The sequence below is a fragment of the Castor canadensis genome, chromosome 7 (assembly GCF_047511655.1).
Source record: "Castor canadensis chromosome 7, mCasCan1.hap1v2, whole genome shotgun sequence".
Taxonomy (NCBI): Eukaryota; Metazoa; Chordata; class Mammalia; order Rodentia; family Castoridae; genus Castor; species Castor canadensis.
Genome location: NC_133392.1, coordinates 24,103,948 through 24,176,036, shown reverse-complemented (window position 1 = coordinate 24,176,036; position 72,089 = coordinate 24,103,948). Strand labels below are relative to the sequence as shown.

The 72,089-nt window shown below is 36.0% G+C and overlaps 1 non-coding gene across 1 annotated transcript; it reads right to left on the bottom strand.

The window, feature by feature from the left end:
* Window positions 1–51,100: 51,100 nt before the first annotated feature.
* Window positions 51,101–51,207, bottom strand: LOC141425215 (U6 spliceosomal RNA). Its single transcript, XR_012450303.1, has one exon. It is a non-coding gene; the product is annotated as a U6 spliceosomal RNA (small nuclear RNA).
* Window positions 51,208–72,089: the final 20,882 nt, after the last annotated feature.

Below are 72,089 nucleotides of genomic sequence, written 5' to 3'. Positions count from 1 at the left end.
GAAATAATAGGTGCTTTTAAAATATGTTTGATAAACTTCAAAATAAAATAAGTCAAGTTGAATGGAAGTGCCTTTTCTAACTTTCTTCCATGATGCAAATAAAGACAAGCCTGATTCTTATTCAAACCTATGAACTCATAATGAAGAATAAAGCTTGATATGTTCTTTCTCCTTCCCTTCCTCCTCTTTCCTCTTTCCTTTGGTCTGTATTGTTATTAACATTAATATTATGGGAGTGCAGTTCTGTAATATAGAGAACTCTGAGATGATTAATTGAGGACTGCTATAGAGTTCTGTTGTTGAGTTCCAGTGTGCCAAAGTTAGATAGATCCTCTTGAGTAAATTCAGAAAGCATTATGTGAACCTAGCCATTCAAATCTAAGCCTGAAAAGAAAAGAGATAAGTAGTTTTTGCTACCTACAGGGGCAGAGAGAGAAAATCTTTAGTTTCTGTTAACATCTCTTCTTTATTATAGAAAGAGAACTGGACTAAGAATCTGCAGATGTAGATTCCAGTGTTATTTACTGTCAGTGACAACTACCCACATCTCTGAAATATTGAGGCATATTTCCTCTGTGAAGATGCTGAAAGTCCTACCTAGCTATAATGTTTCATGATTATAAGCTTAATAATATAACACTCCACTGCTATTCCTACCTAAAACATAGGGCACTGGAATTTTCTATCTTTTGGGTACAAAAAAGAGGAGTAAGAGGGGTAATCCTTCTTGTTGTCTTTTACTTGTGTTGATTGTCCTTTTTTCCTAGATTAATTTTCTCCTTAATTAGGGAATCATCATTTTATAGCAGCCCACAGGGAATAGGATCTCATAAGCATTTCCATCTGTCACAATACTCATATTCAGAAAATAAACACTTGGTAATGTCATAAATAATGGGTTTAAATATGTTTTTGCCTTTTACAGTATGTAGTCCTATCAAAGCCTCAACTCCTCTCTCAGAGGACATACCTCTCCTCTTACTCCAATAACTCCTTCTGCAGAAGGAGAATGCTCAATTCCAGCCTATGACCTCAATTTCTACTTTGTAAAAAAACTATAAGTAATTGGAAGAAAATGTTAAAAGTCTCCTCCCATCATGTGTGAAGCATCAATGTGCACACATTTACCTTTGTTCCTGGTCCTATAGGCAAGCTCTCCACGCACTGAAGGCTAGAACTTCCCTGTTTTCCTGTCACCTCCTTGAGAACACCACTTCAGGAATGTTATCTCTCTTTTGCATCTTTAGCTCTTTTCTCTCACAACTGGATTATTTTCTGAGCTCATAAACATATGTGTGAGTATCTTATGGCCACTTACCTATTTAGCTAGTTCAACTATTCCACCATTTATCTACCAGCTTTATAAAAAAATCTGCTTGAGCGTTGTTCATTATATTTTGTTTCCATTTTATCTCCCCCAATTTAGTGTTTATAGTTTATTTTCATGAGGAGTTCATCCTTACAATTCCACTGAACATAGTCTTCTCAAAATTACCAATGAATTTCATGTTCCTAAACTCAATAATTAATTCCTAGATTTCATGTTTGATATTATTGGTCATATACTGTTTGTTAAAATACTCTTTACAGTTGGCTTCTAGAACAGTGCTTCCTCCTGGTTCTACTCTTCTGCAGTGGGTGTTTCTCTTCACCTTCATTATTTGTTTCTCTGAATCTCTTTGTCAGTCACATATGTATTAAGACTACCCCAGAGCTCAATCTTTAGAAAACATTCTTTCTCTTTATATAGCTTTCCAATCTCAGGACTACAAGTACCTTATGCAAATTTGTAATTTATACAACTAAACATATCCCATGAACTCTACCACCTGGATATCTAAAAAGCATCTCAAACTTAACATGTTAAAGCACGTATTCTTCAGATCCTCCTCTTATCTGTTCATACTGTAGTGTTCATAAATGACAGTCCAATTTCTCATGCTGCTTAGACCAAAAGCTTGGAATGTTCTTGGATACCTTCTCATTTCTATAAGCCATACTGTAATGAATCTTGTCATTGTCACCTTGAGAATCTATTCATAATTCTACCACTTCTTCACTCCTTTCATCCTACCATGCTGTTGCAAGCTAACATCATTGTTTACTTGATTTATTATGATAGACTCATTTGTTACCATTTTCACCCTTTATTCTGTTTTCAACACAGTAGCAAGAGTGGATCTATGAAAACATAAAATGCATCATATACATCTCAGTTCAAAACCTCAATTTTCTTATTAATTACTAGAGTAAATATCAAATTTCTGGGAACAAAAAAGAAGCAACTAGGGCTAAGGCTTTTTAAAGTATAGTGCAGAGATTTGGAAGGATTGTACTCACACTTGCTAGGGATCAAACCACAGATGTGTCAGTAGACCCTGAAAGAAAACTGAAGTTGTTATTCACCTGAGAGTCAACATTCTCAACTAAGATAACTCTAACCATCCAAAGTGGGTTTGTGATGTTGTATTTCTGATCAGTTCATAAACTGCCTCTGAAAACAACATTTATGGAAATTCCCTATAAAAACCTTCCCTGTGCATGCTTCCTTTAGAGCTTCCCTGATTCAGTGTAGTTAAACTGCAATTTTTAATTTCTCAAATAAATGGTATTTCCTTTCACTTCCATGTTAATCTTTTTTTAAAGTTAACAGTTCTTATAAAGGCTCATAAATTCTAATACCACAGTTCTTTGTGTTCTAATGCCCCAATTCTTTTCTGCCCCTTCTCCTTACTCTTTCTCAAATGCATAAACAAGACTTCCATCTCAAAGCTTTTGCTGTTTCTCTTTCTTCTGCCTGAAATTCTCATCTTTAGAGAGTTGGATGGAACATTTCCTCTCTGCCTTCAGACTTGTTGAGATGTCTCCTCTTCATTGAGAACTTCTATTACTTCTCTTTATAAATAATGCACATTTTCTCTCCTCCTTACCCTGCCTTACAGTCTGTTACCTATACATTTTTGGCTTACTATCTCTATATTCCCACTAGAGTGTAAATTCCTTAAGGGAAGAGATTTTGTTCTATTATTGCTATGGTCTCCATGTCTACAAAACTGCTTGAGAGATAAGAGAAACTTAAAAATATGTGTTGGATGAATGGAAAAAATAAAAAAAAATGAATTTAGTTGAAAGTGCTTTGAACAATGATATCAACACACTTTTGTATAGTGTTTTTTATGGGCCAAAAAGGAGAAAATAGAACATAGGACCATGGATTGAAGTTTTCATTTAGTTTCACTAGCCTCCTCTCTTCAGTCTCCTTTCTTTTATACACTTATGATACATTTCTTCACTTTTTGTTTTAGTCTTAATTCAAGGGGCCTTTCTTCATTTTTCAGAACAAGAAAGGATAAGGATAAATTAGATTTATCTGTTTCCAAATATTCCCAGGAGCCCACATAGTACCAGTGTTCTAAGACTTTTACAATAGTGACAAAGGATGTTCTTCTTAACAGAGAAGCAGCATAGGACACAATTTCATGGGGAAGAATTAGCAACACAAGTCAGTCAATCTACCTGAAGGAATATGAGGCCTAACAAACCTGCACAGATTCACTCACTGCCAACAGTTTCCAGGGAATATAAATCTGAGGCTGTTACTAAATTTAACAAGCATCGATAGGGTCTTGAATGCAGTAGAAATTTGGCATCTGATTCTGCAGAGAAAGGGTGAGCAGGCAGTTGTGTCACTAAAGAGACTGATGATCATGGATGTTCTTGTTGCTGAGTAATAGGAAGGTGTGTCAGCCAGGAAAGCAAGACCCTTTAATGGAGGGCTTCATATGTCACACAGAGGTACTTTGGCCTGACTTAGCCATATTTCTTAGATGGGATGGAGGTACTGACATGGTGAAAGCATTGTTTAGAGTGATTGAGAAACCCAGCTGTAAACCATGGTAGAGTATAGTCCTTGAAAAACAATCAGAAGCACACTAGGATGCAAGGTTTACTTGCTCTGGAGTGGGACTAGTAATCTACATTCCAACCAGAGTACCTGTATTTGCCTACAGATGAGAATATGCATTTTTAAACACCTAAACCTAGCTGATGTACACTAGCTCATGGTATGTATTAAAGCAAATTTTTTATGCTGTGAATTGCAGCCCATTAATGAACTACAAAATGAATCTAATTGTATGTATTAGGTAACACAAACAAGTACATAGTGCTCCATTTATATATAGTTCACAATTTACATATAGACAAAACTAATCTATGATTAAAAACAAAAACTAGAACTGTAGTTGCCTAGGTAGGGGAGAGAGCTGATTGAAAAGGGATAAGGGGAAAGCTTTGGAGTGTTAGAAATATTCTATATATTGGTTTGGGGGATGACTACTGATGGTATACAGTTATTAAAACTAATTCAACCATACACTGAAAGTCCATGCATTTTACTGTCAATTAATCCTCAACAATAATAGAAGAGGGAAAATTAGGTAGAAAAAAAACAGGGCATTATATAAATTAGAGGTAGAATATGTATGTGTACTGATTCATGATTACCCAACACAAAGGTGGATATTGCTTGCTGGTATGTGTTTTTCTCTGTGTTTGAAGCCCTGCAGTAGAAGGATAAACACCAGCATTTATATTTACTCTGCTTTCTTTTTGCTTTCTGTGTATTGATATTTTGTTTTCATGGGAATACTTGCTATCTATATTCTTAGTATTTTTTCTACTTGTAAGACTACTTGAGTTTGTTGGCAACTTTCATCTAAACAACTGATTCTAACATCTGCAAAGTTTCAATGTAGGGTAACATTTTATATTTCTGATGCTTGTGTTGTTAGAGAAAGATGCAAAAATGTTGTTCATATTAGTTCAAAAAAACAACTGACTGCTATTCAATGCTTTATTCAAATAGGTTACAAGTTTACAAAAGATCCATGCTTATTTCCAGCAAGCATTTCATTTTAAAAGCAATTAATGTACTATATATTCAACGGGAGGTTTTTTTTATTATTATATTCATATGTGCATACAATGTTTGGGTCAAAGGGAGATGTTTACCAGCCATTAATTTCCTCTTCATAAAATTGGAGGAGGGAATTCATGGAAATACTGGTAATCTGACGAATCAAGCAAAGAACTTATACTCACTGCTGTTTCCTGGTTGACAGATGCATTTGAAGAAAACCTGTCCTGCTGAAAACTTCAGAAAACTCACAGTGTTCAAGTTCCTTTTCTTGGACTACTAAGTAGACTATTGTACACAAGCTGGATTTTACCATCATGATTCTGACAATTGTGATTTTCAATGTGATTTTTGTGTGTAACAAGAATTAAAGATGTGTTATTCTGGACAGAAACATATACTATTTTATTTAGGATTGAAAAGAGAGACAGAGTTAAATTGAATTGGAATGGTCCATGCTCAATTCCATCTTATAGGATTAAGAATTGTTAACTGATTAAAGCCTGCTTTTCTCCTGGCTTAAAATCTCTTTTGGTGCATGACGCCTCTAACTTCCCATTTTGCCATAAAGTATAACTGTAATTCTGTGCTTCATTTGAAGGATTTGCTAACACCGGTCCAGCTTATTTTCATGTGGGGATGCTTGGGGAGCTACTACTGATTTAGGTAAGTTACCTTTCTTCAAGACAGTTTCTATGCCCAGATGAATCTGAAGTTTAAAGTTCTACTGTGCACAATGCAGTTAGGAATATCGGAGGCATATATTGTAAGAAGAATAGATATATTTTCCTTTTCTATCTTTCCTCTTAATGCACTTAGCTATGAGACATAGATGCTGTGGTGATGAGAGTGGTTGGGAACTAAGTGAAGGTGGATGGGAGATTAGAAAAGGAGGGAATAATGAGACATATGGTCCCCTTGAGCCTGACTAAGGCCAGCTCCCATTTCCTCTTTCCATGGTACCAGGAGGAACCATAAGGTTAACAAGTGTTCCTAAGGCACCAAAAGAAAGACATTTTATTTTCTTGAAATCCCCAAGGATCCATGCTTAAGACCAGAACTCCTTATAGGTAATGTACCACTCACAGAAGTCTTGGGTTGTTATATTGAACCCAGTCCTCAGTATCACCCATTTTTGCTGCTTCTGCAATCTCACCTCAAAGTTGAGTACAAAAACAATGACATTTCATCTTTTGCCCCAAATGAATAAAAATATCTGGACAATTTTTTTATTTAAGTTCTACAGGTGGCTTTCTTTTCTATCAGATGTATTAAAAAAGACTCTTCAAGAATTTTAGAAAATAACAGGAACACACTAAGGAGACTTCCAGGTTACATTCAAAGGATATCAAATTGTAGAAGGTAGCACTAGGTTTGATGAGAATATCACCAAACAATATCATTGTTATTCAATCATGAAATGCACTGGCACCATTGAGATTCTTGGTTGCAGGAAAGACAAACCAACTTTTTGCCTAAGTGATAAGATTACTGAGAAGTTACAAATGTTGAGATTCTTGAAGATCCATTTCAAAAAAGAGGTGGAATGAAGAGAGCAATATAGTATAGGATGAAAGAATATAGTCAGAATGTGGCACACAGTATACTAGATACATTGATCAAAAACACATCTCTTAGATGTCACCTCTGCTTCAAGGTTTTACATTTGGGCAGTTATTACTGGCACTATAATTCACTGTCTCACTTATTTCAGATTCAAATTCCTGGGAGAAACATATAATCATTTACTTTTAGTTCATGTGCTTAGATTCTAGTCATAAGAGGCCCCAAAGAGAAAGGGTCTTCCACTTCCCATTGGTACACCAAGATGTACTGAAATGTGTTCCTCTCTGCTCCCTCCCTCTAAAGTAAGTACATGAGAAATTCCTCCTCAGATTAAAAAGAGAGTCTATTATTATATAGGAAGAAGAAAAAAAGGTAAATTATCATTAGAATGTGTGTAATATTTTGGAATTTCCAAGCAGAAATTGGATGGACAATTGAAAGTAATAATGTACATAGTGTTGCTTCATTGAGAAAGAAGTTAGAAGATGCCTCCTTATGAGCTACTGGTGTTCTAGAGATCTGCATAATAGGGGGAATTTGAAGTTCCAGCAGTGTAATCACTAAGTTATAAGAGATAAAGCTGGAAAGTGTGTGCTGTCTACCTGGAAGTTTTGTGTTGCTTTCAAACTGTCTGAATATATTCTCAAGAGATGGTCCTTTTTTTTTCCCATCCACCTCCCACTCTCCCTCTTCCCCCTCGCTTCCAGGCAGAAACTGCTTTGCCCTTATCTCTAATTTTGTTGAAGAGAGAGTATAAACAATAATAAGAAGGACAAAAGGTTTTCATTAGTTGAGATAAGGACAGCTATACAGGGAGATTCCTCTCATTGCTTTCATGTACATATCTGTTACATTCTAATTTGATTCTTCTCGAACTGGCCTTTTCTCTAGTTCCTGGTCCCCTTCTCCTATTGGCCTCTGTCACTTTAAAGTTTCTGCATTAGTTCCTTTGCATTCAGGACATCAAATACTGTCATGTTTTTTGGGTTTCTTACCTATCTTTATACCTCTCTTGTGTGCTGTCACCTTATTATGTGACCAAAGTCCAATCCCCTTGCTGTATTTGCTTTGATCTAAAGTCCACATATAAGGGAAAACATACAATTATTGGTCTTCTGAGCCTGACTAACCTCGCTCAGGATGATGGTCTCCAGTGCTATCCATTTACTTGCAATGATAAGATTTCATTCTTCTTCATGGCTGAGTAGAATTCCATTGTGTATAAATACCACATTTTCTTAATCCATTAGTCAGTAGTGGGTCATCTTGGCTGTTTCTATAACTTGGCTATTGTGAATAGTGCTGCAATAAACATGGGTGTGCAGGTGCCTCTGGAGTAACCTGTGTCACATTCTTTTGGGTATATCCCCAAGAGTGGTATTGCTGGATCATATGGCAGATCTATGTTTAGATTTTTAAGTAGCCTCCAAATTTTTTTCCAGAGTGGTTGCACTAGTTTACATTCTCACCAACAGTGTAAGAGGGTTCCTTTTTCCCCTGCATCCTCGCCAACACCTGTTGGTGGTGGTATTTTTGATGATGGATATTCTAACAGGGGTGAGGTGGAATCTTAGTGTGGTCCTGATTTGCATTTCCTTTTTGGCTAAAGATGGTGAGCATTTTTTCATGTGTTTTTGGCCATTTGAATTTCTTCTTTTGAGAAAGTTCTGCTTAGTTCACTTCCAAGAGCTGGTTCTTAACTAAGCACTGTAGATTTGCCTTAAGATCACTAGCAAACATTCCTTAAGTGTGTCATTCAAAATCATGGTGGGGGTTCTCAGACAAACTTAAATGTTTATTTTCTTTCCATGAGTTTCAACTACTTCTATGAATTCTGTTTGGTATATATGTGGTTCTAGTGGCTAGGTTCAGAATTAATTGTGATGTAATTTTTAACATAAGATTCTTTTCAGTTTAAAACCCTCTTGCTGTTCTGTCCTACATGAACACACACACACACACACACACACACACACACACACACATACACACGCACACACGCACACACACACACACACACACACACACACACACACACACAGAGGTATAACCAGAGCATTTAAAAAGTCGTGTGAGGTCTTGGCTAGCTTCACATTTAATGTCATATTAAAACAGGAGGAAAGAGTATTCAAGGCCAGCCTTTGCAAAAACTTCATGAGACCTCATCTCAACCAATAGCTAGGAGTGGTGGCATGCACCTGTCATCCCAAGCTATTTGGGAGGCTGAGATTGGAGGACTGCCATTTCAGGCCAACCCAGGCAAAATGTTTGTGAAACCTCATTTCACCTCAGTGGAAAAAAGCTGGGAATGGTAGTGTGTGGTTGTTATTCCAGTGACACCATGAAGCATAAAATAAGATTACAATGCACAAAAAGCAGGACCCTATCTCCAAAATAACCAGAGCCAAAAGGGATGGAGTATAACTCAAGTGATAGAGCACCTGCCTATCAAGCATGAAGCCTGGAGTTCAAACCCTAGTACCACCAATAAAAAGCCAAAAGCAACCAACTATCCAACCAAACAAACAAAAAACATGAGGAAAGAAAGACACAGAATTAAGACTTAAAAAGTGTTAAACCCACAACTAAAAAATATAAAATGACACAAATTAAGATGAGAATGAAATGATTTTGTAAATAGTTCCCTTTGGAAACAATGGTAAGTGATGTCTGAATTTAAGTCTCTTTGTCAATACAGGATCAGATATTTATGCTCCAGGACCCTATCCACCACCCAATGGTACATGGGCCCTGTGTGCTTGCACACCTGTGTTCATATGCATCTCCTACATACATCCACTCTGGTATACCAGACTTCATCCTGAGGCTGGGTTCATCTTGATACCTGAGCTTTGGCTTACTCATTGTAAGGAAAAACAAGAGTTAACCTACAGTCTTCATCATATAATAAAAGTTACTTTTCTTCCATGGATGAGCATTATCAATAACAATAATGATTCAATAGCAAGTAGAGCTAGTTACATATATCATGGGGGTGGAAGGAACTTCATCTTGTACAACCCAACTCCCTGAACTCTGTCACTACTTTTGCAAATGCTGATGTATTTTTGAGTCAGTTTTCATGTCTGAATGTGGACTGTGTTACTTGATTCAATCATGAGGAAATAATTGTAGGAGGTACTTAAACTACTTTTGCTGAAAAATACTGACTCATTACTCGAACCCACAAATTAGCTAAAAGGAGAAAAGCTTGGCATCCCTGCCTCAATTTTATACTTGGTCTTACTCAAAGCCATGCTCACTTTGAAATCACCCTGGGTTCCAGGAAGGACATGATCAACCAATAACATCTTTAGGACAAGGAATTGAAACTACTACAATAGAGTCACCTCAAACAGACCACCCGCAGGCAACAATGACTTGAGATAACAAGTTCTCTGGAACTCCTCCTAAACAAGGACTGAAATAACTATCTACCAGAATATGCCTGTGCTCTATTTAATGATTTTCATACCTCCCTCTACCTGTCCCCAATTCTTTTTCTTAAACTTATAGCTCATATCTACACCCTGGAAGATGGATGAGGATAAACTGATGTGATGCCTTCCCATGGCATGTCCATGCTATGTGATAAACCTCCCTTCTCTGCCTCTCACCATGTCTCCTCATTTGGTGTATGAGGGTGAGTGGCATAACATGTGAAAGCCCAGGAGTTTGGGCCTGGGGCCAAAAATCTCTAGTTTCAGAATCTTCCTGATGATTAAAGGGTACTGATGTTCCTACCCCAGGCCATGAATCCTTGGAATCCTGTGTCTGAGGCCTAAAGCCTGGATCCTGCCACTTGTATTCAGGGGGCTATGGTGCTGTATGGTTGCTGCAATTCTTTCCATTCATATTTCCCCTGGCATTCAGTATTTGATCCTCCTGTATTCTTATTTTTCCCTCATCTTCAATATTCACCCTCTTCCCCATCCTTTAGGGATAGAGCTCATACTTCTTCTTCACCTCCTTCTTATCCAGTGAAGACAATGGCAGAGCATTAATGCACAGCAATGCTTGATTTGGCCTTTAGGAACACAACACAGAGTCTTCTGAGCCTTTCGGCAGGCTCTGTTTTCCCAGAACTACAGAGAAAAGAAATAAAAGATAGTACATTGCTGCCATGGGGAAAAAGATCAAAGTCTTTATCTGTGATTATCCATCAGACAAATGTAATAAAATGCCCAATTTGCAGTCAAGGCTAACGTGCTGTCTTTCAGAACACATTTATCTCCTAATCTTGAAAATCTTCCTTCCCTGAGGCCCATGGGGCTTGTGAGGAAGAATCCCTGCCACCAGCAGGTCCACAATCTATAGATTGTTTTTAAATAATAGATTCCTTCAGGGCAGGGACCTGGCCCTGTCCTAGGCATGTGCAGAGACTCAAAGAGCACAGGCAGGTATGGAAGGCCCAGAGTGTACTGGCAGGTACTCTGGTGGATAGAAGTTTGCAAGAGCCACCAAAGCAATGTTTTGTATCCCTTTAGGATGATGATATAAAGTTAGGGTTTAGGGGTAGATAAGTCATAGGCATTTGAATTAGTATATCAGCAAAGTAGGTAAAATAAGGGAAAATGGTTTGCTTAAATGAGTCAACTTGAATCTAGGGCCATAATCTCCTTCCTTCTATAATAATGGGCACTCTAAATGGTCTCTCTTATGTGTGGGAGCCTTCACAGCAAACATTAGAAATAGCCTGATGCATAGAAGATAATGGTTAACAAGATAGAGGAACTACAGAGCTATTTGTTAAGGAGGATAAGGCTTGCTGTGCATCTGGGAAGCCACAAGCAAAGTTTACACTTTGTTTTCTTGGTAAGGAAGCCTTCTGTTCAATTCTTCCTTCTATCCTTCTCATTGGATGTGGAGGTAGGTGATTCTTGAGTGATCTTCAGCTTAGGAGGACCTGATATCTGTGAGGCATCAATAGAAAGGTGCGAAGGCACTCTCTGAAGCCCCGATAGCTCTCTTGCCATTCTTTTACTCTATTTCCCTTCTTGTCTTCTTGGGCCTCCTACAATTAGGAAGAGAATTTGCGTTGCTGTGTGTAGTAAGCAAATCATGCAGTTTGCTTCTGGAGACATAACAAGTTGTTGCTCTCTTAATTTCAGATTCTCTTTCTACTACTTCTGTTCTCTTCTGTCTGAGCTGGACTCATGTCTAGATTGAAGAGTGAGGTAGTAAAGTTTGCTAAGTTCTCTGACCATTCGACTCTTCCCATCATTTCCCCAGTGGTTGAGAACATAGAGAGGGATGGTGGGTGATTTTACTGTATCACAATTTCAGTGGTTTCCAACTGGGATCATGTTCCTAAGGTCCTGGCAACACTGTGGTCCAAGTTTTATCACTTTCCAAATTAAAAAAAATGAAGTAAATCAACTTTTATTGTGGTAAACTATACCTAACTTAAAATTTATCATTTAAACCATTTTAATTATATAATTCACATTAAATGCATTCATAATGTTCTGTAACTTTCACTATCATTTCCAGAAGTTTTTCATCTACTGAAACTTTGCTCCATTGACTCATCTCTTTCCATTCCCTCCTCTCAGCCTTTGGCAGCCACTATTCTATTTTCTGAATCTATGCATATGACTATTCTACATACCTCTACATAAGTAGAACCAGATGACACTTGTGTTTTGTGACTGGGGTATTTCATTTGGCATAATGTCTTCACAATTCATTCATATTGGAGCATGTACCAGAAATTACTTTCTTAAGGTTGAAAAATATGCCACTGATTTATATACCACATTGTGTTGACAAACTTGGCTAGCAGTAAGTGGACCATCCACTGGATATAGAGTCACTATCACAAGGATTGTGAAATCATAATCTTGAAAGTTTACATTTCCTTTTTGTTCAGAATGCTATTTATGCCTATTTCCTTAGCATCATTATAAACAGCATCATCTTTCTGCCTCAAAACATTCCAGGTTGGACAATGAATTGTATGGTTCCCTCTTGAAGGTCACTATTCTAGAATTTCCACATTCGCTGTAACTGCCCTTATAGGCATGGAAGGCTTAGTGCTCTTTTGGAAACGTTCTCTTTCACTAAACCAAGCATCAACTAAGGATACATTACTGAAGTGTAAGTGAAGCATGTCAGTGGGTGGTGTTTTCCTGAATGAAGGAAGCAGAGACGATTGCTGATTTTCAAATAACTGAATGAATATCTTCTAGACATTGTGATTTAAGAGACAAGACTGCCCCAAGTCTGTTTCAATAGGAGAGCATGCCTAGCAAGTCTCAAAGGTGGCCAGAAAAAGTACCTGTCAGAAGTGTCTCTTTAATAGCTGGGAGAAAAGAATGGAGAGCTATAAAGGGAATGTGTGCATGTCTTCCATCTATACTGGCCTAAAGTAGCTCTCAAAAGCTGTTAAGGGAAAAAGGGGTGTGATTTTTGATTCAAGAGATTTTCCCAAAGAGAATTTGCATCTTTTGTTAACTCCATAAATAGGCGAAGCTATCTGATCATATAAATTCGGGGAATTTATATCCATGCAACAGATGAAACATGATATGTGAAATATATAATAGCTGGTGAGGTTCAGCTTTTGGGGACTTTTAAAACCTGGGTTAGATTTTCAGTACCACAAGGCAGCTTTTTTGGGTTCAAGACTCTGTAAGAATAGATGGTTTGCTCTTGTGTCACCTGTTGGCCCATTGTAGATGCTCTAATAAATGCAGTAGAATTAATGATTGAATAACCAATATAGTATCCATCATTTAGTTACTACAATTTAGTTGCTTCATCTATAAAATAGGGACACTGCCACTTTATCTAGCATTACTCAAGAACCATGCTATTTAATTTACAATTTGTTTTCATGGAAGGGCTGTGTGACATTACCTAATAGAGGAAGTATGGTGCAAGGTGATCAAGATAAGAATTCTGTATCTTCAATGAAATTTTATAATTGAAAAAATACCAGGTAAAAACATGATCAAAATCTATTGTTAAACATTAATGATTCCAAGAGGTATGTTCCCTCACCTCATTTTAGAGCACAACCACAATTACAACAAACTGAATATGTATCTAGTTTAAAGAGTTAAATGGTTTTGTCAAATTGTGGCAAGAATGTTAATTGTTCAACAAAGCCTATGTCTACCTGTTTTTTCTTGATAGCCAGCTAGGTTACATTTCTGAGTATCTATGGCTGCAAGGATTACCCTGTGACTGAGTTTATCAAAGCTGTTGGGAAAGAAGTGGTATGATTCTCTCACTCTTGCCTTTGGGAACTTCTCATGGCATTCCCCCATGCTCTATGCTCATTCTGACAGACTTAGAGAGTGAAAAACACAGTGACTTTAGATGTCACATTAAAGAATGCAGAGTTTCTTTGTCGTGGTTGAGCACATGGAAGAGATCCATATCTAAAATACAGAAAGAAACACCATCCTTGAACTGTTAAATGAGTGAAAAACATCCGTTGTGTTTAAGGCCATCATAAATTTTGGGATTTGTGTGTCACAGCAGTGAGTGTTACCCTGAGTAACAGTGTTATAACTGCAGTATGTTCTTGTCACCTCTATTATGTGCTTCTCAGAGGCAAACATTTTCTTCTAAATTGCTTATTTTGATACTTACATCAAAGTATCTAAATAACCAGTTTATATTGCTAGTTATTTTTCTTCAGTTTTACTAATTAGCTCTTGATTTCTTACTATGGAAAATAGGAACATAGATTTTGTTCAACAGCATACTGCCTAAAACTGCTCCACAGTTTGTCTTCTCTATCTTTCCAACATAGGTGAAACTAACATAAAATAGTTTAGGCCAATATTTACAATTTCAGTTGCATGTGTTATGTTAATGCTCTTCACAGATGACACATTTAGTATATAGCACGGTTAGTGCTCCATTCCTTTACAAGATTATTTTAACTGAAATTAGTCATTCACTCCCTCCTCTTCATTCTTCTTTTTGTCTCTCATTTGCTTAATTTTCTAAATATTTATTATGAAACCAGACCCAAATACTTCACTAGCTGGATGAATTTTCTTACAATACCTCCAAATAAATTAAATTTTATCAGTTTCAACTTCTTAAAGAAATATCTTCCCTTAATCCACCTCCAATCTGGAAAGTGGCTCTCCAGCCCTGTTGAACAATTGTCATTCTGCAAATTCTTCTGATCATCATCATAAGGAATAAGTTTGTCTGTCTCTTTTCCTAACTCTCCAATTTCCCACATTTCATTTTTGTCTTCTTGGCTTTTTTCCTCATATCAGTATGACACATTTTCCAATAACTTTTTGAGACAGAGTGCATGACATGTATTTTTTTGGCATGACTAAAAATATCTTGACTATCTAGCATACGTACAACAATGCATTTTTATATTACATTTTCCCTTAGAGTTGGGAATATATTTCCCTATTGTGCTTTAGTTTCTGGAGTTGCTATTATGTAGAGAAATCCTAATTCTTTATATAAATCCCCTTCCCCCATTCTCTGGAAGGTTGAAGGGCTTTCTTTCTATTACCTCTATCTTCAAATTGGCCACAACACACTTCAGTAAGGGTTTGTTTTCTTCAAACATGTAGGTCACATAATCTGGGGTGTTTTATTAGGGAGACTTTCATGTCTGAAACTTTAGTCCACTCAACTTTAGTTGGTCAGATACCTCAGAGGACACAGCTTTTGTCTTCTATTTTGAAGGACACATGTTGTCTGTCAACATTCTAGATGAAGCCAGAAATGGAGAAATTCAATATTCATTGTTTCATTGTGGAACTCTATCTATCTATCCATCTATCTGTCTATCTATCTATCTATCTATCTATCTATCTATCTATCTATCTATCTATCTATCTGTGTATCTATCTATCTATCATCATCTACATCTCTCTCTCTATTTCTCTCTTGTCCTATCTATATCTCTCTCCAGAAATGAACTACTCCCCTCACGTATATTAAGAATCTTCAATATAGATGCCATCTATTTCACTCTAGAGAATAAACTCCTACTCAACAAGCCAAGTTGAGGAAAGTCATACATGTGACTGAGAGTCAGGTAGCATATTTGGGGATCTTACTCCTTCCTAAAGAGATCTTTAAAAAACCTGCTTAGTTCCATGTTAAATTCCACTTCTAAGGCACTTATTTTCTCAGGTCGCAAGCCTTTTTAGGGATTCTTCCTTAAACATGAGGTTTCTTCTTGGTCATCTCATTTCAAGCACAGAATTAATTTTTCTTCATTCTGCTAAGTCAGTTTTTGCTTGTTCATTTGCTCCCAGATCCCCAAATCTTGTTTCTGTCTCATCTCCTATTCTTCTATTCCTGGGCATTTGATGACTTAGCACATTTTTATCTTTTCTGTGGAGATGGAGGGAAGGATCAAATAAAAATAAAAATTCAGTCTTCAATCTTTACCTATTAGGTAAATGCAACTTAATTCTCTTCAATAATGCATTGAATCATAGAATTCTAATGCAAGAATATTTCTTGATGATACGAGCTCTAACTTATCACCAAGTCCAGAAAGCTCTCCTTTCTTACAACCAAACTACATGGAGGTGAGTACTAAACATTTAGAGGACCGTTCAAACTCACTCAGCATTTATCCAACAAATATCTATTTAGCAACAGTGGCATATCACTAGTAACATGGAATACACTAGTGAACAATGCAAAGAACACAAAATCCTACCTTTAGGAATCACCCAGGCTGGAGGGAATTTAACAAAATATGAATTGCATAATAAAAAGGATTCACTAGGATTGATCACAGGGAAATTTAGAAGTGGAAGTATATATCATGATCCAAATGGATGGGAAATGAAGACATATGAGAAGTTGACATTTCCAAGACATGGAAAGAGAACATTATACCCAGATAAAATAAGAATAATGAGAGTCTGGAGGTATAGCAAAATGACGTAAATTTAAGGAATTAGGTATATGCAAGAAGGAGAAGAATAAACAGAAAGTTTGACCTGAGCCAGATCATAAGAGCTATAAATGGCATGTTATGTATCTTAGATATTGACCTACATGCAACATTTTCATCCATATATCACAGACAAATAAAGCCATGTAAGAAGGAATCCACTGATAAGTACTAGTTATGTTCCATAGTACCTTTCTGCTCTCTGACCTTCAATGTCCAAATTTGCTTACAATTATTTTACCTAATGCTATTGCAATTAGAAAATTCCTTTCAATCTTCTTTGCAAAGAGCAGACATTCACTGATAGTGTACTGGAAAGTCTTAGAAATTGTGATTCAAAACTGTATGTTATACCTTTGCCCAGAAAAGATGAGGCACCATGATGAAGCAAAGGATTTGTTCTGGTCCTTTTCCAGTCATTAGGATGTGCTACTTCTAATCCAGTGCTCAGTCATTAGAATATGGAGCTAATAAATTTATTCTCATCTTAAGCCATTCTCCTTGCTTTCAGTTCTGTTGCTACAGATTGTTATTTAAATCACTTCCAGCCATGTAACAAATGAACGACCATGTCCTGTTAGAATATCAGTCCCTCTCTGTCTGCCATTCAGAGCTTTTGGCCTTAGTAAAGTTCCATTATCCTTGTATTATCTACAAATCTCTGATCCAAAATGGGATTACAATACCCAAAGTGGTCAGGGATGATGAATCTTAATCTTGTATTCTCCAAGGAGGAAAGTGCAGTGTGAGAATCAAGGCTAGATTGATAAAGGGTCAGGCACCCTAGCTTCTCAAATTGGTTATTATATGACTATGGGGAACTGAAAATCTGATGCTTTTCTATAAAATGCTGAAATATGTACATACCTATAGGGTTATTCTAAAAATTAAACAAAGCAATGTAATTGGAAGGGACTTCTAAATTTTTAAATATTATTATGGTCTTTTAAATATTATAAATTTCTGAATGGCTATGCGTGTATCTTGCTAATTTTTGTGTTTCCATCAACTTAGTGTATGGTAGAGTTTTTTAAAATACTGAATTAAAGAAGCCTCTAAAAATCCCCTCTAGTCTAGAGTTAGCTAGGCTTCAAGCAGCTCATGGGAAAATTGTGAATTCAGTGAGGTTTTCTTTGAGCTCTACTGGTCTCTGCCTTCTGTGACTTTTCAGCTCTCCTTTCCCCATCATCTCTTCTGTCATCCTAGTTCCTTGTGTATATGTTCACTTTTTCTTCATCATGTTAAAATTTAACTGCAGGAAATAAGAAGTGGCTTCTTAGTATTCAAATGGTATTTCTTTTCCAATTTTGGAAGATTTTGGTTACAAGTATCAGAACAGCCTTCTCTAGCTGCCTTAAAGTTTACGAAATGAATTTTTATATGTAAGTCCTGTACTGGGGCACAATTCAAGCATGTCACTTTCACAGCTCAGTGGTGTTATCAAGAGCTTGTCTCTTTGTTCTGCCAATTACAGTACTAGCTTAATGCTCAAGACAGTTGCGCTTTTGGAAGGATGCCTTGTTTTTGCAGTTTGGCTTACTTATTTCTTCAGTCAAATCAAGCAGTCAAAAGTTAGAAATTAAAACTATTTCCATAATTATGAAATAACTGATCTTCCCTTCAGCTTTATTGGTTCAAGTAAAATGCCTGGTCTTAGATCAAGCACTGTCTTAAGAGTGCCTTTCTGTCAGCCTTACCCTTGGAACTCTGAATGATATCATCTCCCTTCAAGCTTAAAGTCTGCCTGAGTGTCTTTGTTAGGAAGGAATCATAGGAAATGATACTATTTAGACAAATATTCATACCTAATATGCTGCACCTTCTTCCTCTAGAAAATGACTTGTTCCCATAAAAGGCCTTTACATCCAGTGAGCAGGTAGTATGGTTAATTGAGAAGATGACAGAGTCACCTCCTCCACAAGATATATGAATGAACATGCTGCTTGAAGTCTCACCCAGCACAAAAGCCAGTTGCCTATCATTAAGAATACCCATTTCTCTGGGTTTGAATGGCTGAGAATAGAGAAAGAAAATGTATTTGTATGTTTTGCTTTCTCTCAAACCAAAATCACCCTGAATTTTGTCTTTTATCAATCAATCCAGGTAATGTTCCCCTCAAATCTCTCTAAGGCAAAAGACAACATGCAAAAGCAAACAAGTTGACTTATTTTTAGGAAAATGTTTTTTAAAACTCTTCCAGAATCAGATGGCATCTGAGTCCTCCCCAGATAGAAGATAAAAGGTCCTCACTCCATATAAATAAATAAAAATATATATATATATATATATATATATATATATATTTGTAAACAAGGCTGGAGTTTGGAGAAAGTGTCTGGGATTTGCTAATAAAACATACTGTACATATGCACTCCACTCAGTTTCCTTAAAACTTTGGAGACAACTCTTTGGTTCTGTGAGCTTACCTACCCTTGTCACTATTATTGACTCTCCTTTGAGTTAAAAGTTCTATCTGTCTCTCTCTCCTTTTGCCTCTCTCTCTCTCCTTCCTTCATTGTTTCAGAACAGAGGACTGGAGAGGTGGATTCTTCCTTGACATCTTTGCTGACATGAACATTTCTTCCTCATGTACCCAATGGTACATGGGCCCTGTGTGCTTGCACACCTGTGTTCATATGCATCTCCTACATACATCCACTCTGGTATACCAGACTTCATCCTGAGGCTGGGTTCATCTTGATACCTGAGCTTTGGCTTACTCATTGTAAGGAAAAACAAGAGTTAACCTACAGTCTTCATCATATAATAAAAGTTACTTTTCTTCCATGGATGAGCATTATCAATAACAATAATGATTCAATAGCAAGTAGAGCTAGTTACATATATCATGGGGGTGGAAGGAACTTCATCTTGTACAACCCAACTCCCTGAACTCTGTCACTACTTTTGCAAATGCTGATGTATTTTTGAGTCAGTTTTCATGTCTGAATGTGGACTGTGTTACTTGATTCAATCATGAGGAAATAATTGTAGGAGGTACTTAAACTACTTTTGCTGAAAAATACTGACTCATTACTCGAACCCACAAATTAGCTAAAAGGAGAAAAGCTTGGCATCCCTGCCTCAATTTTATACTTGGTCTTACTCAAAGCCATGCTCACTTTGAAATCACCCTGGGTTCCAGGAAGGACATGATCAACCAATAACATCTTTAGGACAAGGAATTGAAACTACTACAATAGAGTCACCTCAAACAGACCACCCGCAGGCAACAATGACTTGAGATAACAAGTTCTCTGGAACTCCTCCTAAACAAGGACTGAAATAACTATCTACCAGAATATGCCTGTGCTCTATTTAATGATTTTCATACCTCCCTCTACCTGTCCCCAATTCTTTTTCTTAAACTTATAGCTCATATCTACACCCTGGAAGATGGATGAGGATAAACTGATGTGATGCCTTCCCATGGCATGTCCATGCTATGTGATAAACCTCCCTTCTCTGCCTCTCACCATGTCTCCTCATTTGGTGTATGAGGGTGAGTGGCATAACATGTGAAAGCCCAGGAGTTTGGGCCTGGGGCCAAAAATCTCTAGTTTCAGAATCTTCCTGATGATTAAAGGGTACTGATGTTCCTACCCCAGGCCATGAATCCTTGGAATCCTGTGTCTGAGGCCTAAAGCCTGGATCCTGCCACTTGTATTCAGGGGGCTATGGTGCTGTATGGTTGCTGCAATTCTTTCCATTCATATTTCCCCTGGCATTCAGTATTTGATCCTCCTGTATTCTTATTTTTCCCTCATCTTCAATATTCACCCTCTTCCCCATCCTTTAGGGATAGAGCTCATACTTCTTCTTCACCTCCTTCTTATCCAGTGAAGACAATGGCAGAGCATTAATGCACAGCAATGCTTGATTTGGCCTTTAGGAACACAACACAGAGTCTTCTGAGCCTTTCGGCAGGCTCTGTTTTCCCAGAACTACAGAGAAAAGAAATAAAAGATAGTACATTGCTGCCATGGGGAAAAAGATCAAAGTCTTTATCTGTGATTATCCATCAGACAAATGTAATAAAATGCCCAATTTGCAGTCAAGGCTAACGTGCTGTCTTTCAGAACACATTTATCTCCTAATCTTGAAAATCTTCCTTCCCTGAGGCCCATGGGGCTTGTGAGGAAGAATCCCTGCCACCAGCAGGTCCACAATCTATAGATTGTTTTTAAATAATAGATTCCTTCAGGGCAGGGACCTGGCCCTGTCCTAGGCATGTGCAGAGACTCAAAGAGCACAGGCAGGTATGGAAGGCCCAGAGTGTACTGGCAGGTACTCTGGTGGATAGAAGTTTGCAAGAGCCACCAAAGCAATGTTTTGTATCCCTTTAGGATGATGATATAAAGTTAGGGTTTAGGGGTAGATAAGTCATAGGCATTTGAATTAGTATATCAGCAAAGTAGGTAAAATAAGGGAAAATGGTTTGCTTAAATGAGTCAACTTGAATCTAGGGCCATAATCTCCTTCCTTCTATAATAATGGGCACTCTAAATGGTCTCTCTTATGTGTGGGAGCCTTCACAGCAAACATTAGAAATAGCCTGATGCATAGAAGATAATGGTTAACAAGATAGAGGAACTACAGAGCTATTTGTTAAGGAGGATAAGGCTTGCTGTGCATCTGGGAAGCCACAAGCAAAGTTTACACTTTGTTTTCTTGGTAAGGAAGCCTTCTGTTCAATTCTTCCTTCTATCCTTCTCATTGGATGTGGAGGTAGGTGATTCTTGAGTGATCTTCAGCTTAGGAGGACCTGATATCTGTGAGGCATCAATAGAAAGGTGCGAAGGCACTCTCTGAAGCCCCGATAGCTCTCTTGCCATTCTTTTACTCTATTTCCCTTCTTGTCTTCTTGGGCCTCCTACAATTAGGAAGAGAATTTGCGTTGCTGTGTGTAGTAAGCAAATCATGCAGTTTGCTTCTGGAGACATAACAAGTTGTTGCTCTCTTAATTTCAGATTCTCTTTCTACTACTTCTGTTCTCTTCTGTCTGAGCTGGACTCATGTCTAGATTGAAGAGTGAGGTAGTAAAGTTTGCTAAGTTCTCTGACCATTCGACTCTTCCCATCATTTCCCCAGTGGTTGAGAACATAGAGAGGGATGGTGGGTGATTTTACTGTATCACAATTTCAGTGGTTTCCAACTGGGATCATGTTCCTAAGGTCCTGGCAACACTGTGGTCCAAGTTTTATCACTTTCCAAATTAAAAAAAATGAAGTAAATCAACTTTTATTGTGGTAAACTATACCTAACTTAAAATTTATCATTTAAACCATTTTAATTATATAATTCACATTAAATGCATTCATAATGTTCTGTAACTTTCACTATCATTTCCAGAAGTTTTTCATCTACTGAAACTTTGCTCCATTGACTCATCTCTTTCCATTCCCTCCTCTCAGCCTTTGGCAGCCACTATTCTATTTTCTGAATCTATGCATATGACTATTCTACATACCTCTACATAAGTAGAACCAGATGACACTTGTGTTTTGTGACTGGGGTATTTCATTTGGCATAATGTCTTCACAATTCATTCATATTGGAGCATGTACCAGAAATTACTTTCTTAAGGTTGAAAAATATGCCACTGATTTATATACCACATTGTGTTGACAAACTTGGCTAGCAGTAAGTGGACCATCCACTGGATATAGAGTCACTATCACAAGGATTGTGAAATCATAATCTTGAAAGTTTACATTTCCTTTTTGTTCAGAATGCTATTTATGCCTATTTCCTTAGCATCATTATAAACAGCATCATCTTTCTGCCTCAAAACATTCCAGGTTGGACAATGAATTGTATGGTTCCCTCTTGAAGGTCACTATTCTAGAATTTCCACATTCGCTGTAACTGCCCTTATAGGCATGGAAGGCTTAGTGCTCTTTTGGAAACGTTCTCTTTCACTAAACCAAGCATCAACTAAGGATACATTACTGAAGTGTAAGTGAAGCATGTCAGTGGGTGGTGTTTTCCTGAATGAAGGAAGCAGAGACGATTGCTGATTTTCAAATAACTGAATGAATATCTTCTAGACATTGTGATTTAAGAGACAAGACTGCCCCAAGTCTGTTTCAATAGGAGAGCATGCCTAGCAAGTCTCAAAGGTGGCCAGAAAAAGTACCTGTCAGAAGTGTCTCTTTAATAGCTGGGAGAAAAGAATGGAGAGCTATAAAGGGAATGTGTGCATGTCTTCCATCTATACTGGCCTAAAGTAGCTCTCAAAAGCTGTTAAGGGAAAAAGGGGTGTGATTTTTGATTCAAGAGATTTTCCCAAAGAGAATTTGCATCTTTTGTTAACTCCATAAATAGGCGAAGCTATCTGATCATATAAATTCGGGGAATTTATATCCATGCAACAGATGAAACATGATATGTGAAATATATAATAGCTGGTGAGGTTCAGCTTTTGGGGACTTTTAAAACCTGGGTTAGATTTTCAGTACCACAAGGCAGCTTTTTTGGGTTCAAGACTCTGTAAGAATAGATGGTTTGCTCTTGTGTCACCTGTTGGCCCATTGTAGATGCTCTAATAAATGCAGTAGAATTAATGATTGAATAACCAATATAGTATCCATCATTTAGTTACTACAATTTAGTTGCTTCATCTATAAAATAGGGACACTGCCACTTTATCTAGCATTACTCAAGAACCATGCTATTTAATTTACAATTTGTTTTCATGGAAGGGCTGTGTGACATTACCTAATAGAGGAAGTATGGTGCAAGGTGATCAAGATAAGAATTCTGTATCTTCAATGAAATTTTATAATTGAAAAAATACCAGGTAAAAACATGATCAAAATCTATTGTTAAACATTAATGATTCCAAGAGGTATGTTCCCTCACCTCATTTTAGAGCACAACCACAATTACAACAAACTGAATATGTATCTAGTTTAAAGAGTTAAATGGTTTTGTCAAATTGTGGCAAGAATGTTAATTGTTCAACAAAGCCTATGTCTACCTGTTTTTTCTTGATAGCCAGCTAGGTTACATTTCTGAGTATCTATGGCTGCAAGGATTACCCTGTGACTGAGTTTATCAAAGCTGTTGGGAAAGAAGTGGTATGATTCTCTCACTCTTGCCTTTGGGAACTTCTCATGGCATTCCCCCATGCTCTATGCTCATTCTGACAGACTTAGAGAGTGAAAAACACAGTGACTTTAGATGTCACATTAAAGAATGCAGAGTTTCTTTGTCGTGGTTGAGCACATGGAAGAGATCCATATCTAAAATACAGAAAGAAACACCATCCTTGAACTGTTAAATGAGTGAAAAACATCCGTTGTGTTTAAGGCCATCATAAATTTTGGGATTTGTGTGTCACAGCAGTGAGTGTTACCCTGAGTAACAGTGTTATAACTGCAGTATGTTCTTGTCACCTCTATTATGTGCTTCTCAGAGGCAAACATTTTCTTCTAAATTGCTTATTTTGATACTTACATCAAAGTATCTAAATAACCAGTTTATATTGCTAGTTATTTTTCTTCAGTTTTACTAATTAGCTCTTGATTTCTTACTATGGAAAATAGGAACATAGATTTTGTTCAACAGCATACTGCCTAAAACTGCTCCACAGTTTGTCTTCTCTATCTTTCCAACATAGGTGAAACTAACATAAAATAGTTTAGGCCAATATTTACAATTTCAGTTGCATGTGTTATGTTAATGCTCTTCACAGATGACACATTTAGTATATAGCACGGTTAGTGCTCCATTCCTTTACAAGATTATTTTAACTGAAATTAGTCATTCACTCCCTCCTCTTCATTCTTCTTTTTGTCTCTCATTTGCTTAATTTTCTAAATATTTATTATGAAACCAGACCCAAATACTTCACTAGCTGGATGAATTTTCTTACAATACCTCCAAATAAATTAAATTTTATCAGTTTCAACTTCTTAAAGAAATATCTTCCCTTAATCCACCTCCAATCTGGAAAGTGGCTCTCCAGCCCTGTTGAACAATTGTCATTCTGCAAATTCTTCTGATCATCATCATAAGGAATAAGTTTGTCTGTCTCTTTTCCTAACTCTCCAATTTCCCACATTTCATTTTTGTCTTCTTGGCTTTTTTCCTCATATCAGTATGACACATTTTCCAATAACTTTTTGAGACAGAGTGCATGACATGTATTTTTTTGGCATGACTAAAAATATCTTGACTATCTAGCATACGTACAACAATGCATTTTTATATTACATTTTCCCTTAGAGTTGGGAATATATTTCCCTATTGTGCTTTAGTTTCTGGAGTTGCTATTATGTAGAGAAATCCTAATTCTTTATATAAATCCCCTTCCCCCATTCTCTGGAAGGTTGAAGGGCTTTCTTTCTATTACCTCTATCTTCAAATTGGCCACAACACACTTCAGTAAGGGTTTGTTTTCTTCAAACATGTAGGTCACATAATCTGGGGTGTTTTATTAGGGAGACTTTCATGTCTGAAACTTTAGTCCACTCAACTTTAGTTGGTCAGATACCTCAGAGGACACAGCTTTTGTCTTCTATTTTGAAGGACACATGTTGTCTGTCAACATTCTAGATGAAGCCAGAAATGGAGAAATTCAATATTCATTGTTTCATTGTGGAACTCTATCTATCTATCCATCTATCTGTCTATCTATCTATCTATCTATCTATCTATCTATCTATCTATCTATCTATCTGTGTATCTATCTATCTATCATCATCTACATCTCTCTCTCTATTTCTCTCTTGTCCTATCTATATCTCTCTCCAGAAATGAACTACTCCCCTCACGTATATTAAGAATCTTCAATATAGATGCCATCTATTTCACTCTAGAGAATAAACTCCTACTCAACAAGCCAAGTTGAGGAAAGTCATACATGTGACTGAGAGTCAGGTAGCATATTTGGGGATCTTACTCCTTCCTAAAGAGATCTTTAAAAAACCTGCTTAGTTCCATGTTAAATTCCACTTCTAAGGCACTTATTTTCTCAGGTCGCAAGCCTTTTTAGGGATTCTTCCTTAAACATGAGGTTTCTTCTTGGTCATCTCATTTCAAGCACAGAATTAATTTTTCTTCATTCTGCTAAGTCAGTTTTTGCTTGTTCATTTGCTCCCAGATCCCCAAATCTTGTTTCTGTCTCATCTCCTATTCTTCTATTCCTGGGCATTTGATGACTTAGCACATTTTTATCTTTTCTGTGGAGATGGAGGGAAGGATCAAATAAAAATAAAAATTCAGTCTTCAATCTTTACCTATTAGGTAAATGCAACTTAATTCTCTTCAATAATGCATTGAATCATAGAATTCTAATGCAAGAATATTTCTTGATGATACGAGCTCTAACTTATCACCAAGTCCAGAAAGCTCTCCTTTCTTACAACCAAACTACATGGAGGTGAGTACTAAACATTTAGAGGACCGTTCAAACTCACTCAGCATTTATCCAACAAATATCTATTTAGCAACAGTGGCATATCACTAGTAACATGGAATACACTAGTGAACAATGCAAAGAACACAAAATCCTACCTTTAGGAATCACCCAGGCTGGAGGGAATTTAACAAAATATGAATTGCATAATAAAAAGGATTCACTAGGATTGATCACAGGGAAATTTAGAAGTGGAAGTATATATCATGATCCAAATGGATGGGAAATGAAGACATATGAGAAGTTGACATTTCCAAGACATGGAAAGAGAACATTATACCCAGATAAAATAAGAATAATGAGAGTCTGGAGGTATAGCAAAATGACGTAAATTTAAGGAATTAGGTATATGCAAGAAGGAGAAGAATAAACAGAAAGTTTGACCTGAGCCAGATCATAAGAGCTATAAATGGCATGTTATGTATCTTAGATATTGACCTACATGCAACATTTTCATCCATATATCACAGACAAATAAAGCCATGTAAGAAGGAATCCACTGATAAGTACTAGTTATGTTCCATAGTACCTTTCTGCTCTCTGACCTTCAATGTCCAAATTTGCTTACAATTATTTTACCTAATGCTATTGCAATTAGAAAATTCCTTTCAATCTTCTTTGCAAAGAGCAGACATTCACTGATAGTGTACTGGAAAGTCTTAGAAATTGTGATTCAAAACTGTATGTTATACCTTTGCCCAGAAAAGATGAGGCACCATGATGAAGCAAAGGATTTGTTCTGGTCCTTTTCCAGTCATTAGGATGTGCTACTTCTAATCCAGTGCTCAGTCATTAGAATATGGAGCTAATAAATTTATTCTCATCTTAAGCCATTCTCCTTGCTTTCAGTTCTGTTGCTACAGATTGTTATTTAAATCACTTCCAGCCATGTAACAAATGAACGACCATGTCCTGTTAGAATATCAGTCCCTCTCTGTCTGCCATTCAGAGCTTTTGGCCTTAGTAAAGTTCCATTATCCTTGTATTATCTACAAATCTCTGATCCAAAATGGGATTACAATACCCAAAGTGGTCAGGGATGATGAATCTTAATCTTGTATTCTCCAAGGAGGAAAGTGCAGTGTGAGAATCAAGGCTAGATTGATAAAGGGTCAGGCACCCTAGCTTCTCAAATTGGTTATTATATGACTATGGGGAACTGAAAATCTGATGCTTTTCTATAAAATGCTGAAATATGTACATACCTATAGGGTTATTCTAAAAATTAAACAAAGCAATGTAATTGGAAGGGACTTCTAAATTTTTAAATATTATTATGGTCTTTTAAATATTATAAATTTCTGAATGGCTATGCGTGTATCTTGCTAATTTTTGTGTTTCCATCAACTTAGTGTATGGTAGAGTTTTTTAAAATACTGAATTAAAGAAGCCTCTAAAAATCCCCTCTAGTCTAGAGTTAGCTAGGCTTCAAGCAGCTCATGGGAAAATTGTGAATTCAGTGAGGTTTTCTTTGAGCTCTACTGGTCTCTGCCTTCTGTGACTTTTCAGCTCTCCTTTCCCCATCATCTCTTCTGTCATCCTAGTTCCTTGTGTATATGTTCACTTTTTCTTCATCATGTTAAAATTTAACTGCAGGAAATAAGAAGTGGCTTCTTAGTATTCAAATGGTATTTCTTTTCCAATTTTGGAAGATTTTGGTTACAAGTATCAGAACAGCCTTCTCTAGCTGCCTTAAAGTTTACGAAATGAATTTTTATATGTAAGTCCTGTACTGGGGCACAATTCAAGCATGTCACTTTCACAGCTCAGTGGTGTTATCAAGAGCTTGTCTCTTTGTTCTGCCAATTACAGTACTAGCTTAATGCTCAAGACAGTTGCGCTTTTGGAAGGATGCCTTGTTTTTGCAGTTTGGCTTACTTATTTCTTCAGTCAAATCAAGCAGTCAAAAGTTAGAAATTAAAACTATTTCCATAATTATGAAATAACTGATCTTCCCTTCAGCTTTATTGGTTCAAGTAAAATGCCTGGTCTTAGATCAAGCACTGTCTTAAGAGTGCCTTTCTGTCAGCCTTACCCTTGGAACTCTGAATGATATCATCTCCCTTCAAGCTTAAAGTCTGCCTGAGTGTCTTTGTTAGGAAGGAATCATAGGAAATGATACTATTTAGACAAATATTCATACCTAATATGCTGCACCTTCTTCCTCTAGAAAATGACTTGTTCCCATAAAAGGCCTTTACATCCAGTGAGCAGGTAGTATGGTTAATTGAGAAGATGACAGAGTCACCTCCTCCACAAGATATATGAATGAACATGCTGCTTGAAGTCTCACCCAGCACAAAAGCCAGTTGCCTATCATTAAGAATACCCATTTCTCTGGGTTTGAATGGCTGAGAATAGAGAAAGAAAATGTATTTGTATGTTTTGCTTTCTCTCAAACCAAAATCACCCTGAATTTTGTCTTTTATCAATCAATCCAGGTAATGTTCCCCTCAAATCTCTCTAAGGCAAAAGACAACATGCAAAAGCAAACAAGTTGACTTATTTTTAGGAAAATGTTTTTTAAAACTCTTCCAGAATCAGATGGCATCTGAGTCCTCCCCAGATAGAAGATAAAAGGTCCTCACTCCATATAAATAAATAAAAATATATATATATATATATATATATATATATATATTTGTAAACAAGGCTGGAGTTTGGAGAAAGTGTCTGGGATTTGCTAATAAAACATACTGTACATATGCACTCCACTCAGTTTCCTTAAAACTTTGGAGACAACTCTTTGGTTCTGTGAGCTTACCTACCCTTGTCACTATTATTGACTCTCCTTTGAGTTAAAAGTTCTATCTGTCTCTCTCTCCTTTTGCCTCTCTCTCTCTCCTTCCTTCATTGTTTCAGAACAGAGGACTGGAGAGGTGGATTCTTCCTTGACATCTTTGCTGACATGAACATTTCTTCCTCCTAATACATGTATTAATGAAAAAGAAAGTAAAAGGCAGTAGATATGCCTCTGTAAATTTTGGGTGCAAACAATTTGCTTTTAGATTTGATTTTATTATGAAGCCACAGATTTGTTGGAGATAACAATAAAATTTGGGCTTTAAAAAAGACAACAAAGATGAAAGATAAATTATTTTATCTCTGTGTCAGTTGTGTGATGAACTATCCACATAGAATCAGAATCTCAGGGTTGATAAGAATCTTAAATATTGTACTACCAGAAAGCCTCTTGAAAACAAGTGATAAGATCTCAACTTTAAATAGATTGCAGGGAAATTAGAAGATTAATTAGAAGCATAGCATGATAGTTCAATAGTAAGTAAGGAGTGGAACAATCAATTTGTGACACCAGAACCAGGACAGTAATAATATTGAGTTTATCACATACCTTGCAGGCAGAAAACTATTATAACAACTTTAATTTAACTTACTTAATCTCACAACTCTACTTTTGGACATGTTTGTGGTTTAAATCAAAAACCATTTTATTATACCTTAAGAGTATATGAGTCAGGAATTCAGACAGAGCATGGATCTATAGTATACTCCATATGGCATTGGTGAAAGTCACTTGGTTTGGGAATTTGATTAAGATTAAGCAGGTTTTGAAAACCCACCGTGGGTTCACTCACATCCTTATCACCTTGGTGGGAATGGCTGAAAGGCTGGCTTTAATTATCCCTTTTCACCCTTTACATAGTTTGAGCACCTGTCCAAAGACTCTCTAGAATACAAGATGGCTTAGGGATATGAGAGAGTCATCCAAGACAGATATTAGAAGGCACCAGGTTCTTAACATCTTGTTCAACAAGTACAGTTTTTCTTGTATTCTAAAGCAGACATATCACCGTCCACGGTTTAAGGAGGTGGGGAGGGACAGAGATCCCAGCTCTCCATAGGAGGAGTATCAAAGAATGTGCGACCATCTTTAACCTGCCAAAGTCTTATGAAGTAGACATTGTTACTCCCATTTTACAAAAATGATATGGATATAAACAGAAGATACCTAACTTTCTGAAGGACTCTCATTTAGTAAAACAACAACAACAACAACAACAAAAACCCTTCAATTTTGAACCCAGGTACTTTGGCTCTAAAACCTGTATTTTTAATCACTTTACTTCCTGTAATCATTTCTGGACATAGACATTCTCATGAATCAAGGCTCTTTCTGCTTAAAAAGTCTGGCTTGCAGTTCTGTCTACTTTGGGCAAGGAACAGGGTCACTGACAACACTCTAGTCTCAGAGCAAAATCTCAGATTCTAACTAAAAAGTTCTAGTAAAAACCTCATCCAAGACATTATGGATCATGACACTGTCCTTACACAATAAATGTGGTCAAAGGTAGAGAAATTACACTTGACTCTTACTAGGACCTGGTCAAATACTATCACCTGACAGTCTGGTCAATGACTCTGAAGAGTGAGGAAAGACTCTGAGGTAAACAAGCACCCTCAAGTGTGCTTGAATCTGACCCAGCACTTGAGTTTAATATTTGACTGAATACTCTCTTTGTATTCCAGTTAGTTTTCCAAAGAACAACTTAGTTTCTAAAGAACTCATTACCTCCCAAGGGTGCCCATTACTGCTCAGAGACTTTCAAGCTTCCGAAAGCAGATGAAGGAAGTGCTTTGAAGTGCTCAGGCCATTCCCAGTCTTTGTATTAGAATTGTGCCACAAAGACTCATCAAGAGAGTATCTGGACCACTTACACCTCTGTATGTTTTCACCATGGGATCCCCAGAGTCTATCACAGTTGGATGGATGGGTGAACAAACCCAGTTCAATGCAATTTAACAAGCATTTATTGAAACATCAAGTTGATTGATTATTTCCCCAGAAAGGCTGGTAATTTTGGCATTGAGGGAAGTAACAGATTTAGGAGTTGTGAGACAATTCTTAGAGTACTGTGACTCCCACAGTCAACAAAGTCTGTAAAAATTCTCGAAAGGAAGGGAAGCTTTGCAAAGGAAAGTCATCATTAGCAAAGACAAAGACCCTATGGGTAAGTGACTACTCTTTACAAAACAGAAGCTTTCAAATCAGTTTCCATGAAGTTGAGGGAGTCTGGACAGCAGGTACTGTGTTTCTTCAAGTACTTATCTTCAGAAGTAAAATGTTAGAATTTAAACTGTGTGATCAATAAGGTTTCTCCTAAATGTATATGGTTTATAATTTTAGTGTTGAGAAGAACAATTTCCTGGAATGTTCTAAGTCATTTTTTAAAAATTAAGTTATATTGTAAATGTAGTTGGTGTAACATAATTTAAAGGAACTCTATCATGAAAACCACAAAATGAAGAATTATATTTTATAATCTGTCCATTATTCAGCACTTGTGTAGACCCAAATTTTCACAGATCAATTTTCTCTCAGCTGCCACTGTGGTGTCCCATTTCAAGAAAGCACAGCCTATCTTGTATTCTGAGTAGCTCTACAAAGAGCAAGAAGAAAGCTGTTGGCTGTTGGTCTAACAGAACCACCTCCATCAGCTAGTGTTCAGATAAGCTAAGGAAATCCTTTTTACTGGAGCACTGTAGATGGGTTCAGAACCAACACAAAAGGAAGTCTGCAATGTCCAAACTCAATGCAGATGGGATGATCTGAGTGATATATTTCAAACACAATGAGGCTGGACACAATTGCCAATAAGTGTCAGAAAAAGAAATCATACCAACTCTTATTTTTGGGACAACAGAACATCCCAAATTACTGGGGATTTACACAAAGACTAAGAATCACAAGATGGAATTTCAAACTTAATTTTACTTTCTCTTGTCACAAAGAGAAGAATGGCTTATATTTCTTGAGAATATTAATTTTAACAACCATATTTAATATATTTCTATGACATTTTGGCCCTTATGGCCTTTGTTGTAGAGACATTTCCAGTCCATTGGAGAATATTAGCAGAATCCTTCAGTTCTGTGAATGAGGTACAAGTAACACCTGTCCCTAACCCCACCTTGCCACTATCAAAAATTTTTCCAGCCATTGCAGAACATCTCCTGTTGGGCACAATTTCTTCTGGTTGAGAGCTACTATTCTAAAGTCAAACCTCAGTGACCTCTCCATTATGACTTCCCAAGCATTCTCAGCTACTATAAATACTATTTTCAAATGTTTATTATTCTTTCACTTTAATTTTATGGTCATGTATTTTTAAAGAAGAGTCCAATATATGAATTTGTGTGCAAATGATTTGTCAAAAGAGTGTTCTATGGACACATCCGTGAGTAAAGGAATCAGAAAAAGGAAGAGGAAAGAAAGGGGAACACATGGTTCAGATAAAGTCCAGCCTCAGGTTGATCCTTTGGGAATCAGTCAATTGCAAAATGGAATTTGTTCAGTTTTATGGCAAGAGGACTGGACTTCTGTACTCAACACTGGTTAATTATTATATAATAGCAACTTGGGGAAGAATTGAAAACTACCCACATTGAACTGCACCAATATCTGCTATACTAGTTTTCTTTAAAAAGTGAAGAGCCTGATTGACTTAATATATTTTATACAGAGATAAGTATGGTTATGAAAATGGAAGCACACCAAGAATTCCAATATTTGCATTACCTTGGCCTAGCATAAAACTCATCCATTTAAAATACAGTTTTCTGAAAAAGATGGCTTAATAGAAACTAAATTAGTAACATTTCTAAGTGCCCTTTGAATATAACTGTCCTTAAGCATAAATTCACAACATAGCTCTTCTTAACTTCGTAATTTTATACACATTGAAAATATATACTAATATATGTTTAAAATGTAACAGACCAAATATCCAATGTACACTTGAAATTTGTTTCTTGTGCTCTTTTCTTATTAGTTTGTGCTCAGGGAGAGTGAAAATAATGATAGCAAAGACAGGAGAACATTAGCTCAAACAAAAATGAGTAGTTTAGCTTGAGAGCACCAAAAAAGTTAGAAAAAATATACTGCATTTTAAAAGCTAATGCAAGCAACTTTCCAATCATTGTGTAGGGTTCTTGCACTGCACTGCTATTTTCTTATGTAGTGGATACACACATACACAAACCTACTGTTGGAAAAAAAACTTATTAACTATCTCTTCTTTGGAAAAAACACTACTACACCTGTTCAAGATTTTATGCATATGTTTAATGTATTTATCACTTGCATTGCTCATAATTGAATGAAATCTACAATATTATAAAGATGACCAAAAATGAACCTGAGAGAGAGGCATGATTGTCTTTCTTTAGAAAGTGGCAATGCGCACTACAGGCATTTAAATGACAGCCTACAAGTCTATTATGTGCTCTGCTAATTGCTGCCATGAGACATTTTACTTTTTCAAAGTTTACAGTCTAGTTGGATAGGAAGAATAAACAAACATAAGTGGATGACAATTAATTCTAGGTCATGAGTAGTTCACAGATGGTAACTGTAGGATGTGCTTTAAAGAATTCTAGAGGGAGAGATACTGTTCTTTTGAGATAACCAGAATACCTAATGGAGAAAGTGGTACTTAAATTTGATTTTGAAGCTGCATGAGTTACCACATTTTTCTTATGCAACATTTAGCTCTTACAATGATTGAAGATTTATTTTTGATATTCTAAGTTCATTTAAGAGTGGTGGCTTTCTGAGGCAACCTAGTGTAGGTTTTTCTGTGAAATTTATTAAATTTTTTGTTTAGGAAATTATGTGAGTTTCTTTAAAAATATTTTTAAAAGTCTAAGAAGAAATTAAAGATGATCCATAATTCTAACAACTAGTGCACCCCAGTATTTAATTTTGATAAATATGAATAAATTAATTTTAGAGTTAAAGATATAAAATTGCCCTACACAACTGTGCATAGTCTAGCAGTGATCCTGGGTTGTTCCAGTCCTTCCTGTATTAGATACTTCATCCCCTACTCATCTCAGTAGCTACCCACAACCTCTGCCACAGGGAACTCACTGACCCCTAGAAACCCAGGCTATTTTCACAATCTTGATATAGTTTAAAAATGCTTTGCTATATTAAATCTAATTCTCTTACCTCTCAATTCCCATATATTTCTGATTCTGCGTGCTCTGGAATAATTTAAATCTTCCTTCACAGTGCAAAGTTTTTGTGGCTTCTTTATCCCCTTCAATGTTTCTTGACCTAGCCTGTGTTCATTCTCCATTGAATAGTCTAGCAAATATTCAGAAATAAGTTTGCAGCATTAATATTATGGAGAAAGTTAGATATTCTCTGAATTGTGCACAGACAGATAAGAATGGTGTTGTGTTCTGAGAGAATGTAACTAATAACTAATAATTGTCATACAGCATGAATAACAATATTGCTATTTCATTACTTACCTGTCTCCTGTACGCCCTCCTCCCAAACAGCCTTGACAATATCTCCTAGGCTTTTTATTCAGTATCTAACAGGAAATAATTATTTGTGTCAGCTTTCAGCTATTGAATAAAAGAGAGAGAAGATGACTTATAACAGAAAATTGAAATTCCAACAGTTGGCACTTTAATGAATTCCTGTATTTTTAAAGGTGTATATGGTGTTAAGCAATAGTTTGAAGCTTTTTGAAAGCTCTCTTTTACTGTATGCGCCTCCTTGTTATCTCAGTGGCCATCAAGAATATGCAAGTGTTTCTGTATAAGAAACACAGAGACAAGGAATTCTTTTGGTTCCAATGACCCTTGAATAATGTTAATAAAAATCAGTTGAAATATAAACATATGGTGGGTGAGTTCATGGTGATTACTATCCTCATTTGGTGGTTAACTATTTAGAGGCCCTCAAACTCAAGTACCTGTAGAGTCCAGAAAATAACTTACATGAGTAACAGGGGCCAGGTAATGTCGATAGCACCTAGAGAAGTCATGAGCCATTTAAATTCAGCATGAAATAATAGTTGTTCTGTGGAAGTTTAGGACTTCCATTGTTAGCAGATTTGATGACTTCCAAGAGATACTCCTAAATCCTTATTTTTTGAAAACTCTTCTGTTCTTCTATTCTTGTTAGCTAAATAACTTTTAAAAAAGCATAATATGAGTACTATGAAGCATTTCTGTGGGCTGAATTCAAACAAAGACAATACCTAAGACCCAGATAAAGACATTCACTTGATACCAATAGGAGAGTCTGGTTAGATGTGCAATTCACATGATCTAACAAAAGTCACAATTCTCCTTGAAAGTGGATAGAGTTGGATTGATGGAAGGGAGTGAACACATCAAATGAAACAAATAATCATGTCTGAAGATAGAGAAACAGAAATAGCTACTAATATGTTAGCTGTGATAGTGAGTTGGTCTATTATTTGAAGTATATTATACAAACTGAAGAAAGGGAATGGAAATTAAATAAACTACATAAGTTGTGATCATGGGGATTATTTTAGGCCAGTCAGAGGAAAACTTAGAATAAAATAGTTGGAAATGGAAAAATGAGAGAATTGGAGAATAAGAAGACTGCACAACATGAGTGGCATTTTATAGAAGTGTTAAGAGAAGGAGAGTGCCCCAAAGGGTAATCTGTGATATTCTGGAGATGATGTCTTCATTTGTTGATTCCCTACTACTCATTGAGTGAAGGAACTTCAGCTTAGGGAAGACTATGGAACACCATGGCTGGATGGAAAATAGACAGAGACACTGTTTTGTCTATTAAGGAGCACAAGTGTCATTCTACTTCCACTCATTAGCTTTCTTCCTTCCTTCATGTTGCTAAGACTTTCTGAGTGCCTGTCCTACACTGTGAAATATAGTAAGATCTGCAGCATGCATCAGAAGGTAAAATGGAAATGAAAATGCTTGTGACACTTGTATCAAGTGGTGAGACGTGAGAAAAACTACAGGGCACTGTAGGAGCACATAGATGAACTACTGGTTTGGTCCTAAAGAGTGAGATTTTTCAGGAAATATGTTCTCAAAGTAACATCTATGCATCAATATGGGTGATGTATGAGAGTCAGACAGTTGAAACACAGGAAGCAAGAGGGTTCTTGAGACAGGGGAGAAGACAGCACACTGGAGATAAAATGGAAGCTCAGAACATTCAAGTATATCTGCAGCATGAAAGGAATGAGGGAAATTAGTGAGAGACAAGTTTAGAAAAGTACTCAGGAATCACATTTTTTGGAACAGAAAGCTCTTTCAAGGAGTTTGGACTTTTTCCAAAACAACATATATTCAGAGCATGAGAAGAATAAGTCAAACTTTTATTTTAAATATTATTTGGCAACAGTATACATATGGAAGGGGACAAGTTAAAATCCTTTACCTGGAGAAATGACCCCATCAAGCAACTCAAAGATTTTACTGGTGTTTGGACATGGTAATAAATGCAAGTTCTTGAGATTATAAATCACAAGCACTGTGCCAAACAACCAAAGAAGGGGCATAATATCTGGGTATCACAACCCTGAGATGTCCAAGGTGGAAAAGAACTGAGAAACTATTGGCCATGGGCTGTCACTCTTCATACCATAGAGGCACCAGAGGCCCGAAGAAGATAAAGGACTTGCATAGGATGACACAGAAAGTCAGTGGCAGCACAGGCAGCACTCAGATCCCAAGAACAGTGTTTTTCCTACTTGGTACAAGGGCTAAACAATCTATTCATTCAGTTAGAAAACTCAAAGAATGTCAAAAGCTTACCTGAGGGATTCCATGATCATGAAGAAAGAAATTCTTCAGCTCATTCCATAAAGTAGAACACAGGCAATGTATGCACAAAACAATTAGCAACGTGTTAGTCCTTAAACCCTCAAAACTTATGGGACTTTTGACTCTGGCCTTTTTTTCCAATGACTTAGACTCAGGGAAGAAGGACATTTCATTAGGTGTTAACATCTATCGTATATTTTTTCTTCTTAGCAAAAATGAGGAATTCTGCAATTTTAGGGGAAAACAGTACTTTCATATCTCAGGGGAACTTCTATTTGAGGATGTAGAAGCAGGTCCTAGGATGTCAGTTTTCAATCCCTTCATCCCCTACATATAGAAGACAAGGGTGAGCTTGAGGGTCCACCAAAGGCCCTTCTACTTCAAATATTCATTGAACATAGATAACAAAAAAGCATTTCTTCTCACCCCTTTTAATGCACCTAATTTTTCAAGCAAACAAGTTATTTGAGAAATATAAATTTTTTATATATATCACTGAGTAGGAGTGGATATTAATCATTTTGGTAAATACATTTCAGTTTACTCCCCAAACACAGATCTGAAGCAGCATGCAAATTATTTATAAATGAACGAACGGAAACAAGAAGGGAAGTTCGTGGGACTACTGTTGAAATAGTACATGAATTGGATTTAGATAAGGCCTGTCAGAGTCAGTTTCTGCATAGAAGGTTTATACATGGATCCCTTTTCTACAAAAGCAAAGTGAACAGGATATTTTCAGATAAACAGGATGTGCATACCAAGGGTGGCAACCTTCCACTAGCTCAATGCTTGGCACACAATGAGCACTCAATAAATGTAAGTTGAGTGAACCAATAATCTCCCCCAAGAGATTTAGTGGCAGTGTTTAATTCCTCTGGCAATATGTGTTTTTGATGGGTAAGTGTGATTCTTAACCAAATGGCAGACTTTTAGGCTGCTACATCGAGCAAAACTTAGGAACTACAGCTGTGTTCCAGGGCTGTTTGCAGAGGCCATTAATTACAAAAAAAGCAAAAACTGTGCTCTTATATAGTAACTGAATTGCTGATAGATTTTTTTCCAAGATCATTTCCATATATGTAAGAAAGACATCCTGGAGGACCAAGCATTTGCGAAGAGCTTGACAGAAGTTTGGAGAATGTTAGCTACACAGATGCTTAAGATGAAGAGCTCTCTGGCTCATGTTCTCCTAACTCCGAATCTACTTCTCTTCCAAAAATAAATTCTTCTTTCTTGTAAATTTAAGTTCATCAAGTGTAAGAGCTAGGCACATTACAAAGCAAATTTCTATAAACTGAGTAATGGGACTAAATACCTCTATCATAATATTTTTTGGTATCTGCTGTATAGTTTTCTATTGCTATCCAAAGGGAATTGGTTTTAGGATCACTTATAGATAACAAAATCCAAGGATGCTCAAGTCTCTTATATAAAGTTTCCTTATCATATATATATATATATATATATATATATATATATATATATATATATAATTTACATGTGTACATTAATGTATATACATTTAAAATACATATATATTTCCATATAACCTATATACATCCTCTCATATACTTTAAATAATCTGTAGATTACTATAACAATTAATATAATATAAATAGTTGTTATTATTCTATGTAAATAATTGTATATTATTTAGGGAATAATGACAAATAAAGAAAGTCTATGGTATAGATGCAATTTTTAAAAAATATATTAGATGCATCATTGGTTGAATCAGTGGATTCAGAATCTAAGAATATGGAGGGCCAACTGTGTGTATTTATAAAGTCAAGCTTCAATTCTTACAGCATATTAAAAAATCCTGAAGAGATTGACTTTGCTACACAAAAGTGATATTTCAAATTATAATGGTAGGTGCACAAGTCTGAATTATGTTAACATGAAAAGACAATTATCTGCATATGACTGAAATATAATTATTCCTGTCAATTGAGACAGAATAACACATTACACAAAGAGTCATCACTGCAGAGTTTTAAATAATTTACATCACATTGAGCTTGGCAAACATCCAGCAAAACTGACATTCTTCCAATTTTAATACTTAATATTATACCTGGAGCAACTCTGCTGACAGTCTATAAGCAAGACATGGGAATGTGGAAAGACAGAAAATTTCTATTTTCAGTCATTTCACTATCACACAGAAGATGCCCAAGTAGACTATCTATTTCATTTAAGATCTATACAATAATTTTTTGCTGGCAAGTAGTGAGGCAAACAAATCTAGAGAATGCTATGGGAATTTTTGTTTTAAACATGGCCCCTCCCAATGTAGGCTACTGTGTAGTACAGTGGTAATAACAGTCAGTAGATTAAGATTAAAAAGTACCTCATTCTTTCCCTGACTATCAGACAACAGAATGCTTAAAAATATCTAGTGTAAAATCTTAAGCTTTGTGTTCTCTAGTTGCAGGGACCTACATCATAACCTGGAGCAATAGCAGGCCATTATATTTCTTTTCTCTAAAACAATCTCAGTTACCTAGGATAGGGCCTCAGCTTGCTGTGAGTCCAGTAACCAGTAAGCAGATGAGCAGCTGCATCAATGTTTGTGAACACACATGATTCATAGATTTTGCATCTAAGAGTTAGAAAGATGTTCAACCATGACTCAACTTTGCTCTTCCACTATACTTAGAATAGTGGACTAGGGTTTCTGGATCAAGACAAAGTTAGAAAACTCCTCTGCAGATCTGTGAGGGTATTCTAAAAACACTGCACAGTGGTGAGTCCTTTGACCACTCACAATGGCCTTGCCTCAGCTGAAGACCCAGCAAATGAATCAAAGAGACTTCTAATGTGGGTTTCACAGTTATCATTGTTTTATTGTAGCCAAAGATAGTATTGCTGCAAATTAGTGCTCAAGGCTTATAAAGTCAAGGTCAAGTCTTGGTGTCTCCCTTTTTAAACTACTCGTCTAACATATTTAGTAAATATACTAAGTAAAAAATAAGACTCAACTATATACTATGTGGTCAATTAACATAATTAAAGAAAATTCTTATGAAAATGCTACAAGGTAGGTGTTATCAATGCTCCATTCTACATATGTGGAAACTGGGACACAGAAAATCTATGTCTTGGTAAAGCTCACATATGGCGAGTCCAAATTCAGACTAAGCAGTGAGATCCCAGAGTACCTCACCTCAAACATTCCCTAAAGTTTGTTGAATGTTCCCTCCCTGACTTTCCTCTTTTCAGGAGGTTTAGGAATTGGGTTTTGTTTCAGATTGCCACAAGCATTTCAGATTTGGTATACAAAATGGAAAAACAGCAACAAAAATTCTGTCCTTTATCCTGAGTCATCAAGAAACAAGTCTTGAAATAGGTTATTATGAGGAATATTTGCCTTTTGAGTTTATACACTAAATGTGTTTCCCAGGAGAGTTTTTAATTCTAAAGATCAATAATGCCAGCAAAATGGATGAATAGGACAGTCTCAGTAAAGGGTGACATTGGAGTTTGGGGATTGAGTCTCCATGGTTTGGGGATTGAGAAGCACCACAGAGAGGCCAGAGTTTGTGTTGATGAGATGTCTGTGAATGTGAGTCACGTGGACATACAAAGCAGGTTGTGTCATTTCAAGATGACCACTCCATCTGATGAGCATGATGAAGATCAGGATGATAATTCACTAATTTACAGTGAGAAATGTAGTCACCTTGCAGACTGGGTTTTTACATACCCATGACCAGCACATTTTCATCCTGTTGGTGGACCAATGCAGAAAGCCAAATTGTAATAAGATGGTTGCTTGATTAGTATGGAATAGAGGAAAGAAAGAGAAACAGATGATTTTAGGCTAAGTGGTATGAGACAAAAACAGCCTCATATGTCCATCTCCACTGTAGAGATAGTCTTTCAAATGGAATTATAATATTCAGATTTCATTGACCTAATTCTCTTTGCTCTTAGTGGAGCTTGGAGAGGCATGATCAAATTTTTACTTGTCATTGTGATTTTTCTTTACTTATTTTATTACCCATCTCACTTCTGCTGAGCAGGTATCTTTTTTTTCTTTTTCCTTTTCTTTAATATGTTGAGTATTTTTACTGCGGTTTTAGCTAAAAGAATTCTTTTTCTAACTCTTTTAACTTGAGAGTAATCTATATTTGAAGTGTTCACATACATCAATAACCTCAAAAAATAAATGCCTCAAAAAACTAAAACATGAAAATATAATTTCTCCTGCATCCTCAATTATGTTTTTACATTTTTCCTTTTAAAAAGTTAGCTAGGGATGAGCATGCTGGCACATACCTATAATTCTAGATCCTTGGAAGGTGGAGATTTGGATGGTCATGATTTGAGGCCAGTCTGGGCAAAAGGTAATGAGATTCCCCCAACTCAATAACAAGCCAGGCATGGTGGTGCATGTATATAATTCCAGCCATGTGGGATGCATCATAGGAAGAGTGAGTTCTGAAGCTGGCCTAGGCAAAAAGCATAAGACTATCAGAAAAATACCTAAAGCAAAAAAGGGCTAGGAGCATGTCTCAAGTGTATAGCACCTGCCTAAGAAGCTTGAGGCCTTGAGTTTAAACCCCAGTGCTGCCAAAAGAAAACAAAGAGCTAACAAATTTCTCATTTAGCATTTTTTTCTCAAGAGAGTAGCAATATATAATACGCCACACATTGTAGGATTCTTTTTATATAAAATAACCAGAGAAGACAAATCCATAGTGACCTAATATAGATTGGTGTTAGAGGGAGAAGAGAATGGGGAGTGACCGCTAATGGCATTTATTTTAAGAGTGATGAGAATACTCTGAAACTAGATAATATTGATACTTCCTTAGCTTAGAAAATATGCTACAAAAGTTAAATGTGTACTTTAAAAGGGTGAATTCTGTGATAGATTTTGTATCAATAAAACTTTCATGTAAGAAAAGTTAAGAATGAGAAATTTGTCTTTGTTAAGGAAATTTTTAAACTTGAGGCATAACCTAGACTGAATTCATAGCAATATATTTTAGTATCTTTTGATCATTCATCAAGAACATAGTCTCTAAGAAAGATGATCTATGCTCACAATGTCATAAACACTAAAAACCTGTTTAATTTCATTTACTGGACTGTTCTTAACTGAAATAAGTAAAGGAAAAAAGATGACTGTGAAAAACTATTTTTTATTAAATGTTACACCAAGAAATTAAAATTGTATTTTTAAATTTACTTTTCTTTAACTTAAAATTCAGCTAACCAGAATCTCTTTTCAGAAGTTTCATGGCTTAATTAACATATTTACGTTCATACCAAATCTATAACATATTAGCTACTATACTTTTGACCACAGAACAATGCCAGAGCTTGCTTTTAGGCTTATTAAACTCCCAGAGGAAGGTGCTAGGTTCTAAGATTTATTTATCAGTTGGATTAAACACTATTAGCAAGATGCCCTTATTTTCAGGTGTAGTAGATGTTATGTATTTATATATCTACCTCTAAACTCACTTAGAGCTTCATTGGACATTTCTTGACCACCCTAACAACATCTCACTACTCTCTACCAAGTTTCTCTAGTGCTAGTAGGTAGGGCAGATAGAAAATATGAAAACCTGACAAAGGCAAGGCAATCTGATTTAAGTTGTTGGAAAAATACCCAGTGTCCCCAACTCCTACAAGAGGTAATTATATGATGCATTTTCCAAGGAAATTGGATGCTGGTTTCCAGTGCTCTGCTTACTCATGAACACACCTGAATTTCCTGCCTCATTGGATGTACTCCTTTACGCCTGGTTCCTAGTACTATTTCTCAATTAAGTTCTAACTAAGTCCTTATCTTAGATCATCCTTCCATAGGAATCTAAGAAGATACCTCAGCTATGAAGAATCATAGCAAAAGTCTCTACTCTGATTTCCTATTATGGTGAACCCTTGATGCCAAGTCAATTTACCACATCTTGATTGCATCTCCACTTAGAACCAATAAGCATTTTAATAAACTTCCCTTTGGAACTTCCTTAGGAACCCAAAAGAAAATTTTGTTCTCTGGTTTCTGAGTGTACAGAAAAAACTACAGGTATTTTATAATTTTGGTGATGATAAATCATGTTTTTTCAATGAGCATCCAAACTTTTGAATTATTATAGTACTTTTGTAAAATAATTCAATAGCATGTACAAACACACACATATATATATGTGTGAATATATATGTATATATATGTATGTATGCATCATTGATGGCCATAGCCTTTGGTCCATTAATCCTACTTCTGGGAATTTCTTTAAAAGTTAGTTCAGATCACAAGGCATATGTGCCACAGGATGAAAACTTGCATTTCAGGATTGCTTATAATAGTAAATGAAAAGAATTTGAAAACGATCTAAGTACTTAACAGCACAGAATGGGAAATTGTATCATAATGTATCAACTAACTGTAAAATTATGTTTCCAGAAGAGATGGTACTAACAATCACAGTTTTGTTAAAATGGTAAATGGAAAGAAGCTAAAAAAATGTTGAATTTATGCTGGGATTATCATGTATATGCTTGCATATGGACAAAAGTTAGAGCAGAACTAAGTAAGGTCACCTATCAAAATAGATACTTTCTTTATGTGAAGCACTAAAATCGATGGGTGAAGCAAATAATTTTGTTATAGCTATGCATATAATTTTTTAATTCCTGAGAACTTGCCCACAAATTAGTCACTAGTTTGCAAGTATGACTCAAAAACAAATGCTGAATGTTTCAACATGAATTTTTTGGGAAAGGGGATGGAATATTTAGTCTTTGGGAGTATATTGCTTTGGACAATAGCTCAAAATTTAACAGAAAGTCAAGTAATTATAAGCATTATTAGATATTTGTTTTTATTTCGCCCCCTCAATAAGAACAGAGATATAGTTTTAAAATATCAATACTGTATCAATGGAAATCTTACATTCAGAATATTTGGGTGAAAAGGAAAAGAGAAAATGATTCTGAGGATCTAAGTAATTTGGTGAGATTAATTGGGGGTGGAGTCAGAATCAGCTCTGGTCTTCTAACCACCAGTGTAGTACTTAGCCAACTTGTTGATCTGTAAATGGAAAAGTAGCTCTTGCCCAGTTGGAGACCTTTGGCTCTTGTAGGAATGAAATGGAGGAAAATTTATGAAGGAGCTTTGTAATTACAAACCCAGTCCACAAAGAAGCATTGTAGAATTTAAAAGTCAGGTGATTTATGACCTGATTTGCAATTTGTAGAGGTCAAGGGCACAGACTCTTAGAGAAAGGGTCATTACCTTGTACAGAAGACACAGACCACTGGCTGCTCCTGTGATAGCTTCTGAGGGTTGGGTACCTTGGCCACACGTGTGTTAGATCAGGTAGGCGCTGCTTGATGCATGGCTCTTTTTCCTCCTATGTGATGGGCCCATTCTTTGTGCCTGCTCTACCTGGAAGTAATTGAGATAGGGAAGAGGTAGAGCTGCCAAATTGAGCTCTGTCTTCTACTAAGCTCATTTTCAGTCACACTGCATATACTGTGTCCTTGATACTTAACTCTGTTCTTGCCAACTCCTGGGCACATTTGGGGAAGTTCAAACAAGGCTTTTAGAAGAATCTGGCTAACTCTCCTAATTCTCTATAGGCTCCTCTGGAACAAGCAACCTCTTAGAGATGTTTGAAGGTGGAAAAAACAAGTCTCTGCACATAGCAGATGACCAATAAGAGCTTTAACTAACCTGTTGGCTAATGTATCTAAGGGGGGGTTCAACTATAAAGTGAATAAATGTTCAAGACATATCACTTTAATCTGAAACTCACAGTGTATATAACACAAGTTTCAATAAGTGTAGTTTGAATTTGACTGCAGAAAAGCAAGAATGAAATGAATAGTATATTTCAGTTAGTATTATGCTTAAGAGGACAACCTTCTCCTTCATTCTTTTTGCTATTCCTTGCTTTTTATGGTGTAGTATGAATTTTAAAAACAGTCAGCCAGATTGAGTTCAAAGTCAAGGTCTGCTATTATCTAGCAGATCTTAGAAAATTTTTTAACTTTTCTGTTTCTTACCCAAAGTAATTATAATGCCAGTACCTACTTAAAAGGTCCTTATAAGGACTAAATGGCATTGTATATAATGCTGGTGAAGCTGAGAATAATTTGCTATGTGCTAACTCCTGAGTGCAGATGATGCAATGTATCTCAGTATACATTTACTCTTTTCAGGTAATGGATCAAAGGTGCAGGAAAAGGTAAAGAATTTGGTGTGGAGCACCTTAAATGTGAACTGTCTGTCCAGGTAGTAATGTTGACAGACAGTTCAAAATTTCAACTATAGTTCAGGGAGAGTTCTATGCTAGAGGCTTATATTTTTGTCAGGAGATACACTTAGATTTCATATCTAGAAATTGCTGAAATTTGGCAGTTAACCAAAAGTATTTTGTGTGAGGAGGGATAAGGTTAATGAACAGGATTTTCTTTTGACATTCACTGTTTTCAGCTTTATTGAACAGTGACAAATAAAAAGCTATATAGATATGGATTAAAGGAATACAACATAGTGGTCCTATGGAAATATGTCTTGTGTAATGATTCCCACCATCAAGGTATAGCATGCCATCATCTGTTCATGTAGTTACATTTTCTTTCTCTGTGGTGAGAACTTATGATCTACACTTTTATCGAATTTCTAGTATACAGTGTTTTAGATATAGCTATAGTCATAAATGTATATTACGTCTGTATTTGACTATATGTTATACCTGTATATTATATCTTTAAGACTTATTAATCTTATAACTAAATGTTTGTACTCTTTGATCAATATCTCCTCATTTCAGCACTCCCGAGCTCCTAGAAACCACCATTTTACTCTCTGATTCTATAAATTCAACTTTTTAAGATTCCACATACCATGTGATATTTGTGTTTTAGTTGGTATTTACTCTTAAGGAATGGGTTAAGGTAAAGGAATAGTGGAAGGAACTGAGAAAAACAAGCCAAAAAACTAGTAAAAGAGAAGAGTGGTTTCATAAAAGTCGAAGTTCAAAGTTTTCCCAAATAAGGCACTCTAGTCAAGTTACATAGACTGAAAACCAGACAAGAGCAGAGAAAAAGTCCTTGCATTTGACAATACAAAGATTGTTGCTAACCTCTGAAAAAGAAGTGCTGGAGAGATCACGAGGAAAGAAAATATATTTCAGTTGGTAAAAGAATGAAATGGAAGTGAAAAATATAAGAAAGGGAACACAGATAACTATTTTAATATATTGTCAGGTAAATAGAGCTCACAGTCTGATAAAGCTGAGAAGAGGAACATAAAAATCCTCATTGGTATATATCAAGGGAGTCAATGAATATTGTGCACATTTTGGCTTAGGGAATTCTTTAAAACAGTGATGTGAAATACAGGTAAAATTTGTGTAAAATGATTGTGATAATGTATACAATTGTGTAACGTGTAATGTGAATTTCAGGGGATTGCCACTAAAACAGCTACTTAGTAAATGCCAGAAAGACAACACTTTTGTTTGTTGCTATGGGACTAAGCCTGTGATACCCAAACAACCATAAGTTAGGTAGGAAAACTTAGTTAATCAGCTCATCATTTTGTCTGCATGATGCCAAATCCCTGTTTTGACTGCTTTTCTCATTAAATTGGATCAATTGAACATTTGTAGTAGCATCATTTAGAAAACACCACAGGTGTTTAAAGAGGGCATTGCTTACCTAAATTATACTACATGACTAAACTTTACTCATCCATAAGTGCAATGTATGTTTGCGTGCACACACACACACACACACACACACACACACACACACACGCACGCACACACACATACATATACATGCACCATCTTCCAACAATGGTTAGCATTTAGTTGTGTGGATAATTTTTTTTTAGTTTTTAATTTTTTTCCCTGATGCCTAGCATTCTTAGAGTGACAGCTTTCTGTTTTCTATAGTATTTCCTGGTTTTATTAAAGTTGGCTATAAGGGTGCTGAATTTCTATTTATAAAGTTTATTCTATTTTAAATTACAGAAAATGAGGAGATGTAAGAAAGAAGAGGACGTTTTAAAGACTCAGATTGTCAATAGGGTAAAAATATAGAGAGAAGAAAGCTGAAGGGGGAAAAATTGCTTCTGAAAATCAGGAGAAAGCCATGGACCACTGAAGTCCTTACTGATGGACTCAGTTCTGATCATAGATATATTTTTCAGTTATCAAGGCAAGACATTTTGAGGAAGATTTCTGGGGTCATAGCTGAAATTTTCAAAGCAGGATTAGTTTAAATCTCCAGATCTCTGAATCACAATTTCTTCAACACAGTATAAAATTTTCTCTCAGAAGATGGAAGGCAAGTTAATCTATTGGAATGTTTTAAGTAGCTCCCAAGAAGAAACATTTTTATCTCTTCTATTTAAACAAGAGAAAGGGCTAAATTTAGCTCTACCAGACTTTTGAATTGTCCAATGAATGTCATTGTAACTGCTTTCAAATATAATTGCCTATGTTGAATAGGGAAGGCCAATGAACACAGTATACAAACCATTATTTTAAATGACTAATTCAATTCATGTCACCATTTTGTATTATTTCAGCACAAAAGAAACATAATGCTTACAGAGCACTTGTTATTGTAAATATTTTCTATGGAAATCATTCTTTCTTAAAATAGATTTTAAAAGATAACTGTAAAGTTAATACTTGACATGGTGTCATCACAGGAAAATGTAGTTAATGAAAAAATTCCAAGAATGTAAATCTATATTTAGTTTGTAGCATGAAGAGGTGCTAACACAAATGTGAATGGGCCTCAGTATTTCCTTCTCTTTCAGATTCTCTGACTCTAGAAATACTTATTTTAAAATAGAGGAGTGGCTCTATTTTGTATTTACTTGAAATTTTGAAGGAGACTAAATTTGACCTCTATGTTCTGTTTTCTCATCTATACTCACATAGTCATTGTTCCACTACTAGAATTAGGTGCTTACCCTGGGTTTTGGTTTCTGTAGACTTTATTCTCAACCAGGAATCAATAAAGGTATAAACTAATTACTAAGATTTACTCTAGCTATTTAGTTTTTGTCCCCTGAAGGTATCTGCCCTTTAAACAATGGATCAACAAATACTCATTGTGTGTATCTCATGTGTGCAGTACTGTGGAGTTACAGAAGGCTTAGGGTTAGCTCTAAATATATTATCTTTGTTGGGCTGATAAAATATGGTACAGAGAGTTATAAATTTGGATACTCAAATACTATTCATAGTGTCTTATAGACCTAGCAATTCCTCACAATTTAGTAACATGACAGAGAGAGTACATAACCTGCTAATTAAAATTACACAATTTGCACCCAGCCTACTCTGCTTCAAATCTTGGTTCTTCTGTTTACTAGCTGCATGACTTTGGGTAAGGAAGTTCCTCATATTACATATTTTAAGGATTACATATATTTAACATGAGGACAATTTATAGTATCTTCCTCTTAGAGTTGGGATCATTAAATTATCATTATATATAAAAGTGATATGTAAATATTTATACAGTGCCAACTATGCTCAAAGTATTATTCCATACATTTATTGTTATAATAAATACTTGGTGCCAAAATCAGGTACTATTCTTTTACTCCAAGGAACACATGATAATTGGCCTTTACATTCTAAACATACTGGGTTTGAAAAAGATAAGATATACTGTTGGCTATTTATCTGGTTTAATAACATGTATTGAATATTTACTTTGTCCATAGTTTGAAGGTCTGCTGTATAGTAGTGATCATTAGGAAGTCCCAGGTTTCATTGAACTCATATTCTAGTTGGGAGGTAGGTAAGCAGATAAATAGTCTGAGAATGTGAGAAGATAGTGATGGTGTAATAAGGGCTGGGAATGTAGATCAGTGGTAGGGGGCTTGCCTAGCCAGCACATCAAAAGCAGAAAAAAACAAAGAAAACAAAGGGCATAACAAGTGGGGAAGATATCAATTTGAATAGCACTGTCAAGAAAGTCTTCTGAGAAATTTGTCAGTGAGCAGACTATGATAATATCTGTAGATAATCATTCCTGACAGAGAAATTGTGAGTGCAAAGTTCTTGAGACTTAAAAGTACTTAGTGTGTTCAAGGAATAATGAAGAGGTCAGTTAGTTTGATGTGGAATTAACAAATGGCAGATTGGTGGGGAATGTGTCCAATGAGGAAGTCAGGGGCCAGCTCACAGAGAAGCTGGTGGACAAAGAATTTATTTTCAATGTGTTGGCAAGTCATCAGAAGATGGCAAGCCATGGCATCACATGATCTTACATTTTAGAAGTAATAGAGTGGTAAACAAAGGAGTTTTAGTCCAAGGCAGTGGTGGTCAAACCAAGAGTAGGTATAAGGTGGAGTAATAAGATTGGGAACAAGAGGGCTGGAGGTAACAATTGTGAGATTTGGGATATGTAAGAGAGAAATGAGAGCATTTTCTGACAGTCCTTACATGCAATTTCTGACCACATTAACCCTAGTCCTCCCTCTCTTTCTTCCAGAAAGCACAGAGCAAAAGGAATGAGATTAAAATTTCTACAGGGTGAAATGAGTATGATATAAGTTGTGAAAATATTAACTATTCATAAAGGACTGTGCTATTAGTAATGAATTACTAGTGACATGACTCCATAGCTGTCAGGCATGTCCCACAGCTCCCTCTAGTGCTGATGTTTTCTGGGAAGTTTATTTGGAGTAGGTGGGATTTGAACTGTGCCTATAATGAGTGAGTTGGAAAAGGGAGAACAAAGGCATTGCATGAATGGCCAGAATTCCAGCCCTTAACACTGATGGTGTAGAGTAGAAGGAAAGGCAGTGAGCTGACATATGGGAGGAGTAAGTCCAGATTACTTTTTTCTCTAGTTAAATGATATACACATTCCTTTATCTACTCACTAAACTCTCTAGAAGAAGCACAAAAGGGGAAATATCTTTTGTGCATGCATGCGTGTGTGCGTGTGTGTGTGTGTGTGTGTGTGTGTGTGATGCTGGAGATTGAGTCCAGAGCTTTGCACATGCTAGGCTAGTGCTCTAGTTCTGAGCTATACCCCTTCCCAAGAGGAAGTATCCTGATAAGGAAAGATTTAGGTATGGTTGTGTGCACCTGTAGTTCCTGTTACTCAGGAGGTGGAGGTCAGAGAATCATCTTTTTGGCTCAGGCAAAATTAGCATGTGACCCTACTTTGAAAACCAAAGTAGAAAAAAAAAACCTGAGAGTGTGGCTCAAGTGGTAGAATACCCGCATAGCAGGCACAAACTCTGAGTTCAAACCCTAGTATTGAAAAAGAAATGAAAAGAATTCTAGTGCTTTTCCAGCAATATGTGTTCTTCCTCCTCTCTTCATGAGAGGTGTGTGGTGGGTAATGAACCTGACAAGTAAGTCTCTCCAGGAGCCTTTTCAGGTTTAGCAGGTAGATGTGAATAGAAAGGATTTAGCACATCTAATTAACTTTATTGAGTCATTTGATAGGGCTACATCTGCCTCTTTATGCAGTAACACTAAATGCATTCTCTTCTTTATTGAGGTCCAGATGGCTACAGAGGAAAAGACAGAAACCACATGAAAAGCCTGAGGTCAGCATCCCGGAGTTGGTCGAAAGTCCCTGAGCATAAACTGTAAAACAGTTGAAGTCATTTAGCTCAGAGACACCAGTAGATAAGGACATGGATCAGTGCAAATGAGTAGGAAGGCAGCAGGATGTTGACCAGTTCATGGGCTCCTGCCTCCTGAAACACTTCCTTCAGCCTTTGCCCTAGCCTATGGTTTTCTTACTCTTTTATGACCCTCTCCATCCTTTCCATCTGCTCAAATTTTAGCTGCTATTAAAAACTTATCAGTTAGGAATATAAACTGTGTTTAACTCCCCTCAAATGTAAATGAAATCAACAAAAAGTGCTAAGAAAAAATATATAGAGACTTAAATAATTAAGATACAGGGACAAGTCCAGGGATGAAGGCTTCGTTTCAAACACAGTTGGATTCAGTGTTAAACATGTCATCTATAATAGCTATGTGAGAATGGAGCTTAGATGTAGAAACAGAGTCATGCAGTAGAAAGGAATGGCTTCTTCTATAGAAGAGGAATGTAGTTTCCCTGTTGGATCAAAGACAGAACTGGTCTTGTTGGTCTGAGTGGTTTCTTGTGGGCTAAACATATGGCCAGGGGCCTTGGCTCTGTTGACTGGCCAGATATTACAAGTGCTCAAGTACCTCCTGATAGAGTGATCAAGGGTTGAGATAGAGGTGGGGTGGGGGAGAAGAAGTCCCACAAATGAAATAGGACCATAAGATTCCATTGTAATAAATGGGACAAGTACTTGAGGAAAAGTCAACAAAAAGCCTATAGGAGCCATATTCATATTTTATTTCTCTTGAAAGCTTTATTCTGATGTCTTTCTTCTCCAAACTCTGCTGAGAATTTTCTTTGTTTGCCTGGTCATATGTCTTTGTACACTGACTTCTCTCCCCCTTTGTAATCCTAGGTGAAAGATGCTGTGTTCTCTTTGCAAGTGAATTGAACATAGAGTACAGCACATAGTACATGCACAAGTAGGCCTTTAAGGAAAGGTGTTGCCATGTTTATAGATCACTGAATATCTGTATTTGAAGAATATATTAGTATCAGTTTTATGAAAAATAAAAAAAGCATATGTGACTGAGGAACTATGGATATCAGTAATGAGCAGTTTTGAGAGATTCCTTTTTTAATGCAAAGTTTCACAAATTTTCATGTCATCCTTGTTCAGGGGCCATACAAATCTTCTCTGCACCATTCCAGTTTTAGTATAGGTGCGACTAAAGGGAGCACTCAGGGGATTTCTCATACTATGACAGTTTGTTTGTTCTTCTCAAATTTTTCATAGACCTTTTTTCACATTTATTTCATTGTTCTAAAATATTAACTAATTTTTAAAATGTCTTTTATGTATAGAAAGTATCTTTTATATATAAGGACTATGTGATCCCAATTTCTCAAAATAAATCCAGTAGTTATATAATCATTTCATAAATTGTAAATCTTATTTTTAGAGAAGAGACTTAGCCTACTTGCTGAGTGAAAGATAGGAAGAGGCTGGACTTGAAATCAGGTCTGACTGCTTTGAAAACATGAATGCTTTTACTATAGCATCAATAATCTTAGATTTTAACACTTGTGTTTCCTGGAGTCCCTCATGTGGAAGTATACTGATGATTTGAGGATTTTTTTTTGACACTTGTTGGAAGGTGACAGCATGCTAGTGCCACTGTTTTCCTTCTCTTTCTCAATCTCTCTTTTTCCTTCTCTTCTCCTCTTCCTCTCTTTGTCTTCCTCTTACTTCTCTTTTGCAAGACCCAAATAACATTTTATCTCTTTCTTTCCTTTTTTCCTTTTATCCTGCCTTCCTTCTTCTCTCTCCTTTCTTTTTTTTAGCAAGCATATTAGAATAATAAATTGTGGCACCCTGAATATTTAAAGAAAGAATAGTGTTGGAGTTCCTACCTTGGCAAAGTAGGGTGGGCCCATTAGTCTTAAGTCTTTCCTTCCACAATGGAAGTTATTGTAATCCTGAATAAGACTGTAGAACTTGGTTTCCTTTTTCTTAAAGTTGCCAATAGCAATACAGCACTGCATAGAGTTGCTATGAAAATTAAATGAAATACTTTATGAAAGCAATTATCTCTGAACTTGGCATATACACATGATAAATATTTGTTCTCATTGGCTACTGTTTATTTTAGGAGGTAAATTTGATCTCCCAGATTTTGTGTTTGTTGAATTGGTTTTTTTTAAAATTACCTATTTATGTCCAGGACTAGGAAGTAGAACTTTTTGAAATCACAAAGAGATGTTGGTCACATAAATGTTAATAAGAATTTTTATGTATATGTATCTTTAAATGTATGAAATAATAACAGAATCCTGTGGTTCAAAGCTTTCAAGAGTATCAGAAGCTCATAGAAATGGACTAAAAGATTCATACAATAAATTTCTAATAAAGTCAAACCCATCTGTGTACAACAGAATATATCCAAAATCCTACTGCAAATAAATATGCAAAATAAAAATTATCAAATACAAATATTGAAATATCTTGTTTTTCTAATTAGTTCTTTTTTCACCTGAAAAAAATGTGAAAAAGATCAGAAGTGTAAGATTCAAATAGGCTGTTGTTATTTTTAACTGTAACACTCTTTTTACTCTGTGATACATCCCTTTTCTTTAGCTGGGTCAGATGATTGGCTTGGAGGGTAAAGGATGGAATAGTAAATCTTGCATTCTGGGTGGCAGAAGGACTTACCATTTGAAATGACTGATAGGTAACACGAAAGAAAAGAAGACAGAGAATGGATCATATTTAACATCTGCAGAATTAATGATAGCTCGTTCTTTCTGCAAGTGCTCTGACATCGCCCTCTCTCCAATGTCCTGTGGTTGCTAAGCAACCTCTCATAGAAGTAGTCGAGTGAGAAAGATCTGTCAAATTCATTATTTTTGCCTTAAAGAGGCAGTGGCTATGATGAAAGTAAAAGTACTATACTTTATCTCTGTTTATAGTAGTGCAGACTGGGAAAAGGAAACTTTCTGTCCACCCTAACTCTTTCTCACTTCCTGATTTTAAATATGAAATTCCTTGAGACCTAGAAAGGATTGGAGGTAAAATGTATGACCAACACAGAAAGGACAGCAAAATAAATAAAGGAAAACCAAGGAGAGAGACCAAATTGAAAAGCAGTGGTTGTCTTTTTTTCTTAATTTCCATTTCAGGTTACTCTGGAAGCAAGTTATATAGTCTTGCAATATCTTGGAATTCACTAAAAGAAGAACAGGAGAAAAATTAATGTAAACTCTGTGCAAAGGGACAGCTACTTCAAGGGGAAAAGAAATCATAGCTTTTCTTATATATCTATTACATTTTCCTAGGAAGATATGGTACACTTGCTATGTGTGAAAGATGAGTCCAAGACAATGTTTGAGCCAGGCAGTGATGAGAGGGTAGTGAAGACCAAAGAGTCTGTTAAACATTCAGCCTCCATTTCTGCATCAACTTTCTTCTAAATATTCCTTGGGATTTCAGTTCTTGCGTTTGATTTATTTCAGTGGAATTCAGCACTTTGGACACTAGATTAATCTGTATTTCTTTCCTACATGTAAATCTGATGCATCTCTTTAAAATGAAAGTTCGTTCTTACCCATGGAACAAATAGCCACAACAGATAAAATAGTGACTGCATTCCTTTTGGAAGCATGTGTACATGAAAGTATGGCTTAATTGTAATTAACTCCTTGGGCGAATCACTTAAACCCTGCTATCTCTTAATTTCTGATGTATAAAACAAGGACATCACAAATACCATCACTGGAGCCATTGTGAAGACTTCTGCTTTTCCTAGTGAATTGTCATTGTTGAATACTTTACCTTGTGAATGTGCATTAATGCTGTAACAATGGTAAGCATAATGATAAACAATAAAATTAAAAGTAAATGTTATCATTCAAACCTCAGCATTATCCCAACCCCACTTTTTTAGGATAAATTATTATATGTTGTAGTGTAACACTCAATGTTAATATTTTAAAATGACATTTTTAGTTCCCTTGAATGTCAGAGTTTCTTGCTGAGAGGAACCTAGGATTTTGCTCTGCTGGAAGTCCATCCAGGTATGATTAATCAGAGATAATGAACCTATGCCCCCTCTGTCCTCCCCATTCTCTAGCCTACCAATAGAGCCAGATTACTTAACAGTGAATGGTCTTACATTTAAATAATAATGCCAAGGAAAGAATTTGACTGGCAAAGTCAATCTGGGAAAACTTCTGAAATGAGATGAAGAATTCCAAGTGTCTAGGAATTTATTGGATTTTCAATATAACTGGATCAGGTTGAGAAATCTAGAGGGCTTTGTAATGCTTTCACTATTACAAATAAAAGTCAAATCTCTTATTTTCACTTTTGTGGCTACATACTAACATTGTCTGTGTGTTCTTTTTTATTTGTTCTGCACCCATATATTACTCATCAGCTTACTTAAGAAAGGCAAGTGCATGGAGATTTATTGATAACTTCAAGAATGGAAGAAATTAAAACTAAAATAAAATTTAAATAGCAAAGAGTGCTTTATATGCAGATTACATATTTTAAATATGGTATACATAATTCTTTGTGAGAAGATACATAAATTAGGAACCTGAATGGGATTAGGGTAATTCAATTATAGACCTCATCAATGACCTTAACCATGCCTTTCTTTTTCAATTTTCTCACCTAATCACTAAGACCAATAATGTATCATCCTGTGGGGCTTTTCATGAAAACTGTGATGGATGAATAAGAACATCTCTGACTCTTTTGGAGAAAGACCATCAGCAAGAGTATTCTGAGGAAATTTCCATTGATCTACCTGCGTTTGGGGTGAGAGGATAACTTCTCTGATTGCCCCTTAGGGTGGTGATATTTTGCAATGCTTAAGGCCATATGCTTTGAATCAGTCAGACCTGGAATTTGCTCTGGATTCTGGCATACGCCTATGTAATCGCTCTTCATCTTGGTCACCATTTTAAATGGAGAGTAATAGTAGAGGTGTTGGGATGGCAATGTGCCTAGCGCAGTGAGACTGAAACATTTGTGAACTATCATAGTCATCATCATCACATTCATCAACATTATCCTTTTTGTCACAAAAGCCTGTGTGAATGCTTGAAAAATGAGCAAGTATTCTAAAAGCATTCTGAAGCCCTCAATATCTCTGTTTAAAAGTAACCATAAACCTTCAGTATCAAAAAAGGTATTTAACTTATACAAAGAGATAGAATCTCACAAATAAAAGTTTCTGTGGCTTAAGTTGGGAGAAAGTGAATAGCAGTAGAGCAAGAATGAACAGGATGGTTGAATCCTGGCAACCATGTCTGTGACTAGGAGTCACAAAACTTCCCCTTCAAGTCTAGTGGATGCCTTTAGCTCTGTGACTTTCCAGTTCAGGAATTAACATGCAAAGATATTCTGAAAGATGAGTCAGAACAAACAGATTTTAGGTATAGGCTGTATTTTTTTGTGAGCATTAATTTCCTCACTTACAAAATTGGCATTTTTGAGGACTTATTTGGTGTTAGACATGGTACCGGTATTTCATGTTAAATGACTCTTAAGATTTCCCACAGTCCTAATATTATATACCTTGGGGCTATAAGTTCTTTTCCTTCTTTTCTATTTCAATTTAGACTTGTTATAAGAAATCAATAAATATCACATCAAAATATTAAGAATTATCATTTTGTTGCAATCAAGAAAATTGCTATTCCATGAAATACAGTGCTGCTGCTGGAATCATGCCTGAGATTTTGCCATTATAGGTTCCTTACATTCAAAAGCAAGAAGAATCTAACATATGACTACATACATAAGCATTAGACATCTAGTCAAAATTAGCTATCAGTTACAATGTGCAGGTTACACTCAACAACTGATTTTCTATTTATTTGTAAGGTCATAGCCATTAAAATTCCTTCTCTATAAGTATTTTTCACTCACTTTTCAATCTAATCTAATCTCTCTATCAGTTATATATTCTAGAACCATTTCTCAATTAAGTGGGAGTACTCTTTTTCTAAGACTTCATGAATTTTTAGGAACTCACCCAAAATATATTTGTAGTTCAAATTAATACTATGGTACATCTCTAACATAATTATTTCCTGGATAAAATTAATTTCACTCAAGCACATTTACTTTATGCTGGTTATATGCCTAGATGAATACCTTTCCTAAAGTCAATTTGAAAGAGGATCATTTGGATCAACCTTTGTTTCCTAAGATCTGCATACCCATGGTGGTGAGTTAAAATGATTACAGATGTTAACTTGAGTGTGGCTAGATAGATGGTAGCTGCATGTCTGTGAAATAAAGTTGCTTTCCTGTCCAAGGGGCAGATTTGCTTTTAGCCTACTTGGTAACATATGCCTACTAACAGATCAAGGTCAAAAACTTCAATTTTTGCAATAAATTCTTTATAATGACAGGAAAAATCTCTCTCTTTCTCTTTCTTTCTGTCTGTATATTGTCCCTTATTCTCCAATATTATATGTTGAATACATCAGGGTATGTAGCTTTTATGTGCTTCTATCATAATTATGCAGCTTTAACCTTTACACATGTGTGAGGTGCTGTGTGGGTGGCAGGATGAACAGCTAAAAGCACTGCTGTTGAACAAGAGTGTGGGAAATAGAACAGTGTAATGACTTAAAAACGTTACCTTCTCTTAAATGCCTTTCCACTGTGGTTATATTAAAGAAAGATATTATAAAACATTACAATATGATTGTTTATCCATAGTTGTATTTATTTCATCCTTTGAGAAATAATAAATATCTTAATCTCATCCAAGACAGTTCACATAGTAGAAGGATCTCCTGTTTTCAGATTTAATTGTCTGCAAAATACTCAAACAGAAAGATTGGTCTTTCTGACATACGAGCACTTTTATCCTGTTCCAATGTAAAGAAATAAAGAAAGTAAAGAATCTATTCCTTAGTGTTTATTAAAGAAAGATGATAAAACCTTTTTAGGGCATCATCTCTGAGAGAATTGCTAAAATCCAGATGAAATATTAGTAACTATAATGTAAGTGATAATAGCAAGAGACCTAATTCTGTACAATTCCAGGATGTTTTTGTGTGTTTCAAGTTGTGTGTATGTTTATATATACTGGGGAATGGTTGGATGGTGGTACAAGGACACTATCAGAAAACTAATGCATAATGTTTCTTTATGTGTCTTTTCCACTAAGTGTCACTTACCGTATGAACTGTTGTTTCTAAGAGATGGCTTAAAAGCTTGTCCTGAAAATGCAACGCTTAAGTTCCCTCCTTCGTGCCACCATGCTATTATGAGCAATGCAATAACAGAGTCAGAGTCCATGGCCTGACAATATGTTGTCTGAAAAGAATTTAGAGAATTGATATATCCCTTCTATTTCAAAAATTTTATGAAGTCCATCATGTTCCACTGAAGATAGCAGGACAGGTCAAGAAGGAGGGAAAGGATTAAAGGCATGGACTGTGTAAGAAGTGGTAGCAGTATAGGAATTAATGTGGACATTAATGAGCTGAACTGCTGACTGAATTTGGATGAATTCATACTTAAGAATTTAAAGCACATATTCACTTACTAATGATTACTAATGACCACAAATGGGTACATTGTGTATGGAAGCATTCACAAAAACTTTCTCAGTGGGCATGAAAACAGGAACACTATTTATTCTTCATCCTATACATAAACTACGAATCAATCTTACAGCTGGTTAAAATCTAAGTTAATTATGGCTAACTAAATTTAATATGAATTGTATAAATGAGTTAATATGTAATCATGCTAAAATCAAAGGAATCTACTCTCCTTTTGACTAAGTAAAGTAATATGAAATATGAAACACTGTCACTCTTTAAGAATCCATGCTAAATCAGGAGTGCATGAGAAAAGATACAAGATGTAACATTAAATTGAAATCATTTTTATCTCTATTTGTGCTTTGATGATCATATTAGGTACTTTGCAATGTGTGTTCTTTCCCGTTTGGACACCAGTTAGTAATTTCTGTCTAGTTTTTATGATTCTCTCTCCTATTGATGGCAATGAGACTTGTGTTTTGATGGGAATCTATGTATAAAATTAAGCTGCCTCTCAGAGATCCTAGAGTCTCGGGGTGAATTGGGGTGTTAGTTATATATGCAGTCACAACAGATCAGTCTCATGTTTCCACTATTAGAACTAAGGCTTTATAGGAAGCTTATTAAATTCTTGCAGTAACCAAAGCCATTGTTTAAGAAACAAAGGCAAGCAAGTTTGTAGTTAATGCCTCTGGAGGCATGCAGGATGAGAAAAATAGGTTGTCCTCAGTCTACAGATGGCAGATTCTGGATTCTTCTTAGACTGTGAATTTGAATTTTAAAGCATCTTTTAGATCAGGAAAGAAGCCACTGCTATCCTAATCAATAAATACCAATGAGATTTCTGCTTCTGAAATAAGGAATTCTGAATTTATGGTTCAACTTTAATGTGATCAAGAGATCCCTGTTAAGTCTGTTCTATGAAGAAGTAGTGATATGGAAAACAACATTAATTGATGAAACTGTGGGAAAAGAAAGGGGAAGAGACAACCAAGAGATATTACATAAAGTCCTGATCCTCTGTCTTTGATAACTCATGTAACTTCTTTGCCCCCTGAAAAGTAAGAGGGTTGGAGGAGCTGAATAATAAGGTCTTCTATGAAAATATTCAATGAATGTTTAAGTAAAGATTGGTTTTTACCAAATCGTAAATGGTTCTGAGAGACATAGGTGTGTCGGTGGCATCAGGCACCTCAGGAAGAGAAAAATAGGACCAGGTGGCAAACTACTTTACCTATTTGTCAAGAGCACATCACTGCCACACACTGCCTGCTTGCTGTTTCTGCTCTCTGATCCTGATTGCAGTTTCCTTATTTTTCTCATTTTAGGATTCTGTGAAAGAGAATTTGTTTTGTTTTATAAAAGTGCTTACTTGGCAAGCAAACTCCCCTCTCCTCCCAGGTTCTCATAAGCACCATAATAATAAACACCACCAAACAAGGTTAATTTTGCCAGACTTGGATTCCATCAGCCAGTGCTTCCCAAAGATTGCCATGTTATTGCAAGATTAGAATTTTTATTACTGGAATAAATACTGTGCAGTCTTTGTAGCTAGCACTTAATGGTTTTCTTTGCTAATTCCACTGAATAACAAGGATTCCTTGTGAAAATAAAAGGCAGGCAAGGTAGAGTAAACCAGCAATTACATATAATGTTCTGCTGTTAGCCTGCCAAGCGGTTCATAAACCCGGCAGGGAAAGACTAGGGCATTTTTCAGGGCTTTCACCCCAATTGCCTTGCTAAACACCCACCCTCTTGGTGAGCTGTTTACATGGAGGTGAATACATTCTGCAGCTGCCTCTTTCTGTGGCCTGGTAGAAAGGCGTTATTACCATCCTCTCTTGTTCCTTTCCCTGGGAGAATTCAGTTTCCAGCCTAATATCTTATTTGCTTAGGAGCCAAGACTCTGAGAAAGAAGAAATACAATAAACGCTGTATCAGAGAAGGGTAATTTATTATATTAGTTCAGGGTTGAATATCAGTGTGAGAAGGACAAGAGTTTTCAACTGTCCTTTTTATGTTTAAGCTGGGTGACTTTAATGGAAAATAGATAAATTCCTTTGCTCTCAACTTTTGCATCTTTAAGAAAGACATAATGCAGGGAAACACAAATATTTGTGTATATCAGAATCACTTAGCGATCTGGGGCCAGTGTGCCAGGCAATTGCTGGATCTTGACAGCATCTGCTTCAGAAATTCTAGGGTGGGGACGGGGAATTTGGATTTCTAACATATTCCCACATAATTTATGTCACACTCATCCTGGGATCTCATTGTGACCTAGAGCATAGTGCTATTGTGAGAATTACACAAGATAAGGTGTTAAAATGTTTATTCCACACAGTGCTGCCATTTAGTCATAGCCAGCACACTGTCTGCAAATACACCATCACTTCTTCTTTTCTTTCCCTTGTTTCTCTTTCCTAACCTTTTCAAACTCTTTACCTTCCTCTCTCTTTCCCTCCCTCCCTTCCCTTGTTTCTTCCCTTCCATCTTTCCTTTCTTTTCAGATAGGGTGTCTCTGTGTAGTTCAGGCTACATGCAAACTCACAATCCTCCTGCCTCATCTTCTTGAGTGCTGAATTTATAGTGCTGCACCATCCCACAGTTCATTTAATTTTCTTGAGTGCCACATGGTCTCTCATCTCTGGTTTCTTTCAGTTGACATTTCATATTACCATATTCAGTACCTGGCTTTACGAGTATGACAAGTGTGGCCACACTTATTCAGACTTTATAATAGTTGTTAATTTTAACACCTACCCAAACTGACTAGTATATGTAAATCCTGCTTCAAATATTCAGGATAAATTTTATTATCCCATACTAAGTTCAATGCCTTTTTCTGACCCACTTATCAATGTCAGGACATAGACTATGGACAGAGTACACACATGGGAGAGGCCCCTTTTGTAGAAAGGAACTTCTCAGAATTAGGGGACCAGAAATACTAAAAGACATATACTATTTGGTGACTAACACAGGCATTGAATAAATATATGTATTTTTACTCTTATACATGTGATTCTTGGGAGTGAAAAGTAGAGATCTGAATTAAAGAGCCAGGTATGGTAACTCACATCTGTAATCCCAGGTACTCAGGAGTTGGAGGCAGGAGGATCAAAGTTCTAGGCAAGCCTGGGAAAAGTTAGTGAGACACTATCTCAAAATCAAAATTCAAACAAACAAAAGTGTTGGGAGCAAGGCTTAAGTGGTAGAGTACTTGTCTAGCATGAAGCTCTGAGTTCAATCCTCAGTAACCCACACAAACACACACTTGTGTGCACACACACACACAAAAGAAACATAAGACAAAACTATCAGTGTTAGTATTATTGTATAATGGTAGTACATAGGATTTAGAAAGAAAAAGAAACTGCATTAGTTCACAAAGGTCTTTAGAGAATAGATAGGGCTTGTGATTCAAATGTAAACAACCTTTTAGCAAACAGAGAAGATGGAGCAATTAATATTTGAGAGGAGGAGGGAAGAGAAGAAAAGTAAAAAGCTGCAAAGAGTTCTGCTTTATAGTATATCATATTATATAAAAACTCATTTAAAGCAGAAAAAATACTTAAGACATTATTTAATGATGCAGGTTGAATCCAACATTCAATCTCTGTCAAACTTATTCTTTAAAAACATAAATTGGCTATCTATTCATCTAGGGAAGTACCTTTGTACAAACAAAATAAAATAGAACACAAATACATGTTTTATTTACCTCTTCTTTACAAGGAACTTCAAACACCCCAACTTTCTGAAAGAGTAGTCTTCTCCAATCTGAATCAAGTGTGATTCTCTTTGAGTGACTATGTAGAGATAGTCTTCGTATATAATGTTATGTCATTGGAAAGGAAAGCATCAACATAATGTAATCAATAACGCACTCATAAACTGCTGGTTCTTCGTGTGTGCTTTTCCAAAGAAAAAGGTACATGCACATCTTCATGAGCTACAGATGTATGCATGTAGAAGGTAAAGACAACACCAGTGCTCTTTGAACATTTGTGATGGGCTCTAAACACAGTGGTGACAATTGTAGGGGAAAAAAATTCCTCTGAAGACATGATGATGACTGTCATCACTTGCCCCTCTACTACTGTCATCATCACCATCATCACCATCATCATTATCTATTTAGCATTTATGATATTTAGACTCTATGTTAGATACTGTTATTATTTGAATATGACATGTGCCCTACAAGGTCATGCGTTCAAGGGTTAGCTGCCAGCTAGTGGCAATATTCTGAGAGGGGGAGGGAAACTTTGGGAGGTGTAGCCTTGGTGGAGATAGTAGGTCACCAGGGCATGCTTTGAAGGTTATAGCTGGTTTGTTATCCTTCTCCTCTCAATATGTTTCCTGCCTGCCATGGAATGCCCTGCCTCCTCTTCCACATGTTCTGGAGATTTTGATGTTTAGTGTTGCCTCAGGCCAAAGGTAATGGGGCAGTCCACCATGGACTGAAACTTGTGAAGGTGTGAGCCCCAAAAAATAATTCCTCCCTTTAAGTTGTTCTGTCAGGTATTTTGGTCCCAGCAATTGAAAGTTAACTGAAATGGTTGCTTAGTATCTCTAAGCTTTTAGAGATGTAATTAGGTATGTGTTATCGTTAGCCACATTTTCTAGATGAGGGAACAAATGCACAGAACAATTAATATTAATCTCCATGTTACATATTTATTAATGGTGTAGTTAAGATTCAAATTTGTGCAGTCTATTTCCAGTATTTCATTACTGCTTACACATTCAACTTTCCATATTGGATATTTACTTATTTATTTATTATAACTATTATTTTTTTAATTATAAAAGTTAAAGGGGTTTCACTATGATATTTGCAAACATGCATGTCCATCTCCATTTTACTATTTATTGCCCTCCTAGTTCCTTTTCTACTTTTAGGTCATCTTTTTAAAAAATACTTTTAGTTTCTACATATGAGAGAAAACATTGTTTTCTGCATCTGGCTTATTTCACTTACCATGATGGCCTCCAGTTCCATCCATTTCCTGCAAATGGCAGGATTTCAGTTTTCTTTTTTTGTTGAATAATGCGCCATACTGTATATATCCCATAACATTTTTATCCGCTCATTTGTTGATGGACACCTAAGGTGATTACACATCTTAGCTGTTGTGAATAGTGATGCAATAAACATGGGCATGCAGGTAACTCTTCTACATGCTGACTTCATTTCCTTGGGAAAAAAATACCCAGGAGTACTATAGCTGGATGATATGGTAGCCCTATCATCATTTTAGTTTTTTTTTTTCATTTTTCTTTTATTATTCATATGTGCATACAAGGTTTGGTTCATTTCTCCCCCCTGCCCCCACCCCCTCCCTTACCACCCACTCTGTCCCCTTCCTCTTCGCCCCCCTCAATACCCAGCAGAAACTATTTTGCCCTTATTTCTAATTTTGTTGTAGAGAGAGTATAAGCAATAATAGAAAGGAACAAGGGTTTTTGCTGGTTGAGATAAGGATAGCTATACAGGGCATTGACTCACATTGATTTCCTGTGCGTGGGTGTTACCTTCTAGGTTAATTCTTTTTGAACTAACCTTTTCTCTAGTACCTGTTCCCCTTTTCCTATTGGCCTCAGTTACGTTAAGGTATCTGCTTTAGTTTCTGTGCGTTAAGGGCAACAAATGCTAGCTAGTTTTTTAGGTGTCTTACCTATCCTCACCCCTTTCTTGTGTGCTCTCGCTTTTATCATGTGCTCATAGTCCAATCCCCTTGTTGTGTTTGCCCTTGATCTAATGTCCACATATGAGGGAGAACATACGATTTTTGGTCTTTTGGGCCAGGCTAACCTCACTCAGAATGATGTTCTCCAATTCCATCCATTTACTAGCAAATGATAACATTTCGTTCTTCTTCATGGCTGCATAGAATTCCATTGTGTATAGATACCACATTTTCTTAATCCATTCGTCAGTGCTGGGGCATCTTGGCTGTTTCCATAACTTGGCTATTGTGAATAGTGCCGCAATAAACATGGATGTGCAGGTGCCTCTGGAGTAACCTGTGTCACAGTCTTTTGGGTGTATCCCCAAGAGTGGTATTGCTGGATCAAATAGTAGATCAATGTCCAGCTTTTTAAGTAGCCTCCAAATTTTTTTCCAGAGTGGTTGTACTAGTCTACATTCCCACCAACAGTGTAAGAGGGTTCCTTTTTCCCCGCATCCTCGCCAACACCTGTTGTTGGTGGTGTTGCTGATGATGGCTATTCTAACAGGGGTGAGGTGGAATCTTAGCGTGGTTTTAATTTGCATTTCCTTTATTGCTAGAGATGGTGAGCATTTTTTCATGTGTTTTCTGGCCATTTGAATTTCTTCTTCATTTTAGTTTTTTGAGGAACATCCATATTGTCTGTAGTGCTTGGACTTATTTACATTCAAACCAAGGTTTGCATTCCACCACCCATTCCTAGCAGCATTTAAATTTTTTTCCTTATTGTTGTGCTGGGTGGGCGTACATTGTGGCATTTACAGAGGTTCTTACAATGTATCAAATGTATCATACTTGAATTCACCCCCTCCACTGTTCTCCTTTATCACCCCTTCCCTGATTCCTGATTTTTAACAGGTAAAATTTTGGCATCTGCATACGTATGTACACATTATTTGCACTGTATTCATCCCCCTACCGCCTCTCCCTGGCACATCCTCCCTCACTGGTGCCAGGGCCCCCACCCCCACATGAACTGTTCTGCCCTCCTTTCTACAATTGTGTAGAACATAAAAGAAAACATGACATTTTTTGCTAGTTTGAGGTAAGGACAGCTACACAGGGAATTCCATGTGATATTTCCATGCACATATGTATCACAACTCCAAATGGTTCATCTCTTCTAATCCTCTTCACTCCTCCTTATTCTCCTTCCCATGGTGGCCTCAACCAGTTTAAGATTTCTGCATTAATTGCTGTTCAGAGAGCACATAAACCACATTCAGGTTTTTAGTTTCTTTCCCTTACTCTATTCCTCCTTTGTGTGACTTCCCCTTAGTGTGACCAGCATCCCACAATACTGCTGCATTTATTTTAGGTTTATATTCCACATATGAGAACATGCAGCTTTTGGCCTTCTGAGTCTGACTAGCTTCACTTAAGATGATGTTCTCCAGTTCCATCCATTTCCCTACCAATGACAAGATTTCATTCTTCTTTGTGGCTGAGTAAACTTTCATTGTGTATAAATGCCACATTTTCTTAACCCATTCATCAGTGGTGGCACTTTTTTTTTGATAATAATAATTCAAACTGAGCTGAGACATAATCTCAATGTAGTTTTGACTTGCATTTCTCTGGTGGCTAAAGATGTTGAGAAATTTCCATACATTTATTGGTCATTTGTACTTCTTTTAAGAAGTGTCTGTTGGGACCATTTGTCCTTTTTATTTGATTACTTGCTCTTTTAATGCTAAGTATTTTCAGCTCTTTTTATATTCTAGATCTTAATCGTTTGAAAGATGTATAGGTGGCAAAGATTTTTCTCCATTATTTAGGTTGTCTCTTTACTGTCAATCATTCCCTTTACTGTGCAGAACTTTTTAATTTGATATAATTCCATTCATCAGAATATTTTTACCTGTGACAGTATCTTGAAAAATTCCTTCTCTATTTTCTTCTAGTAGTTTCAGAGTTTTGTGTCTTATATTAGTTCTTTGGTCTATTAGAGCTGATTTTTGTACATGGTGATAGGGGTCTAGTTTTTTCTTCTACATGTAGATATTCATATTTCTCCACACTACTTGTGGAAGAGACTGCCTTTTCCAATGTATATTTTTGCAACAGTTTTGGTGACTCATTCAGCTATAGATGTTTACATAGGGCTTATTTCTGGGTGCACTATTCTATTCCACTGGTCTACATTTTTTTTAAACCAACACCATGCTAGTTTTATTACTATGGCTCTGCAATATATTTTGAAGTCAGATATTAAGATACTTTCATTATTTTTCTTTTTTTGCTCTGAATTGCTTTGGCTATTTGGGGTCTTTTGGGATTCCATATGAACTTTTGGATTTTTTTCTAGTTCTGTGAAGGATGCCATTGGGAATGCAATGAATCTATAGATCAATTTTGGTAGTTTGGTCGTCTTATATTAGTCTTCCCATCTTCTAGTTTAGTCTTTAATTTTGTTCTTCAGCGTTTTGCAATTTTCATTGTAGAGGTCTTTCCACCGTCTTCACCAAAAGACTCATAGAACTGACTACGCTTTTAGCAAAGTAACAACATGCAAAATCAGCATACAAATACTGGAAGCTTTTCAACACTCCAATCATGAGCTTGTTGAAAAAAAAAATCAGGAAAACAACCCCAATCACAATGATGATGCCTTTATTGTATAATTTATTTGGGGCTTTTCATCATGAAGGTTGTTGAATTTTATCAAAGGCCTTTTCTGTATATATTGAGATGGTTATTTAATTTTCATCCTAGATTCCATTTATATTCTGTATTAAATTTGTTGAGTTTTGTATGTTGAGACATCCTGCATTACTGCAATGAAACCAACTAGTTCGTGTTGTATGATCTTGTTAATGTGCTGATTAACTAAAACATTTTATTGGGGATGCTTGTATCTGGTTTGTAGTTTACCTGTTTTATTGTGTTTATCATGTGTTGGTAGCAGAATAACTCTAGCCTCACAGAATGAGTTTGGAAGGATTTCTTCTCTTTCTATTTCATGCCATAATTTGAGAAGCATTGGTATTATTTCATCTTTAAAAGTCTACTAAAGTTCATTTGTGAATCTGTCAGTCATAGGCTTTTCTTTCTTGGACTACTTTTTATTACCACTTCAATCCTATTGCTTGCTATTGATCTGTACAGGCTTTTAAAATCCTTTTAGTTCAATTTTGGTGGGTCATATTGTTCAGAAATTTGTTCATTTCTTCTACATTTTCCAATTTATTGGCATGCAGTGTTTCAAAATATCCCCTAATGAGTCTGTGAATTTCAGTGTTATTCATTGTAATATCCCCTTTTTATTTCTGTTTGTTTTTCAGATAGACTCTCACATTTTTGCTTGAGCCAGCCTTGGTCTATAATCCTCAGCTACCTCCCAGGGCTGAAATTATAGGTGTGCACCCACTCGCAGCCATTATCTCTAATTTCTTTTTCTAAATTTGAATCTTCTCTCTCTTTTGGTTAGTTTAGTTAAAGGTTTGTCAGTTTTGCTTATCTCTTCAAAACAACAAACTTTTTTTCATTGATTGTTTGTATGTTCCTTTAGCCTCTAGTACACTTTGGTTTGTTATTGTTTATGTAAGATCTTGAGATACATTTCTAAGTTATTTACTTGCAGTCTCTCTGATATTTACTCTTTAAAATGTAAGTACTCATAGCTGTAAATCTCACTCTAAACATTCTTTTTTGCCATATCTCATAGGTTTTCTGGAAAGTTATATTTCCACTTTCATTTGATTCTAGGAATTCTTAAATTTCCCCTTTGATTTCTTTAATGACCCACAGTTCATTCAAAAGTGTAATTGTTAAATCTCCATGTGTTTGTATAATATCTATAGTTACTCTTGCTGGTTATTTGTAGTTTTTTTTTTCCTTTATGACCTGATAATATGAAGGAAACTGGTTATTTTAAAATTTTTTAAAATTTCCTTTGTGTCTTAGTCAGTATTGGATATTTATAATGAACTGTCAGGGGCTGCATGCATCCCTCCCTCATTATTTGACTATCTTCAACTGATGTTTTCATTAGAAGATGTGTGTTGTAGTTCATACAATTTTAGATTAAAACTGAAATCCTTGCCATAGCTTCACAAACCATTAAATAGTTATAAATAAACTTAACAAAAGACGTACAAACATCTGCACCAATCATTACAAATACAATTGTGAGAAATTACAGAAAACATAATAAATGAAAAGAAACATCATGTTTTGTATTGAAAACTTAATATTATGAAAAGATATCAATTCTTAGTAAATTGGATAATAGCTTTAAAATAATCCTAATGAAATATTGCCAAATATGTTTAGTAGAAACTGACAAGCTGATATTTAAATTTATATGGCAACACAAAACCCAAGGACATCCTGTGAAATCTTATGAGACCAACAAAGAGGGAGTACTAAACTACCAGATACCAAGGCTTATTAGAGAGTTATAATAAATTAAGACAGTATGTTACTGGCTTGAGAACAAAGAAATAAACCAGTGGAACAGAATAGAGGACTCGCAAATAGATCTAACTATTATACCACAAAATTATTCTGCTGTGTTGGAATAAGAGTGGTTTTCTCCACAGATATTGCAGGATTAATTAGATATCAATCAGACATCTACATAGAGTATAAAGGAATTGTTACTCTTTATCTTTCACCCTTTATATAAATGAGTTCTAGATTCATTGTGGATCTTAATATAAAATGTGAAATGGTAAATATTATAGAGAAAAGGATAATATTTTCATTATATTGGAAACAAGCAGAGAGTTTATAGACAGGACACAAAATATGCTGTTAGGTATGCATTTTTTTTACTTTAAATAAGAACTTCTGTTAATCAGAATATAACAGACAAGTCATGGAATGGAATCAATACAGCAAAGAACGCATCAAAAATTTTAAAAATTCAAGAAATCAATAAGATAGTGGAAAAGAGACCAATTAAAGTAGGCAAACAATTGGAACAGACACTTCACAGCAAAGGCATCCAAATATGATAAAAGCACATGGAAAAGTTTCTCAATTTCATAGTCATCAGGGAAATGCACACTAAAACCATACTGCATTGCAACTAAATCCCTGTTGAATGGGGAAAATGTGAAAACACAACACCAAAGTATTCGTGAAGATATAAAGCTTCTGGGAGTCTCATACTCTTCTGAGTGAAAATAAATATGTACAGCCACTTTTCCAAATTATGTTTAATTATAAAATAAAATTATATATTGATCATGGTATAATCCACTTTTGAAAAATAAATGGCAGAATCTACCAAAGGTAAACATAGATACATGTATATGTGTATGTATATCTATTTCAAAGCTGATCATATATAAAAGTTCTATCCATAAAATCCACCCTTAAATGTCACACTCAAGATTTCTACTGAAGAAATTTGAATGCATATTTTACCAAACTTATAAGGCTTTCCAGACAAATATTTTTAACTACTCAAATGTCCAAAAATAGAATACATAAATTTTGTTATACTCTTGTAATAAGATATAGACTGAAATGAGAATTAAAAACTACTATTAAATCAAAAAATACAAAATAAATAAAATATGATACCAAAGAGCACATACAATATGATTCTGTGTAGTATAAAATTTCCTTGTACATAAAATTTCTAAAACAGGAAAAAACTGATCCATGTTGTTAACAGTTGAGGATTCTGGTTGTCCAGGAAGAGTAGTAATAAACTTACAAAAAAAATGAAGGGGAAATTTCTGAAGTGCTGGTAATTTCTTTTTACCCATGTGCTTGTTGGGAGGGTGTATTTCCTTTAAAAATTTACCTAGGTATAAAGTTGATTTATGAACATGTAAGGATTTTAATTTGTATGAATGCATACTCTAACAAAACAACCAAAAGAAAACTGCAATATTTTATTTCAGTAATTCTTGCAAAGACTTCTACATAAATAACCCTCTGCTATGGTTAGAACCCATGTAGGCTTTGTATGATATTGCTTGTGTTTACTTACTCAAAGATTTGTGAGCTCTGGGCCTATAGATTGATTTTGAGAGGACAGGTGCTTTATTTGCAAATACTTACCCTCTTGTGCAGCATTTACAAGCCTGCTAAACCAGCTGCATATGGAATGGTGTGAGATCTACAGCTGAGCTGTACAAACTCAAGAAAATGATGGAGAATATGTATCTTATTAACAATTGCATGGCAGTGAGGCACCTTAAAGACATTCCATGTCCAAAGAAAACCAGAGGAGGGAAATTCAGAAGTCCTTAGTGTTAGAGAAGGAAGTGATCTCAGAGCTCTCTTCCACGTCCTCTTTATTGCCATCAGCAGGATTGAAGGCTGAGGCAGATTTCCAAATCCTCCACTCAAAGATAAATATTAAATTCCTTTTATAGGATTATCTCTGAAGGCACTGTGTAATATGGTAGAGAAGACACAACTGATAAGGTAGAAATATCCTTTGACCTTGGAGGACTCATAAGGTAAACTTCATGGTTTTGAAAAACCATGAAGCCTCTTGCTTCTACTAAATTGAACTTTAGGTTTCGAAGCTAAGAAATATGCCATACAGAATTTAGATTCATTTTGGGCATGCAAGAGAGGGTCAAGATGCTCTCAACAGCATTTTCCTGGCATCTCTGAAATTCACATAGATGTTTTATCTTAGTATGTTTACCCTGGGGAACTTGTACATCAGCGAACAGACCTTGACTTTCAGAATCAATTATGAAATACAGGGGCAGCACTAAGTTTAAAATAAGTCACAGACTCTCACATGTAACTTTGTCTTCCACAGTAATGATAATGTGCAGGTATGTCTGTAGCCACCATCAATGTTGCAAAGGCAGCAGCCAACACTGACACACACACTGTAAACCTCACCTTACCTGACTTTATCCCTTCTACTTCTCTATAAAATGTTGGGAAAAAAATAGCCTCTGATTAAACCAAGCAATAGTTTGCTATGGTGAGGGTTAGAAGGTGAGGGGTGAGGCAAGTGAGAGCCATTTTTATTTTGTTAAAATGTCAAAGTATATGAAAAGTTGAGAGCTACTAAGTCAGGAAGCTTTAGCTATGTGCTACATGATGTATAAACACTCCGACGTTTATTATTTCCTCATACTGCACACACGCTGGAAATCTGATATAAGAGAGAGGATGGTAATACAGCATGGACTTGAGAAGCCCTTACTTTTCAGAGTAGCAGGTATGATAGCTTCAGCTATATGCAAAATGTAGTGTATTTCTGCCACTTATTACTTTTGAAAAATTAAGTCATCTTTTCTTGCTTAGTGACCAGAAAATTAGCCCCACAACAACACCACAGTGAGGGATGTACTAAGTCAAATTCCTGGGCTGACTAAATAGCCTAAGAGGTGAACAAAAATTAAAAGTGCATTCATACATTTGAGCAGAAGAACCTCACACACTGGCATCCAGGGACAATGAATTCCAGGACGTTTTCCTTTTACAGGAGGAGATTTAGCTAAATTCCATAAAGAAAAGGGATGTTGGATGAACCTAATGGATTGTATAAGTAAGAGCTATAATGTTTATGCATGGGATATCAGAACTGGGAGAGAGACTGATTCAGAAGGAAATGATGTATACCTAACAATACATATATTGAAATACATGACAACAATAACGGAAGAAGAAAAAAAGAGAAGAGAAAGTTGAGGAACATGTATAATTTGAACAGTGTCATTATGGAGGAGTCTGGTTCTAGCCCAAATCTTTTGTAAAGTTCTTCAGACCTGACAATAAGCAATAACAAAGCTTGCCTGTCAAGCCTCATGTGACACTGCTGGTCTCCATACATCAGACTCAATATATGGTTTTCTGGGGAATGTTGCAGTCAGACTCAGCCCTTCATTCAAAGGCATCCATTTCAGAGGTCTCAGGTGAAGCACGTCTCTCACCTTGTTCACTTTATTGCACGTCTTGGCTGAGGAGTTTTCTTTACTTTGAATCAGTAGCTTTCTACTTCTACCCTTCCTCATCACTTTTCCTCTGCTCGTGTCCATAAAGAGACATGACCTTAAAAAATTATTTCATTATATTCTAACTGAAAAAGCTGAAATTGAATAAATGAATTTCACATAAAATGTTTATTCACAACAACATAGTTTAGTTTGCTAAAGACTTCTCCAGACAAAATTAGGGAAAAAAGGAAAAGGTTGATGTTTTTGTAGTTTTATTTCATTTTGTTCAGGGATCCTTAGTGGTGAGTTGGTTTCCCTATCTGTACTGCAACCTCCTGACCTTTTCCTGTTATAGGTCCCTGTGGACAGTGGTACATTGGAGAGCCAGAAAGAGGAAGTGAAGCAGAGAAAAACGCTAGAGTGAGCTTTTGAGAAAGTGAAGAGAGGACTGAAAAAGGAGCAGAGACCAAGAAGCTTTCGAGCGCTGGTGAAACTTAGGTTTTCAGTTGAAAATATGAAGAGGCAACTACCTAAACCACCATGCCAGATAGACCAGGCTGCACAAAGACTGAGAACCAAGTCTGAATCATTTGAAAAGTTAACTGAACTGAAGCCATTTTCTCTTACATAATCTGTATAGAGTGGATAAAGATAACATCTCAGAGTGTTTGAAAATTCTGATCCTTATGACTAGGATTTAATTTAAAACAAGAATAACAGGTATTCTTAGAGACAGGGTAAAGCAATCAAAATCCCCAAACCAAAAAACAACAAAATGCTCCCCACCCCAAATAAAATAAAGGAAGACAAAAGCAAAACAACCAACCACATATAATATAAATAGACACAGACATGGGGTTTTCAGATAGAAATTTTAAAATAGCTGATATAACTTTAAAAAAAAAAAAGAGCTCATAGGATAAAGAATTTTACCAAGGAA